This window comes from Pyrgilauda ruficollis, unplaced genomic scaffold, assembly GCF_017590135.1.
Source record: "Pyrgilauda ruficollis isolate IOZ18807 unplaced genomic scaffold, ASM1759013v1 scaffold21, whole genome shotgun sequence".
Classification (NCBI taxonomy): domain Eukaryota; kingdom Metazoa; phylum Chordata; class Aves; order Passeriformes; family Passeridae; genus Pyrgilauda; species Pyrgilauda ruficollis.
The window spans coordinates 6917639-6989521 of NW_024520318.1; the positions used below are offsets into that span (position 1 = coordinate 6917639).

The window sequence follows — 71883 nt, forward strand, 5'->3', positions numbered from 1 at the left end:
GAACAGCAGTAACCAGATGTTTTTAGCAGGTGCTGTAAGCCCTAAACAGTGGGATTTTGCTACGTGGAGCCTTATTTTCTAAATGCAGGAAAGGACTTAGACTAAGGCCAGATGAGTGCAGGTGGCCATGGGCACTGCTTCCAAAGCTCAGTGGCATCTCATTTGCTCTGCTGGGAATATGGAAGGAAAATTTCTTCTCAACAGACAACTCAACTAAAAATAACTCCCTTAAACAGATTTTCACGCTTCTTTTTTGTATGTTGATACTAAGCGGAAGTAGTTTATGACTACTGAGACAGATTTTTTAATAGGAATTTGCATTTTAAGTTGAATTAATCTGGGAAAAAAAACCCCTCTAAATTATTTTCCTCTATTTTTAATTCTCATTTTGAATTTTAATTTCTTGATTTCAGATCACCATCCAGGGCAGTTTATAGCATGGCTTCACAGTGCATTATAGCATTGACTACAGCTCCCAGACCTATTGCTGCAAGCAGCAGTTGCTGCAGTATCTACTCTATTACTAAAAACTGATTGAAATATGTGCTATGAAATGATGACTGTGAAATATCAAATTGTCATCTGTGCAGTGAATCATACTAATTTTCATAAATACATCTGTTCATATATACACCAAAATTGCAGATGTTTCCATTCCTGAAATAAGATTCAACTATTATGATGCCTTTGAACGTTGCCAAACAGTTTGTTTCCTGAAGCTAATGGTGAGTCAAGAGTAACATCAAGATGCAGCTTGGTAAACGGTGACTGCTGGGTTAGAGTAAGGTGATTCATTGTACAGCAGAGATCATTTGCAGCTCCTGGGAAAATAAAGTCACTAAAGACAGAGAAGTAAATCCTGTGTTAATGAAACCTCCTATATGTGCTTTGGATGCACTGTGGATGAGTTAGGGGAAAAGTACAGAAAGAAACAGAGATGAAAATAGTCTGTTTCTTGGAGGTCTTAGAACCTTGATTAAATGCAAAAAAAATTGAATTCCACCTGGAAAAATGCCAATTCATCTCAAGGAAAGACATTGCTGTTGTATGTACTTACGGTGATGGGCACATCTGGGAAGGAGTAACACGAAGGACTGAGAAATTGTTGGAATTTGGCCTGTGCCCATGCAGCATGAATAAGGAGGCATTGTTCATCTCCATTTAATACTGGCAGAAGAGTACATGTGTTTTTAGGTAGCTCATTACAACAAACAAATTGAAGGTTATTCAGTATAGGGCAGAAATAACTATAGAGGGACTTTTGTATAGACAGAAAGGGAAGATTGGAATGGATCAATATTTATAGGCTGGTGAAAAGAAGGTTAAGTGGCTGAGAACAAAGAACTTGCCAACAGTCTACAAATAGGATAAGCAGCAAGAAATAAGAGGAATTCTTTAGACTGTTCTAAGGCAGAAAGGATGAAGAAATTAAAATTTAAGCTGAACACCAAGATAAAAACTCTGATATAGAAATGAACTTGTAAAAATCTCATAGGGAAGTATTTGAACCTCACTGCTTGAAGACTTGGAGACAGTCTAGACTAAATATATTTCTGGGAATAATTCATTTCCATTAGTATCAGGACATGACCTTCTCACCAACTCCTATTAATCTACATTGTGTAAGTGCCTTATGAGGCAGCAGCAGGGACTAGGCTGGCTGTTAATGCTTGGCTGGGGGACAATGAACTCCAAACAAGTGCAGCTCAAACCCATGGCAGGGCCTGGGACCAGTCCCATCTCCCAGATGAGTCCATATAGATCTACATTAAGTGAGCATCCCCCAAAGACTTTGAAACTCATAAGTCATTTGTATTATAATAGGATCTGCAGTAATTAACTTCTTTATCTATCATAACTCCAAATTGAAATGAGATTTAAAAAGTAAAGTCTATCTTTCCTGTTTGGGAGTTTGCAGATTTTGGCTTTCCTTCTGGAGTGAATTTTTGATAACTCAATGACTTTCTGTTCTGGTCCTTAGGGATTTTCCTCATGGGAGCACTAAGTGTCTCACTGTCTTTTCCTGGGCTTCAGACAAAGCTCCTGACTGTCATTTTCTCATTCCTCTTTTGCCATGTGTGCCAGTGGGATCATCTTCACCAAACAGGCTCAGTTGCTTCCTCAGGAAGGAGCAGTCTCCCTGTGGGCTAGATGGGTCTGTTGAACTTGAACACTCTTTTAAGGAATATTCTCAAAAATCTCCAAATCAAACATTTACTGTCCATTGCAACCTCCCATTGCACTCATATCCCACCTCTAGGTCAGGCGGGTTCAGATAAAATTAAAAGCCTCCAGACTGGTATCATATGTGAAAGTAGCTGTGACCTCAAATCACAGACAAGGCAGACAAAAAATTCTAAAAGCCACTGTTGCACCTGGCACTGACAGCTCTGTTGGAAGTCACAGTTAGGTGTGTCACCTAAAGATGAATCAAACACAGATTTTCCACAGGAACCTTTGCAACCTAGGAAGAAACAAGGCATGTTGCGGGGAGGTTTTTGATGTTTGTGTTCATACACCGACACTACATTGCATGTTCACATTCACATTATTATTAAATTTAGTAAATAAAAGTCTGTGCAACTATATTCAAAATCATTTGGGATGGCACAGAGCTGCAGAAAAAGTGCACCACCTTTCTGGTGGTTTTGTGTTTTAGGACAATGAAAGAGACCATTTTTATAGACAGCATCTTGCATCTTTTTAGTTTTCCAGTATGATTTGCCCTGTAGAAATACCCTCTGGTGTGTTTTGTCGTGGATTTTTTTGATGTCAGTGTGGGAGTACAGTGTGTGCCTGGGAGAAAATAATGACTCTTAAGATGATTAACATGTTATTAAACTCTGGGATAATCGCTGCCCTGTCAAGTGTCAGCTCATGCATTTCATCAGCCCCATGTGACAGTGCTGGACTGCTCATTGCTTTCTTTGATCTAACAAGGGTATTTTTCATGATCATCTGCTGAATGTGACCCCTTTGGTACTGCAAACAGGATAAAGAAAACAGAAGTGGGCAAACATTACTAAGTCACGCAAAAAAAAATACTGTTTTTTTACCAGTTGAAGTAAGCCAAAGCTGACTCCTCATGTGGCAACCTATGGGTGGGACTGGTAGCAGTGAACAGCTGGGCCATAACAAACTGTGAACTTTGCAAGAAATACAGATAATTCTGCTTTTCAGGCTGGCTGATGAGTCACATACAAGCACCTGCATGATGAAATGGACCTGTGCCATCTGCTACAAGTGCTTTTGCGTTGGCCAAAGAGGTAAGCTCGAGTTTATGCCAGGCCTTGAGTACATGTCCTAATGGAGTTTAGTTGGATGAGTTAAGGGGTTTATGGGCTGAGCTCAAGATCAGCTTCTTCACTGCCAACTACTACAAAGAAAACTAGAAGTGAGGGCCTTCCCCTGCTTTCCCTAGATAGCTGCTGTTAAGCTGAGGGTTTAATATCATTTTCCCATGTTATTCTGCAGCACCTGCACTGAGCTCTGGCCTCCAGACTTGAGCCTGGACCCAAACCCACTGGCTGCTTGTCCAGCTGGAGCTGTCTCATCGCTGAGGGCCGACTGGCCAGCCTCTGGGCTGTGTCTGACCCTGACCCCTGCTCCCTGTGGCCTTTGCTGCTCTTGCTTTGCCACTGCTCTGATTTCATGCATCTGAGTAACTGAGTTAACTCTGCTTGCTTTGGAGCTTCCAAGTAAAACAAGTGAAGGGATGTAATAATTGCTTTCCAAGGTCCATCACGTTGCATGGTCAACAACTGAAATGAAACTTGTAAGTAATGGTGTATTTTACCCCAACAGAGGAGTGAGACCAAAGGCAGATAAAGATACCCTGTAAAGAGGTATCTCTTCAAGCTACTGTTCACCTGCTGAGTGACTTTGATTTCTACCACCCTGCTGCTGCCTCTTTTCGGCTGTGAGAGGCACTGTACAAAAGAACAGTAGCTTTCTCCTCTGAAAAATTCATTTGTTTTGTTTTTTGGGTTTTGCCAGGGAGCCAGCATTTAATCACTAAGATGTGTCATGCTGCTAAGCTGTGTGACAGCTTGATGCACCAAGGGATGCTCCCCACTGAAAATGTAAACAATTTATGCTGTGTATTTTTCCACGTAAAGAATCTACAGATTTTTGCTTATAATGGCTTTCCTTTTTTTCCTGTTACAAAGCAGTGTCTGCATTATTTGCAATTACAGAAAAAGTTTCTGTATTTCCATTCTGGTATCAGTGAAGCTAAACAGCTCTTGTACTCTTATCTTACTTTACAATATATTTTTTTTCCAGTGATCATTATTTTAAAGTACAAAGTACAATATGTTTACTTTGGGGAAAAAAAAAAAAAAGAGGATTGGTATATTAGAATAGCCAGGCTGCTGCTTTCTCCTGCTTTTTCTGGCTTCTAACACAGCTATTAGAGACCAAAATGACTGTTTCATCTCTCAGCTGTGTGAGTGCAATTTCTGTAGTTGAATACAGAGGGTTATGGTCCATTTTGGGTACCAGCAGGAACTATTGCTCAGAGCCTGCCATTACATCCCAAAGTTCCACAGTAGCTCTTGTTATGTTTTGATACATTCATTTGGTCTTAGGAAAATATTGTGTATCTTACTCTACTTTTCCCTATCCTTTCCCTGTCATGTATCCTCCCTTTACATGCTGCTGGTAGAGTGGGTTTTTTTCAAAAGCACTTTGCCACAACTGATTTGTCAAAGACTTTCTGTAGTTTCTGACCACCTGAAAATTGTCCTTACAAGAAGGCACTTCTAGTTCTGCGTAGGGAAGGCTTTTCCTTTTATCTTGGCACTCAATACCAAAATAACGCTCACAGTCTGGGGAAAATCCCTTCTCCCTTCTGAAATTTCCAAACCTCTTCTGGATTGCAGGAGCCAGAACTCTCTTTGTATGCTGATATTTATTTAAATTCACCAATTTTGAAGAAAAACTGTTCTTCATATTTTTCAGATGTACTTTGTGATCACTCCTAACACAAGGCAGGTTTTTCCATCTTTAAAGCAGTGAAGTGCTAAATTTGCATGATGAGATTACAAACCAGGTTAGAGAGGTGAAAAGAAAAAAATAGCAGGCTGCATTGAGGACCTGACAATTATCAGTTTTCCTGGCTGCCACTAGAATTTCTCAGAGGCACATTCTGGTGGGGAGGGTGGGTAACAAGGCACTTCAACCACATCAGCCTGAAGTGTTACTTTCCAGGACCAACCTTTTCCTGGGCTATTAACCTTCTGTTTAAACTTTAAATTGCATGTATGCTATCTGGCACTACCCAAGCTTTACAGCATTTTTGAAAGTGCTACATCATTTCCTTGCAGCTTCTCAACTAAAGAAATATTGTATTGGAGCTTTGATTAACCCTCGTTGTCAGCGAAGATACAGATTAGAACTCGAGTAGCCTGAATTGTGCTTACAAGGATTTTGTTGATGCCTTTTTATAGAGAGTATGTTGACATTTTGTACAGATGGAAAAATCTGGATTTCTTTCTCCCACTTACTGTTCTCCTACACACGTACACACAGTCTCCCATGTATATATTTACCAGCTGTAGGAGGATCAGATCATCACAATTACAAGAGGGGAGTTTTAGACATCAGTGGTTTAGATTTGTATGTTTATTTCTCACCCCCAATCAAATCAGCACAGAGCTACATCTGCAATTAGCTGCGACAGCAAACAATTTCATTTGCATATGTAAAAACTTAATTTGTGCTATACTAATTATCATTATTCTTAGGTCAGAATCACAAAGGTATTTAGATGCCTAATTTTTGGTTTCTTGATTCCTTCTTAGGTACATTCTGTGATTTTAGCTGCCAATATCTTTAAAAACACAATTTGGTATCAGTGTCATAAAATATGCTACAAAAGGGAGATGCATGGAATGCACAACTTGCATTTCAGGTTGTCTCTGCATTTGATTTGGGACAAGTATTGGAGGTTGGGGTCTTTTGGTTTGGTTTGGGATTTTTTGTAAGAGAGCAGTTCTGACTCTTGCTGTACTTTTAGCAGGGGTTCCTTTCTTCTGCTCTAAGTCCTGGCCATTACCTGCACAATACACATCTTTATTTCACAGTGGTATTTCTTTTTTTCTTTCATTTCAAGCTACCTCCTCCCATTTCTGCTTCAGATTTTCATCTTTTTCAGAGCCTCTATTGCCTGTGATTATGTAATTTGTTCAACTGCCTTAATAAGACAAGAATCAAGAGGAAATCAACAGCTGTATATTTCTTATATTCCAGAAGTTCCAGCCAAACCATGTCTGGACTTTGACACTTGATTGCTCTGATTAAATCATAATTATAGACAGCAGGAAAAGCAAAGAAAGTTTAGTTACCAATTTCTGTCTTTCATGCTTGACCTCAAACCTGCTGAAGTCAGTGGGAGTCCACAAAGTCTCCTTCCAAAATCCCTCAGAAGCACAAAACTGCCCATTAAATGAGTGGCAGCTGTTTTTGTCTCAGTCTTTGTAATTTCTTCACTGAGCCAAAAGGCAGACTGGAACCCCAGGCAACAGGTTTTACTTACAGTTTTAAAACATTTTATGATAGAAACAGGAAGCTTCTAATAATAAATTACAAACCTGAAGACAATTATTAAATTCAGAGCAGATATATTTTTTCCATATCTTGTTATTTTACTTGCAAATCATTCCAGCTTTCTGGATTTAACACAGTGAGGAATTCACCAAATGTTTAAACAAACAAATGTCGTATCTATACATCAGTTTGGCATTCCACTGTTCCATCTGGCCTCTGCTTTTGGTTGATAGGAAAAACAAACCTGATCTGTTGAGACACTAATGAATATCTGCTTAAGGCTGTTACTTACTGGAATTATATCGAACAGATAATTCTGTAATTAACTTCGCTTTCTGTTTCTAAAAGTATTCCTTAATCACTGTATTTCCAAAAAATTCTTATTGAGATAAAAATTAATTGGAAATCATATCACACCAATTCAGCTTATCATTTTTAATGAGAGATACACCTGCTAAAGACAAAAATAATTTTGGAACATTTTATTTGTTTTCAAGGTATGCTCATGCATTAAATTGAAGCAAACATGAAGATAATTAATCTGTATTGTGAATCTATATTGCCAACTGTTTAGCTCTTCATAAGTTAATTAAAGCAGTTTCAATTTTCTAACTTTAGTGTAGTTTAAATAGTGACAAATTTAAAAGAAATTAGGAGGCTGCTAATTAGTTTGTCATGATGGTTACATTGCAAGCCATTGAGAAAACAACTTCTGGTTTTTGTACATTGCTATTTAGGCAGTCTTTATTGCACATATTGCACAAATAGAATGTTAGAGCAACTGACCATGAGATACCTAAATAAATAGGTTGTTTTACTGGAAATAGAAGAACTCCAACTGGTTTAGATTTTCAAAACATTTTTAGAGACTCCTTTGGACAACTTCTGAAAGTTCATACATGTTCTATGACAGTTATAAAGATGCAAATTTCTGGAAGAAGAATTTTATACTAAAAATGTGAATGTTGCTCTATTACAAATGAGATACTCAATAACCAAGAGAATAATAACCAAGAGAAGTTGCATGCTTAAAGATTTCCTTATAGTGCTTGCAGCCTTGAGGTCAAACATTCATGCTGTATTTTACTATATCCTGGAAATGTAATTTTGAGCTCTAAGTAGTGATCCACTCTGCTGACAGGGAAGTTTTGATGCTGCTTTAAGGTGCAATCACTCTAAAACTGGAAAACCAGAACGATTCTCCCTTGCTGTAAAACAGGAGATACTGCTAGTCTGTGGAGTATTAGAAGCTGGAAAATCCATGAAAACCTCACAAAAACCTGTCTGTTCAGCATACCTGCTGCTGAGCCCCCATGTACCACAGGAATTGGCTCTGCAGGCAGGATTTCTAGATGCATTGCAAGCTGTACAGGTGGGTGTGTACATATTGTCTGTGTCATGATTGCTGCTAAGTTGCCTGACTGGGGTTCCTGCCAAATAAGTAAACTTTCATTCAACACAGTCTGCTTTTCATATTTAGGGTAAAAAAATGTCAAGGGCGATGTTTCCTCCAGTAACCTTTTCAGTTTCACCTGAAACCTCTAAGCACTTGTCAGTACTGTGCAGGCACAGCACGCTGCACTGGGTGCTCAAGCTGAACTCCCAGCGTACAAAGGCTCAGCAGTGCCACTGCCTGCAGCCTGGCAGAAATCCACAGCACCCAGAGGGGGGTCTCCACTGACATTTCTGAACCTTTATTCCTGTTGTACTCCAGCAGGCTCTAACTCTCGATTCACAGCCCAGGCAGTTTCCACAGTCTGTCTTTGTATATTTGTAACATACAACGGACTGTTCTTTGTCTACAGGTTTCTAGAAATCTGAGAAGTGCAAAAGTCCTTGACACCAAAAACAGATGCTGAGCACACTCCAGGTAAGTCTATGTCACTGAAATCGTACTCTCTTACAGACCATGCCAAAGTTGGACTGAACAATGAACTCATTACAAAGGGAAATGCCTGAATGGACATGGCTTGGGTTGATCCATCACTCAGAGTTTGGGGTTGTCTCCACATTTCCTCCATCATATTTGGTGATTTTACCTGCAGATGTCTTGTTTTCCTCACAGTAGGGCTATTAACTGGCTAGCAGTTATTCTGTGCTGAAGGTCCCTTCATCAGTCTTGAGCTAAAATAATGTCTTGGATATTGGACAGTCTCTTTGCTGCTTCATAAATTAGAAAGTCTAGGCAGCAGGACTGCTTTTGGCAGAATTTTCCATAAGTATAACACAGCTGGAAGTACAACTCTTCATGTTCCTTCTCATTAGTACTATTAGCTTCCTCTTTCACTCCTATTTGCAGCAGGCTAAAATTTATCTTCAAATGTGCCCAAAATTTACAGAGAATAATACTTTGACATGTATGATCTTTGGAGAATCTAATCTTTTTGTCACTGATAAAATGTGGCTCTGGGCTCTGGGCACAAAATCCTTTCCTGCAATGAGATTTTCTTGTAAGCTTCACCAGTGATATTGGATACTTGGAAACATTTGAGAAGCAGCTTGACCTTGTTGCATTCAAGCTGTGCTCACTGGATTTGGATGAAAATCTGTTTAACATTTCACATAGCCACTTTGAAGTTCCATCATGCCTACCACTGTTTGGGTTATCCAGGGGCAATATCACTGTGAGTTTGACCCTGAGTCCAAAGCTGGCGTGGTGCAAATTCATCATCGTTTTACTGTGGGAGCTAAAGGCTGCAGGATGGATTTTGGAGCTGCCTTTTAGCATGCACTGACCTGAGGTGTCAGAAGATCTGCACCAAGGTGCTCAGACATGTCTGGTTTCAAAGTATCTGGAGTTTTCCCCCTCCAGCAGGGTGAAACATTGACTTGTATGGCTTTCTCCTGCAGAATGAGGATACTCCAGCCCACCCTGTGTTTATTAGCAGATGGGATCAGGGACTACTCATCCAGGCAGTTCCTAAATCAATGGAACCGAGGATGAACAGCATATGGAGCATGCCCCATCCTCAGGCCTGGCATCTCCTGAGCAGTGTATATAGCCCTGGCTTTTTTCCAAACTCTTCCATTTATCATTATTCCTGCCTGAACTGTGGAGGCTGCTATTCTCTTTTATCAAAAGAATTTCCTATCGGGCAACTGAAGTAAAGCAAGCAAAGAATGAAAAGCATCCACCACTGCAAAGATGGAGAAATGTTTTTAAAATCACAGTGAATATCCAGGAAGTATCCTGAGAGAGAGGAAAGGATGCACAAGCTTGTGTGTGCCCTGGATGAGGTGGAACAACATACAATACGTCACAGTCTTATATTACTTCTCAGTTCATTCCTATAACCTGAAAAATAGGAATAAAAATTACAAGTTCAAGCACATACTCTGCTCTGGCAAAGCTGCTTCTGAAGATGGAATTATTTGGGATAATTTAGTTTGCTTGATTAAGATAATTTTGGGATGTGTTTGGCCCAGATAAAGAATGGATCACTTTAAATATGAAGTTAGCCCTCATGTTCAGGGGCAACTAATCTAGCTTTTGTGTATTAATGTGTTATAAATTACTGAATTTCCTGAAATGCAATTGATTTTATACAAAGAAGAAAATCTCTGTAAGAAGAATCTGCTGTTGTAGGTGGTTGTGCTTTCACAGTGATTTTTTGCTGCTGTTTTAAGTCCAAAAGTTGTAACACACTAGAAGTCTACTCATAATGTCTAATTTCTTGTACACTGTGTATGTGTGTATCTGCATATGAGGCTGGGGAAATGCTTACACAAGCAGAGATCATGCTTCAAACAACATTTTTTTTTAGCTCTTGTATTTGCTAAGCAACACCAATTAACTCTTACTCAAAATACCATTCCCACAAATAAAACTACTGCTATCTGCAGTTGTGCCACACTGCTCTTGCCACAAAACTCATCCAGGAAAGGCTCTTGTTTGCACTTCATCCATGCAGGTGCATTAACCTTCCCATGTCAACCTGTGTCTAATCACTCTTAATGTCTAGAAATTTCCGTCTGGTGTTAATAGTGTTTCCCCACCATGGTAACCAGCAATCTAAGAGCACACCTGGTCTCATACAGATCAGGAAGACTTTAAATCAAAATCTTGGCAGCTGTTTGGTACATAGTAAGTGTTGTGCCTCCTTTATTTTCTTTTATATTAGAACAGGGGGATGTGAAATGAAACTAAAATATAAATTTGCCCTTGCAGTGTCTTCCCCAAGTCTGCTACACCAGTGATATCCCTGCTGGCTTTGAACTGAGCTTCTGAGACCAGAGTCTTTGATACGATCCTTGCCCTCTCAGTCATGCTGCTTCCTAGAGGAGTCCGTGTCCCTGATCTGCTGACAGCCAGATTGCTATTTTTTCAGCATTGTACTGAGGGGAGAAGTGAGTGACATTATGCTGTTTGCAGTGGGTTTTCTCCCCCACCCACCTCCCTTTTTAAAATTAATTATTAAACCGCGATGCCAGGGACAAATTATTCTTGGGAGCCGAAAAACTGTGATCCTTCTAATAGGCTTGGATTATTTCCAGCTGGTTTTAAGCACCTTTCTCCATTAGCTGGAGAGGTGATTAGCATGAAGAGCCTCCTGAGTGAAGTGTCTTTTTAGCATCTAAAGTTAGCTCTGGGGAGCAGGGCGGCCGAGCCTGGCACCAGGCCTGTGGCAGCAGCTTGGTTGTGCCCTCAGCCCATTGCCTTCTGCGCGGGGAATCACCCACATTCCCTGTTTCAGTAAAGCCAGGACGTGTCACCTGTGGGTTTGCCAGGGGACCCTGGCCAGGGACAGCACAAGGAACGGGGGTTAGGAACGCTGGGGAGCTGAGCCCCAAACCCACGCCACTGTGCTGGCTCTCTACTTTATTCACAGAATCACGGAACCAGCTGGGTTGGAAAAGATTTCTCAGATTATCGAGTCCAACCTGTGGCCCAACACCATCTTGTCAATTAGACCATGGAACCAAGCGCCACGTCCAATCTTTCCGTAAACACCTCCAGGAACAGCGACTGCACCACCTCCTTGAACAGCTTGCTCTGATGCCTTAATCAACCTTTCTATGAAGAAATTCTTCCATGTGTCCAAGCTAAACCTCCCCTGGAGCAGTTTGAGGCCGTTTCCCCTCGTCCTGAGGCTGGTTCCCGGGGAGCAGAGCCTGACCGCACCTGGCTGCACCCTCCTGTCAGGGAGCTCCAAAGCGAACACGCTCTGGGCAGCGCCCGGAGAACGCGGCGGTGCCGCGGCTGCGCCTCCTCGAGCGGCCCCGCGACACCCCCGGTTCTGGCCTTGACACCGCCTGCTCGGGCCGTGACACCCCCGGTTCTGGCCGTGACACCGCCTGCTCGGGCCGTGACACCCCCGCTTCTGGCCGTCACACCGCCTGCTCGGGCCGTGACACCCCCGGTTCTGGCCGTCACACCGCCTGCTCGGGCCCCGCTCTGGGCGCTCCGGGCCGGGGCCAGCGGGGGCGCAGCGCCCCCTCCCGGCAGTACCGCCGCGGGCGCTGCCGGTACGGGCCGCCGCTGCCGAACCGGGCAGGATCCCCGTGGGGAAAATCTGTGTAATTTGCGCCGTGTGTTTAAATTGTTCTTTCTTTAATTACTGTCTGTTTATAAACTAGAGACGGGCCCGCGGACAGGACGGGCAGGGCTGCCGCCGCTCAGCGCGGTCCTCCCGCCCGCCGGGGGCGCTGCGGCCGCCCGGTCGCGCCCTGTCGCCCGAGCGGCGGTTCCCGTTCCGGGCGAGGCGGCGGCGTTGGCGCCGCGATGGATCGGGAGCTGCTCCGGCAGGCGCTGAGCCACCACGGCCCCGCGCTGCTGTCGCTGCTCCGCGCCGAGCAGCACGACAACCCCGACTTCCGCGGGCTGCTGCCGCCGCCCGGGGCCGCCCCGGAGCCGCCTCGCGGGGCCCCGCCGGCCGCCTGGTGAGGGGCGCCGGGGCAGCGGCCGGGCGGGCCGTGAGGGGCCGCGGGGCGCGACTCACCGCGTTCTCCTTCCCCCAGGAAAGAGAGGGCGAGCATCGACACCGAGATAATGCGCTTCATCGCCAAGAAGGCGGATCTGCTGTTCGCGCACTCGTGGAAACCCAACGGGCCGATCGAGGACAGCATCGAGGAGAATGAGGGTGTGTGAGTTGGGGGCGGTCACTCTGTAAGGACAGCACTTGAATTTGCGGTAGCTTTAAAAAGAGGCTTAAAATTTGTCCTGTTGATTTTTATAGGCTATGCGTAAGCTTCCTGTTAGCACAGGAAATCATATCTTCACGTGTTTTGCTGTGGTCAAATATTTTGTGATGTCAGGGTGCAGCCTGGCCGTTTGTAACTGGTTGTGCCCTTGTTGCAGAGTGTTACGCTGTCATGCCACCCCTGGAGAGGTTCCTGGAGGTGCCCAGGGAGGAGAGGAGAGAGCTGTTCTTCCGCGACATCGAGCGCGGCGATATCGTGATTGGGAGGATCACATCTATCCGTGAATTTGGCTTTTTCATGGTGTTGATTTGTCTGGGAAGTGGTGTCATACGGGAAATTGCAGATTTGGAAATCACTGTAAGATACAGCTTTGGTCAATAGCTCATTTTTGACATTTATTTGTTGCTTCTTGCATCTCTTAATGGAGTGGAAAGTGTAAAGGTGAAACAGCTTTGGGATGATGGGTAGTGCCTGATTTTGTGGGCATCTTGTGATACTTTGCCCAGCCAGTGAACACGTCTTTCACAGCATTGACCCACGTTATTGGGATGAAAAGTTCATCATTTGTGAGTGCATGAATTTTTACTTGAACTAAGCCATATTTTAAGAATTGCAGTTCTGGTGTGCATTAAGCTTAAAGTAATCTTTTTTGGCATGCTCTTGGGGAGGAAAAAAGCCCCAACCCTATGGCTTCATTTATGACATTCCTGCTCTGTTGTGTTGCAGGCCCTGTGTCCTGTGAGGGATGTGCCTCCTCAAAGCAACCACGGAGATCCTCTGTCATATTACCAAACTGGAGACCTTATCCGAGGTGAGTAGCTGCAGAAGTGTCAGCAATGGATTTGTCTCAGGTTTGAGCCATTTCTGTGATTTTATCCCTCCCTCTATTATTTCTGTAGCTGCGCTCAAGGACGTTGACCGTTACCACGAGAAGCTGGCCGTGTCGCTTTACAGCTCAGCTCTTCCACCCAAGCTTTCCAGTACAAAATTGGGTGTGATCACCTCTGATGACTTCCCACTGCACTATAAGTAAGGATTTGCTCTTTGCCTGCCCTTGCTGGGTGCAGTCAGGGTGTCTGAAGAGCATCTGACAGGCTGGCTGTCCCTTAAACTCCACAGTGGGCTTTCTGATGTAATGGGCTGATCACATCCTCCTTGTTCTTCCTCTCTTTAGCATACTTGTGTCTGGATGTGTAGATGTGGTTGGCTTTTTAGCTTCTTTCCAAAAATATAAGGAAAGCAAAAGGCAGGGTGAGGTATCTGTTGCTTTTGGATGGTGGTAATAAACAAATTTAAAAAACCCCAAAATCATGGGAGACTGGAATATTAATTCTTAGCATTTTAAAATTCCCCTTAGAAGATGGGGACTTAGCTGTCTGTGATATTTGTCATGTTTTTGTATGTCCTGGCAGTAGGGGGTGGATGCCCAAATAGGTTTCAGAAGCTCACTTGAGGTAAAGGACATAAGGGTCAGAAAATAGCAGGAAAATACATACCCGTAAAAGAGAACAGTTTGTGAGCAGTAATACAGATACCATATGGGCATTTTTATTCTAAACATAAGCATGGTGAAATAGGGTACAGAGCCTGAGGTCTCATCTGTGTACATTGGTGCTGTTTTGAAGGCGAAGCCTGGAAGTTGCCAACACAGGAGAGACATTTGAAGAGGTTTTGCATCGTTCCCCAGGATTTGCTAATCCATCATTAGTTGAATATTTAGCAGAAAAACTGGGACTAAGTGAGTCAAATCCACCGTCTTTGCTGAGAAGTCTTCAAATGTAAGTGATTTTTACATTGTTCCTCTCCTGTAGCTCTGTGGAGATTATTTTAATCCATTGAAATAGTCTTGTGAGTGGGACACTTATACTTAAACCTTTTATATTTTGACTTGCATGACTGCAGCGTACACATCCTTAAATATTTAAAAGCAAGAGTCTTTAGATTTCTTTAGAGTAAGAAATTTGCATTTGAAATCCTATTGCTCTGAATAAGCAAGACACCTTACCACACACAATGTTTGATATCAGATACTTATGGAATATTATTATCCTGTCAGCATCTGTGGATTGAAATGCAGGATGTTTAGGTTTTAATGTCTTCTGACAGATGTTTATTCACATTGTTTATTTTACTAACAGGTTTGACCACTTTCATAAAATAAGAGTCAAATATATGCAATGATTGATGCTGTGACCCCTGTGTACATTAGGCTCAAAGCAGGTGTGGACTTTGTATGTTTTTGTTAAGTGTACTGCAGTTGTACTGGTTCAGTTCAGCACTTCTAGAATGGTAAAAGCTGGTTTCAGAAATATGAAAGAACAGGCCTGACTGAGGGAGAGCAGTAAGGCATGGACAAACAATATTTCAGTTTATTTCAGCTGCACTGTATACTGTAAGCTTAACTTTGTAGACTCAGACAGCCAGCTTGATGTTTTTATTTGTTTTTTCCTTAAAGTAAAAATTTCAGTGAAGAAGATTTTGCCCCTGCATTGAGGAAAAAACAGTCTGCATCATGGGCCTTGAAATGGTATGTGATACTTCTTCTTGTCAAAGCTTGTTGTTAGATTGGGTTGCAGATTATATTTCTGCAAAGAAAACACCATTGAAACAGCTTTTCCACTGCATGTGTAGCAATGTAACCAGATTATTATTGAAAATAAACCTATCTGCCAAGTGGGAATGTGACAGATAAAGTCCTGAGATTCAGTTCCAAAATGTGTGTCAGGTTTAAAGGAGTTGTTCTTAGAATACTTTTAATATCCTGACCCATTCTAGAGTTGAGAGCAAGATTTGTGATAACATCAAGCACACAATTTTCTGTTTTATAATTGAGTGTTGAATGACCTCATACTTGTCAAGTCATTTAAGCCTCAGACTGTGGATGTAACAAGTGCGCTTGCTGTCTTTGGAAAGTTAAATAGAGCAGCAGCCCTGGATATTTACTTTTGCTTTTACACTGTCCAGTGCATTTGCAATGTTAATTGCAGAAAAGATTGCATATAATGTTAAGTTAAATTTTAATTTTAAAGAAGAGTCTGTAATGAATTGTTTTAAAAGTCAACTTATATAAATTCTCTTCTAATAAGTTAATCTCTTGGAAAATGTACAAGAAGTGTTCAGGGAATATGAAATGTAAAGCCTCAGGATATTTATGTGAGGTGAGCTGGTTTGAGCATGCACCATCTGCCCATGCCACCTTGTGCCATTGCTCTAATGGGGATTTTTAGCTTTGGATATAATTAAGCCTGTTCAAGGTTAATGGTAGTAGATCACACATAGTTTTAAGCAGAAAATTACTTAAACAGTAATTCCATAAATGAAAAATAATGTCATATAGTAGCACTGTCTGCAGAAATGCTCTTGAATGCCTTAAGATATTGGATTCAAGACAGTACATTTTTGTGGCATTAGGTCAGTATCACCTAACTGAAATTCCAGTGTGAAGTACATAATAACAAGGTCAGGTTTTAACCTGTCCCTTGCTTTGAGTCATAATTTGTAACAGAACAATCTGCATAGACTAATTGTACATACTATTTTCTAAATATTTTTTCTCCAGTGTGAAGGCTGGGGTGGATTATTTTAAGGTTGGGCGCCACGTGGAAGCCATGAATGAGTACAACAAGGCTTTGGAAATTGATCCACAAAATGTTGAAGCTTTGGTTGCACGTGGAGCTCTGTAAGTCTGCTTATTTCACTTTTTTCCCCTTTTGTGAAAGAGAAGCATCACTGTTTCATATGCAACTTTCTGTTGTCTAGGTATGCAACCAAAGGAAGTCTGAACAAAGCCATAGGGGATTTTGAAGTTGCTTTAGAAAATTGTCCTACCCATAGAAATGCAAGGAAATATCTGTGTCAGACCCTTGTGGAAAGAGGCGGGCAGTAAGTGTTGGGGTTATGAGTTTGGTTGGTTGTTAACAAGTTTTCTCAAAATATTTTTTTAAATACCATTTTAGTGAAGACACAAAATGGCATCTTTCCTTCCTGGCTATGTGTTTAAAGAAAAATAAAAATCCTTGGAAATATCTCTCCTTGTGTAATTGGTTTACACTTTGTCCTCTGTCCCAGTTAAAATGCTGGCAAAATATTTGAGATTTAATCCTCGATATCCTTTTTAATCTTTGATACTCTATGCAAGCCTGGTATCCTACCAGTGAAAAAGTCCTGTGAATTGTTTGAATGTGTTCCAAAAGGTTTAGGATTGTTTGGTTATTTTTAAGTTTTGTAACAAAATTAAATTCTGTTACTCTGCTGAAATATTGGTGACCCACTCTAATGCAAAATTTTAGTTTTGAGTATTCAGGGAATAGGTTTCTTTAAGCCCTGCGATAAGAAGAGAGAGAGACAGTATTTTTGAAACTGGAATTGATACTTAAAAGAATAGTGTTACAGGTCAGAATTAGGAGATGCTAAGGTCAGAAATATTGTTTTTTGTTGTTAGTGAGGTGAGCTGAGATGATAGAGGGGGTCTCAGAGGGATGCAGTGGCAGTGTCATAGTGATAATAAGAAATACTTGCAAATAAGAAATAGCTGTCAAAATGTGTGTCCTAACTGAATATGAATTATCACTTGAATTTTAGGTTGGAAGAGGAAGAGAAACTGCTAAATGCTGAAAGTTATTATAAAAAAGCCTTGAGCTTGGATGAGACTTTTCAGGAAGCAGAAGAGGCCCTAACAAAACTCCATAAGCACATGCAGGTGATTCTTTACTTTCTTTTCATATGGTGCTCTCAGTGACAATAAATGAACATCAAAAATCATGCTAAATCCTTTGAACAGGGAGGGGTTAAATTGCTAGTTTGTCTTATTCTCTGCTTCCCTACTCCACAGTAAATGTTTTCTAGTGAGCATTATGGCTGTACCTACCAGAAGAAAGGTACCTCTTGGTGACCTCACTGTTTTGGGATAGTAAAGAAATGTCAGACAGTGGAGACAGGGAAAGAGCAAAGCAGGGATAAGAATAGCCCATCACACAGCATGATTAATGAGGTTAATTTAAAACATTCTGTGAATACAAAAGTTCAAAGTGTAAAACACTTCCCCAAATCAAATAAACATTGTTACCATAGTCTGGCTAGACCCTTGGTCCGTGGGGTAATTAGAGAGAGTAACACCAGGCAAAGCTGAGGCACAGGGAGCTCACATGAGAGGGAAATTAAAAGGTAATTTGAAGGAAAACAGCAGGAGGTGGAGGGTGGGCGGGCAGACAGTTTGAATATCTCAGCTTTCTCCTCTGTTGTCTGGTGGGTTTTCTCTCTCTTCCCTTGCACGCAGCATGTTTCCCAGGTGAGCCTGCTGGGTCTCTGCTAATCTGAGTTGTCATCTTTTCCCTTTTATTTACCTCCTTTGCTTGTGTTGTCTTCCAGAGTGGGTCAAAGAGTAAAACAGAGCACTGAGGAACAGGCTTGTGTTGTTCTGTGCTTCTGCATGTGAGGATGTACACAGGCTGGGGTAGATGGCCTTAGTCAGCAGTTCTTCAGTTGGTGGAGCCATAATGCTGACAGGATGTGTGGAAACAAGGGGGAAGAGGAGATAGGACAATCTGATAAAACTGAGCTACACCAGAGATAAAGAGGTGTAATTTGAGCAGTACCTGCATTTGGCCGCTTTAGAAAGAGATGTCAGTTAAAAGGATGAAGAATATTCTCAGGAAGTAGGAGATAAATGTTCCTCCTTAGACATTCTCCTGCGGTCATTGATGCAGCAAAGAATATGAGAGCTGCTATTTGTTGCTATGCATGGCCTTGGCTGCAGTGAAGGGTTTCCATTATTATAGCTGTTAAGACAGTTGTTGAGCTTTGAAAACTATAAATCAGACTTCCTGCTCAATCTGAACAGAGCTACTCTGTAGGGCTGCAAGTGACAGAAGTCTGATCTCTTATGGACTTAAGTAGTTTAAGGATTATTTATCTACTTAGATGCCCTCCTGCATTTACCTGTAACTTAGTACATGTCTGATACTGTCCCTGCTGTGTAGAATGGCTGAAATAACTGCAATGTTTTCCTGTAATTCTGATTATGTGTTTTTCTCCAATGCATTTCCCTCTGAACGGAACTGTTGTTGCTGTGCCTGCGTCTGGTGCTGCTCATCACCACCAAACCCCTGGAACTTGATTTCTTGCGTAAACTATGCATCAAACTGCTCTGTGAAATTGTTACCAAACGGTTTGTATTCAAACATGGCCAACTTGAATTCATCTTCAACTGGGTTCTGCCGTGTTTCTCTTGTAAACTACAATAATGATGACACTTTCCCTCAAACTCTTCTCTCTGTTTTGGTTGTTTGGGGGTTTTGTCCTTATTTTTCTACGTGTTGGTAATACTGGGGATTTTTTGCGTATTCTGTCTATAACTTTTGGGCTCTATGCTTCCTGGTGTGCTGGATGGGTACCACTGCAATGACTGGTCAAATATATTTTTTAATGGAATAAAAACTGCAATATGGTCCTTAAATATAAACCTGTCACAATGGCCAATACAAAATTCCTGAACAATATTCATTTTTGGTCTGGGAATCCTGGTAAAACATTCCTGGTGTATACATTTGGATGGGGTTGAATGGGGGTTAATACCCATGTTAACACTACTAATGTAATCTTTTTTATGATGCTTGGGTTCAAAAAAGAAATCTTTGGAAATGAGGGAGAAACAAGCTGCCAAAGAAGAGAGACAGAAAGCAAAGAAAATAGAAACAAGTGCAGAAAAATTGCGTAAGCTCTTAAAAGAAGAAAAGAGGTAACTGTTACATTCAGTGTACTGGTTATGTGGCAATAAGTGCAGATGAGACTGTGAGCAATTCATCTCAACAAACAGCAAGCTGGGGAGAACTTCTCCCTGGGTAAGCTGCTTTTCCCTCAGAATGTTTTTGTGGATAGTGTCCTTTAGTGCATAGAACCTTTAATGGAGATGTGTGTGGAAGAGAAGTTGTTTAAGGAATATTTTGCAATGTGACATTTTTGCAAAGTGTAATGCCATGTGAAATTGGGAAAGAGGGCTCTTATAACAAAATGTTCCGTGGATTTAATTTGTTGATGAAGAAATGACATTTGAAATTGTCATGTCAGTCAAGCTCAGTTTCTGTTCCCACCTTACAGTCCAAGCTGGGGTATGCAGATTTGCTTTCTATGTGTAGTTTTCACCTGACACTGAAGGTTATCTCACAGGTTAATTATTTTTTTAGGTTGAAAAAGAAAAGGAAAGTATCGACTTCCTCCTCCTCTTCTTCTTCATCCTCCTCCTCCTCATCATCATCAAGTGATTCTTCATCAGATGTATCAGCTTCTTCCTCCTCCTCTTCCTCTGATCACAAGAAACATAGGAAAAAGCGTCGGCATAGATCTGAGTCTGCTCGCAGCTCCAAAAAAAGCTCATCTAGAGCTTCTTCCCATTATAAAGATCAGAATAGGAAAGAGGAGTGGTATTCCCCTCCAGCTGATACCTCTGCTTCCTTTCTTAACCAAAGTTTTGAAGTGGAAAAGCTGCTGGAAAGGCAGGACAGCGTAGCGTGCCCAAAAATGGAGGTAAAAGAGAAAGACAGACACTGTTCTTTTTCGAGGACTTCAGGTGATGATGAAGACACTCTTGGAGGTAGGTCTGAAGATTCAAGAGATTCTTACAGTAGCTCCAGAAGTCAGCCAAGTCATAGCAAAACTGAAAAATACAGTAAGCCAGAGAGATTTTTCTCCAGTTGGAGAGGTCCTTCAGGTTCGTATCATAAATCAGATTATAAACCCAGGATGCATTATTACAGGAGATTTGAAAGGGATGGAGAGTGGAGAAGGGAGCAGTTTAAGAGACATGGCTCAGGTCAAGACAGGTATTACATGTCCCCAGGGTCTGACTATTCCGGCAGGTCAGGGGGGAAGTACAGGTCACATTCTAGCAGCTGCTCACATGAAGGTGACAAAGGTTGTGATAGTGACAGGCGGCATAAAAATGAAAGTGAGTCTAAGAATAGAAAAATCAGTTATGAAGACACTGATAAAACAAAGGAACCAGATGAAGAAGTGTCATTAAATGGTACAGAAGAAGCAGCAAGTGGTGTTAAAAGAAACCTGCCTCAGAACTTAGTTAACATTTTTAATCAGATAGCTGAGTTTGAGAGGGAAAAAGGAAGCAAGCAGAAGAAACAGTGAAGTACCTGAGAATACACTACTTGGATGAGTGTAGTTATGTCAACTTTTAACTTAGCATCTTGTGAGGAAATGCACACAAAGTGTGAGAGAAACGCAGAATTTTTTCTGCATTTCAGAATGTCAAAGAATTCTAAAAGATCATATAGTGGAAAGAGATGGAAGAATATCTTATATAAAATATCAGTTATTTAAAATACAAGTTTCCTGTGCTCTTAATTTGAGGTGTTCCTGTACAATATTCTGTCTGATGGGCTGAAATCCCTTGATAACCCTGGGTGTAGTTAGCTGTGCTCACATGAAATATGCACTTTAACAGCTGGGCTTGGTATTCCTTGTCCCTGGGGTACTATTGACTGTTGATATTCTTCTATCAAACTTAACTTCCAGCTATAGAAAAGGGATAACAGAATGAAGTCATGTGCCATCAATGTATATAGCCCATTTGATCATTAAATTTTCTTAGTTTTTCTTAATTTTTTGTGTCTGAGTTTTTGTGAATGTTGCTGGGATGTTTCATCCTAGTGCACTGTTACATTTGCTGTCTACTCCATGGAACCCTGCTGTGTCTGTGAAGACAAGTGTATTGCATGTTCTCTGAGAGTAATGTAAAAAAAAAAACCCCAAAACCACAACTTGAAGCAGAAGAGCAAGTTTTGCAACACCATTTATTGTCTAGGTAAGCTCAAGTGTGAACCCTTGGTTTGAGCTGTGGGGGGGATTTGCTTACAAGTGCTTGGAGGAATGCTTGTGTTGCTGAAGAAAAGCTTACGTGGCTTACAGGGACATCTGCAAAGGTGAGTGGCAAAACCACACAATGACAATTGTACTTCAGCTGGTTACATGGTCTTCCATGTAACTCCATGGATATAAGTTTGTTGCAGAAAATAAGAAATCTCAACTATTGTGGTCTTCAAAAAATGACTTAAGTCTTCCTGCTATGAGAAATCCCAGAGATGCTGCCTCTGGTGGCTGGCTGTGAGCCAAGAGCTGCTGCTTCCTCAGGACTGGGGATGGCCAAGGTCAGCTCCACCACTTTGGCTGGTGAAACCTGACTGGAGGCTGAAGATTTTCTACTGGGAACTCTGAAAGGCAAAAATTTACTAATTAGGATACAGAAATGCCTGCATCTAAAACAGCACTGCCAAGGGTGGCTCACAATGAAGCCACCCCATAGCCATGCTCATTCCAGAGACCCCCTGAGATCTCTGTAGTCACCACCACTAAATGGCTTCAGTAACCCCTGGGAATGTCGGATCATAACTGGGTCAGCATGGCACAGGCTCTGTGTGAGCGTACATTGAACAGGGGAAAAGGTACCAGTAAAAGCATCCGTATCTTCTCTATTTAAATAGGAAGGGGTGTTCACACTACCAAGTGTAAAATGGGGCTCAAAATTGTCCTTTATAACATCAAACCACTTTTTTTTTTTTTTTTAGTTAGAGCACAGTAAACAAAAGTAAATGTAATGATTCTGTAATTATTGGGTTTTCTAAACTGTGATAGATGCTGAAGTAAACTTCCTCATGTGCTAGAAGAATGTATTTAACTTAAAGGACAGAGTAAGGAGAAAGTTTTTACCAAGTCTTCAGCAAAAAGAAAATTGAGATGACCAAGAGTAAAGAACCCTTTCAGTAATGGACTAATTTTGCTGGTTTAAACTTCTTCCTAGAAAAACCTGAAAACAACCCAAGAGTGTTAGAACTTACCTGGTAGCAGGTAGTGAGCTCTCTAGGGACTGAGAAGTTTGACTACCACTGGGAGAAACAGCCATAGGAAGCTCTAAATCGTACTAGAAAATTTGGAAAGAAAAAACAAGTTGACCTGTTGTTTGTATAATAGGATTGGGATATCAAGAGCATTTACAGTGCTTGGCATTTGAAGAGATGTTGGAAGCAGGTGAACACTTCACTGCTTTCCCGTATTGTGAGTTGTCCTTGAAAGACACTCAGTAACAGGCAGGAGCTCTACTCAAGGTTTTGGTGGCAGTTAAGTGGAAAGCTCACCTTGTCAAAGTACATTTGAAAGGCTGCAACTAAACCAGGATTAGTTTCTAGAACATCAGCTATCACTTGGTTGACGGTTTTGTTGAAGGCTTTCAGTTCCCGAAGATGAATGTCTCTCTCTTCCAGCGTTTCTGGTTCACCTTCCCTCTGAGACTTAATTTCTCTGGATAGTTTGGAACACTTAACACAAATATTTGTAAAGCATTATTTTTATGAAAATACAACACTTCTTCAGAAACCTGCTAAGTTAAAACCACAGTTTAACTCACAGAGCTTAACCCACACTACTGTCTATCACTATAAAGTTAGAAGTTCTCATCAATAAACACACAAACCTGTTTTATAACCCTGTTTAGTTTTGGCTTCTGTTCTTCAATGTCTTTCTTCAGCTGCAAAATAAGAGCTTCTTTTTCCTTCTTTTGCTCTTTGAGGAGTGCCTGCTGCTTCTGTATTACATCAAAGTGTTGTTGCATGCTCTGCAAATTCATTTGAACAGTAATATTAGTTTATAAAGCAGATTTGGTATCCTTTCACTTTTTGTATTTGTGGAAGGGTCCATTGTCATTACCACTTGTTTCTAAATGTAGCTCAAGCAATTAGTGCTAATGTTAACTCGAAACTTTCTGCCAGTCCAACTGTTTGGTGGATTCAGACCTGGACAAAGAAACTCCCAGGTAATTTACATCTCTTTTAAAGGCACTGGTAGTGAAGTTACAGGTATGTCTATTCAGATATATCTCATAGTGGCCACAAACTATTTACTTGGCACCCTATCAACTTACCAGTGCAAGCTATCCTGAAAAAAAACCCCAACATTGTTTCCTGTAGGAGAAGAGGGATAACTTTGACTGGAATGAATAAAATTGACTCCATAAGGGCAACTGGGTTTTTTAATAAATAAATAAATATAACTTTAAAAAATTAAAAGGCAGGAATGGGTTTGCTGTAATACCAGGACTTACTTCCTGATGAAGATCTGTGTCCCTTTTCTTTACCTTAAGAAATAAAATCTCTGAAATAAGAGCTATGTCCTGTGGTGGTAGAATAAGCAGTAGGAATGATTACTGACTGTAGGCAGTGACTCAGGGCTTAGAATAATCATGTGGAATATGACTATGTGCCTTGGCTTTTTCTGCCTAATAAAATTATAACTGAAATGTCACATATCAGAATTAAGTATTGCTCTTTCTTAAGGTCCAAGCGGCTTTTTGATAACCAGGGGAACCATGAGTGATTCCTTGCTGTGGAGCCTGAGACCACAAGCTCTTGTCTGCCTGCATTCAGTGCTCAGCCTGCAAAGTTGCAAGTCAGCTAATTTAATGTTGTTTAACTGAGGCACCCTCAGTGCTAATAAAACTGAATATTTTCCAGAAAAATCCTGGGATGTAGATGCCAGAGGTCCCAAGCTGTGTGGATTTTAATCTGTGGTGCATGGTACCACAGCATGGTACCATGGTGCTGTGTGCTGCACATGTGGCTGCTTTAGTGGCTGCCAGAACAGCAGCTGTCAGTGCTGTCAGTGTGGGATTCTGAAACTTATAGCTGAATGTGACTAAACCCCTGAAGTTTTGGTGATTCAAGAAAATTCAAATAATTACTCACTTTTTTAAAGGGGATGTAGAACCTTTAAAAAGTCATATCTTAATAAAAGAGCAGAAAAAAATTGTACCACAATTTCCTATTCTTCCTCTAGGATGACTTGCATGGATTTAGCTACATGCTGCAGTCTTGTCTGACTGAACTTTACTTGTATTTTACCTGGAGATTTTCCTGAAGTTCCTTGATCTTTCTTTGTTTGTATTTGTATTTTTCATCAGCATCCTTTTTGTCCTTTTCTAGTTTCAATTTTTCCTCACGTTCCTCACCTGTGATCCCAAACAATGAAGCAGCATTATTGCTGTGCATACAACTCAATTTTCACTTGAAAATAACTGCATCTCAGGATATTACTATATTGGTGTTGGCAGTATTTCAGTGCCTCAGGGTTTGAGGGGTTTTTAAGTACTCTCCTACTAATTCCAAATCACTGTGGAAAAAGTAGCTGACTTCATGAGGGAGAATGATTTCAGAGCCAGCAGAGGGCACAAAAGTTAAATAATAAGTGTTATTTAGAATTAAGTTATATTTTCTATCTAATTTCTATTTCACATACTTGTCTCAGTGACTGCCTTGAAAGAGTTTTTGTAGTGTCTGTTCCAGTTTTTAAGTACACACAAACTGTTTTCCATAGCCATGATTTCCTTTTGAGCTTGGCAGATCTTTGCATCCAAATCATCACCTTCTTGCTGAAGTGCTTCCTTTTCCTGTGCAGCCTGAAAGCAAACCCACTAGGTGACTGCAGACATACTGAAAATATCAAGGTAATTATACAGCAAATATTTATTATACAGCAATATTTCGAGGTTAAAACCACTTGAACTGAGATTTGGGTGCCTAGGGAACTGGAAGGAGTTATTTACAGTATTGAAGTTCTTTGAGACATTTCAGTGTGGATACTGCCTCTCTGCCAGAGCTCACTTAGTCCTGCCCAGCAGCATCTACATTTTGTGGAGAACAAAATAAATTGTTTTAGATTCTTGTTCAAGAACTAGGGTATTGCATTTTGGATAAAGACAGATTTTCTCTTTTTTCCAGTGAAAAGCTGAAGTATACATAGGTGATTGGTAAATGAAAGAGGAAAGGTGACATTCTTCAAGGTATAAACCCCATATGGTAAAATGAATACCTGGAACTAACTCTGACAGGTAGAAGAACTTAAGGTCCTGTGAGATTGCAATAAAGTTCTTTCCAGTTCATAGTGGATTATAACTTGACCACTAATTTTTCTGTATTTGTAAATTAATGAGCACTCAAATGAAGTTTTCAAACTGCTCAGAATTAAAGCTCCACATAAATTCTTGTGAAATTACTATATCATTTAAATAACCAGTGGTGTCAGATAACATAAAACAATTAGACTCAAAGCAGGCAGTAGGCAAGGAGTTTGTCTAAGAGCCCAGGGAAATCTACAGCTTAAATAATTGAATTATAATGAATAATGTTGATAAAATACCTTAATTACATAGTAGGCCTGACTTTTCATCTCCTCTCCTTCAGGTGGCATCATGGAAAAAGTAAACATTTCATATTTGTGTTTCAGTTTATCAATTTTCCCCAGGCGATCTTGAAATTCAGCACTGAATTGTTTGGGAAGGAAACAAATGGGTTGAGAAAATGTTTGTCTGGTAGAGTTTTGTGGGCAGTTCTTGCTGCAGCAGTTTAAATTCCTGATGTTATTCCAGCAGAAGTTTGTCTAAGAGCCCATGGAAATCTATAGCTTAAATGAATTATAATGAATAATGTTGATAAAATACCTTAATTACATAGTAGGCCTGACTTTTCATCTCCTCTCCTTCAGGTGGCATCATGGAAAAAGTAAACATTTCATATTTGTGTTTCAGTTTATCAATTTTCCCCAGGCGATCTTGAAATTCAGCACTGAATTGTTTGGGAAGGAAACAAATGGGTTGAGAAAATGTTTGTCTGGTAGAGTTTTGTGGGCAGTTCTTGCTGCAGCAGTTTAAATTCCTGATGTTATTCCAGCAGCCTGTACTAGGAATTGTGCTGCTACAGGTCTTGGTGGTTTTCTCTGCTCTCCCAGCCACAAACATCCCTTGTTCTGGTTACCTATGTGCCTTTTGAAGTTCTAAACTTAGTCAAATCTGTTTTCACATCCCAGATCACTGCATCTCAGGAGGCTGTGCCACAGTCCTTCCCCAAATGCACAGGCAATGCACTCCCAGAGCTGGCCCTGCTGATGGTACCTTAACATTCCCACTGTGTGGGATGAGTGTGAGGAACATCGAGGAACAGCCCCAAATCAGACTCTGGAAGTATCCAACAGCTGGATGACACCAAAGGAAGAAGGCCAGTCTGTGCTCTCAGTCACAAATCACTCCAATTCCCATTGTGAGGGCTGTGGTCAGCAGGGCAGTTCAGCTGCTGAAGTGTTCATTTTTGGCTGAATCTAGATACTGGGATTTCAGGGCTAAAACCATCCCAAATACTTTGGGCTGATTATTGTCGGAGGGAAATGTTATTTCTATGTCATTGCTTTATAAGAGGGTGCATATGTAATGAATAAGATTTAATTCGTTATATAGGACACATAATGGAAACTTTATTAGTTAAAAAGAAGAAAAGGCCCAACCAAATGAAATATACCACAAAGCAAACCAGTCTTACTGTTTGAATCAAAGAAATTACAGTTTTGTCAAGCAGCTGGGAGTAAGCACTCTTTAAAAGCAACTTTTGTGTTTCATATACTTTGGTATACCTCCAGACACATGGTTTCACATGACCAGATTATTTTGAAAAAGGCAGAGTTGCACACACAGTGTTTACTGTAAAAAGATGTCTGTGACTGAGGTTTCCTCTCACTTCTGCTGGGGTTCCTCACTCACAGAAAGGCCACTGATCTGTTCACCAAGAGGTTAAAGCTGCAGCCTGGGGGATCACACATGGGGTCTCTTACTGGCCTCAACTGTCTTGGTAGATAACTTTGAGCAAGATTTATTTAATCTTCAATTTCTCTAATGGTGAAGCTGGGTAAAATGCTTCTCTTTTTAGTAAATCCCCATAAAAAATGTACTTGGTCAAAGCTACAAGTTGAATTCTGTAAGAACAGTTACCTCAGGCGATGCCGTTCCTGATCCAGCAGCCTTATCTGGGAATCCAGCATTGCCTTATGGATCCTGATTTCCTCAGTTCTTTCTGCTATGACTTTCTTTAACTCCAATTGTTGTTTTTCCAGTGTTAGAACTTTCTCTGCTTTATTACACAGAGTATTTCGAAGGCGCTTCAGCTCTAGTTTTAAGAGATTATCTTCGACCATCATCTCCTAATCAGTGCCAAATTGTATCAAAATAAGAAATTATTGTTTTAATTAAGATTATTTACAATTCACTAAGTTAATATTTATTCATTATTTTACCTTTAATATATACACTACTGTAAAACTCATTTTTCTTCTGCATTTAAAAGTTTTGTCATTTTCTTATTTGCTAATAGTCTAACGTGGTGACTGTGACAGGGGTAGATTGTTTCCTGAATGGTTTTCTACAAATTCATCAGACTTTCTAATTCAGGCTGAGTTTTTGGGTTATTGGACTTTTTCTTCTACAACTGTTTCAGTTTAGGTGGTTTCAAATAAAATAAGAGACCTTACAAGGAACTTTCTGGAGCAGTTAATATCTCACTCAACTGATTAAACTGTCTTAGAGTATATTCTAGATTCTGTAGGCCTTAAAATCATGTTAGATGAACAAATTTTGTGTGTACCAAAGCTTATGAAAAGCAGCAAGTAGTGAACTTCATTAGCATGCAAATACACTAAATGATTCTTTTAAAACATCGTATGATATAAATTTTTACCTGAGTGCTTTTAGGTCATCACTTCTTTTTTTCCCCTGAATTTCATCCCCTCAAAAAAGTTCCATGTTTAGGGAAAGAGCCTTCATTGAGGAGGAAGTGCACCAGCTAAGTCAAAGGCAAAACTCTTTCCCCTGCTACTTAGACTCTGCTTTTTGCTACTATGTTAGTGCTTCCTTTAGGAAGGCTAAAGCTTACTGCAGAAAAAAAAAATTGTGCAGCAATTGGAGCAGTGGGAACTGCATTGTTCTGCTTATCAAAATGTGAGGAAAGGACTTACACATTGTTTCTAATTCCTTAAACTGGAATACAAATTTATTAAAATAATTTGTTAGAAAAAAAATACTTGCAGTTTAATAACAATACTGTGCCAAATTTATTAGTAGGCATCACAGCTTGAGAGTAAGAACTCAGTGTTATTTAAAGACATCCTTGAGCAGTAAATGTATTTTCTATTTTAAAGTTAATTGTTTCTCAGGGGAAGAAACACCAACACCCACTACCTGGTGGATATTGTAGTATAACTAATGTGGGATTAAACGGATATTTTATCAAACTTCTTGCTGTGGAGGGAGGAAAAGCAACACTTTGCCTAGTAAGATAATAGTGGTGAAGATGACTTCAAAGTCTGGGAAAGAAGTGTAAATCAGAAAACTACAGAAGGTGTACTAATGTTTGTAATGATGTAGCACTGTGGAAGGCAGATGACACCCCAAACAAACAAGAATGTTTAGTAAAGTTTAGTAAAGTTGCAAAATAATACTGTACCTGCTTAATGTGTTTTGCTTTTTTTAACTCCTGGAGTGATCTCTCATTGAAAAGAGTTAGTTCTTCTATCTTCACTATCACACCATTTGCTTCTTCTCTTGTCTTATCAATTGTTCTCTTGGTGATTTGGACATCATTCTGTTTCAAAATAAGTTATATTGAACTTATTGCAGTGAATGTAAATTGCAACAAAAGCTACCAGTTAATTTTAAATGAGATGAGATGTATTTAAGTCCTGGAACCAGGAACAATCACCACGATGTGTCCAATATGCTGCTCTGCAAACTGCATGGCATGACCTCATGCAGAGTGCTGCATGGGGAATTTGGACAACTTTAAATGCAACTGTACTTATGAATTTATGAAAACTATAAAAGTGACAGCTTTACAAAACAGCATTCTCCTATTTCTGCATGGGCCTAACGATAAACTCAGACATCTGCAAGCAGTCAGTCACATGTTGATGAAAGCTCAGCTTGTCTTTCCAACATTCAATGTTTGTCTTCATGCTAAGGTGTCTCACTTGGGCAGTAATAATCTATTTTCCTAGAAGTTATAGGGAAATGAAGAAGTTTTCCACATGGGTTACATAAAGTTCAGATACCCTTTAGTCCAATATCAACTTCTTGAATACTAAGACCCAATCTACTTAATTCACTGAGGTTTCTAAATGATACACAGTCAAAATGATGTTCTAAGGCAGTTACCTGCAGTTTCCTGTACAGTGACTGTAGAACATCATATGCCTTTTTCTTTTCTTCTAAAGTTTTCTTAAGTTCAGCAGCTTTTCCTTCCAAAACTTCTTTTTCATCTGAATTAACCTCCCCTTCTAACCGTGACAGCCGTCTCTGTATTTGCTGAATATAAAAATCCTGTTAAAATAAATTTGAAGAGAATTAATAGTCTGAGATAAGCAATAAACTTGGATCTAAATGTTGGCTTTAAGACAGTCACCCAATTAAGCTATTGTTTTTATAATAGTTTCTGGCTTTTAGACCTCATTAGCAAAATATCTCAGATGACTGATGAGCAGTGATGGTTTGGGGTAATCTTCCAGAAGAGTAACAAAGCACACTCAGCACAGGCTGCTGTAGGGAGGCTTACAATGGAGTTGCCATCTTGTTGCTACCAGTGGATGCTGATATAAAAGCAAATTTTCAAAGTGGTGCATAGGAAATATGCAAATAATCCAATTAGTAAATAACAGGATTTTGGCATGTACCTCTTGTATTGCTTTAAAAATATACCCTGAGTTGTCTGTGGTTCAGAGGGATCAAAGTAAAGAATGGATTTTAGGAATTAGTGGGAAAAGCAGCAGATCCAAAAAACAATGACACACACAAGTGCAAAATGTACGTGATATACTTTGTCAAGTTTCAGTAATTTCAATTTTATCTGGACATCTAGAAACAGAAATGCAGACTTCAAATAATACTGCATAACATTTCCAAAATGGAAAACTGTTCAAGATTACAGAATTCAAGCAATGTGCTATCAGTAGACTCAAGAAACAATCATAGTATGAAAATACATTAATATTTTACCTGGTTATATATTAATTCTTGTTGTTTTAACAGATCTGTGTCCAGTTTGCACAGCCGACTCTTGAGACTTTTAAGTGATTTTTGACCTCCCTCAATTTCTGCCAGGATAATCTTCTCCTTGTCACTCTGCACTTTTAACTCCTGAGTCTTCTTGAAAAGTAGGTCCTTTAACTGTCTCATTTCATTTTCTTTTTCCTGGTGACAAATTGATAATTATGTAGAAGAAAGAAGTAATTAATCACATCAGAATTAATTTCTGAGGAATTATTTGTTTTTATTAATCATAGATAGAAAAAAATATTATTACAATATCCATTAATACGAACCTGGAATTTTGTAAGTCTTCAAAATGGTTGGCAAAACAACTATTTTACTTAAAGCAGAAGTAATAATTTTTATTACTTTTTTAAAAATCTAATCCTACCCTACAATTACATGACTTTTTTTTCCCAATTATAGGACTGCTACTCTTTTCAACCTTTCAGAAAACTAAATTCCCGTCATTCTTTTCAAAAAACCTCCTTACTGCCTCCAGCATCGTTTAATATTTGAGGAATATAATACAAAGCTTTTCAATGGTTTATTAAGTCTTGTAATGCTGTGTGTGCACATATATGTATGTCTGTGTTTATCTAAGATGGAATAATTCTGAAAAATTACACTTTCAAAAATCACTTCCTTTTTCTCAGAGGTAAGTTGCCATTAACACCTAAATCAGTGCAGGAAATGAGGGTTTAGTGGGATAAAAGCCAACACTGAACATTTCAGGAAACCTGAAATGGACTGAAAACAATGAAAATTGAGATTATTTCCTTTTTCTAACCCCAATAAGGAAAACAATTTTATTCTTTCCCTCCCTCCTTCCACTTCTCCCACCCAAGCAGCCAAAGACCTTCCAAAGCTCAGGCCATTGAGCATGCCAGTTTCCATCCTACAACAAGTGATGTGATTTCCCATTCCTGTTCCAAAGCACTCATTTACATTCAGCTCAAGTCTGGTACAGAATTTGAAGATGTACATTTAAATTAATACGCAAAACACCTGAGAACCCACTTTTCTGCATTGATTAGCAATGTCTTTATTCTGGATTTAATATGTATGTAACCATCTTTCTGGCTTAAATAATGGTGAAAGATGATTTAATGTCTTCTCTAAGGGTTTGTAATCACATTGCCCATTCTACCCAACAGAATTTTTTTTGTAGCTGAACTTGCTGTAAGTGCAATTCTAAATTCGAAACTCAGGATGTAAAAGGCAAGTGGAAGTTTAATATGAAATTATTATGGACTGTAGGACATGTCAGTAGGCTTTGCATCACGCTTGAACAAAGAAACTTTCTTCTGGAAGCAAACTGATTTTTAAGCATGTGCCAAATGCTGAGCTCTATTTCTGAAGCTAATGACAATTATAAATTCATCCACTGACACTGGATCATGATTTGACCTTCACTTCATGGTCCTTATTGCACATCTGAATTAACTTTTTGAGCAGAAATTGTTGTTCTCCCTTTAAGTGAGGTTGTTAAAAGAGATAAGACATTCAATAAACCTCACTATTCAACAGTGTTTTGCCACAAATTGAACAGGGAGAAGTACCACAGAACTAGAGAGCAACACAGTGACATTTCATCCACATTGTTCCTGTAAATATCTCTTCACAGTAAATTAACAGATGCAGCAAATAGCCATGTGTGTCTAATGGTGATGGAAGGGAGGCTTCTGACTAATACATTACAGACATTGTTCAAGAACAGTTCATCCTAGCTAAAATATTCCCCTGCAGCTGTGGAGCTGCCAAGCTCAATGTCATCTTAGGTTATCTGCCACAGACATGGGTAAAGAAACCCTGCTAAGGCTTTTGCCACCCTGGAAACTGTCTAAAGGGGAAGAAAAGAAGGTTTTCATTTTAATGAAATGCTACACCATTACTTGTTTTCAAATTATCTGAAAAGCCAAAACAGTAAGGCCTGTTATTTAAGAAACTCTCTATAAAGGAAAGACATCCCATCTCTAGTTTCTGAAAGTGTATTTAAAATGTGTGATTAATGCCTGTGGAGTTAAAAAGTTTGAAAAATGACATTCACTCTACTGCAAGGCATTATTTCACATGCATGCTCTAGGAAACACAAAACGGAGAAGAAAAAAGAGCATACAGTGGCATGAAAGAGCACACAGAGGCACAGCTTTGTTGTCAGTCGTGTGGGACACCTGCTGACACATTAATTTAACCTGGTCATTCTGGAGCAATGAAAGCTCCAGCTTATCCAATGCTCAGATGTCCAGCAAAATGTAAAAGAATATTTCTGTCATGTTCAGTCAGAAGCTAAGTAATGAAAATACTTTTCACTAAGAGAATTAGTAGCAAAATGACAAAACAGTATAAGAATTTCCTGAAATGCAGGAAAGTTCAGAAGATTCCATTACATCACATTCAAAAGCTCTTTACTAAGATGATAATGAATTTTTTCCCTATACTTAATTTTACTTAATTTGCAACCTATGAAGTGAGTTTTCAATTTTATAAAAGTATTATGTTAAAAAAACAGACACTATTATAGCTTCTAAGATCAAAATCTTTATTCACAAAAATGAATCTAAAGTGAGCCAGTAATTATTTAACAGTCCACAAGTTGGATGTGTCAGACTACCATGTAGTAGAATTAATATAATGAAGAGCAGACCAGGCCAGCCAAATCTGATTACAATATTTCTGTTTGCCAAAATCGCAGCTCTTTGCAGGTTTATAAATTTTGGTGGTGTTTTACTAGAGCCAAGAAGCTTTTTTTGGCAGTGATACTGAAAAGTCATCCTGACAAGATTCTCACTCTTTAAAAGCCTTATTGATGGGTATCAGTATCCTGAACTAATACAGTTGGAATTACTAGGATAATTTATTTTCCTCCAGAGTTTTCTCAGCACAGACATATCTACATGTACACTTCAATATTTGATGAAATAGCTGCATGTCCTATCTCTACTTTAATTTCATTTTAATAGAAGATTTTTAAAGAGATAATTTTAAAATATAAAGCTTGCAAATACAAACAACTCCTCATTTCTAGAAACCATGAAAAACATTTTACCTCAACACTTTTTTCTTCTTCTTTCAATATTTCTTCCAACCTCAAAGCTTTCTCTTCTGCTGTGAGTGTCTCCTCAATTGCCAGCTTCAGTTTATCAGAAAGATTTGCATTTTTTTCATTAAGTAGTTTTAATCTAAACAAAATGACAGAAATTAAATACAGGTTGCCTAGACAATGCTGCCAAAAGGAAGCAGCAAATCTGACTGAGCAGCTGTCTCAGTCTAAACTTCAATCTATGATAAGCAAAGCCCTGGTTTTTTTCCCCACCCGTTAAAAACAAGGATTACCAAGAGTGTTTTGCCTAAATTACCCAGTGTCAAATCTATCCATGAAGTAACCAGAAAGGTGGAGATTTCAGTCATCAACATTATTTAAGGTTCTTTTCTATCTCAAGGATTTGGTTGTATTATTGAATGTTGTCTTTAAAGGTCTGTTTCTTACCTGGCTTGTTTTCCCTGAATTTCTTTCTTCAGATTGGTAATTTGTGTTCTCAAAGACTCTAGATCAGAAGCAGTTTTGTTCACAATAGATTTCAAAGTCTGCAACTAATAAATGACAAAACAGAGCATGAAAGCTCTTATTTACTTTGGTACATGTTAAGATATTTAAAATTGTATTTTCCTATTTATTGGAAAGCATTCCATTACTTTTAAACAGGGCTCTACAAATGAGGAGTGCTGCAAATTCTGAGGCACTGTAAACTGATCCAGCTAGTAAATTCAAAAGACTAATTACATAATATGAGTACTGGGAAAAATAATAATAATTAAGAACATAGAACTAATTATGGAAGTACCACAGCCATGGGCTGTAATTCTTGTCCAACAGCATCTGTATAAGTTGAACCATGGCTTTATAGTCCACAGCTGACTTGGCTGAGGTTCTTTGTGAACATGGATAACCTTATATATCTATAAACATTTCTATGTCAAACTTCGCTGGATACATAAAATTATTTTGATTAAGATATCACTGTGACAAAAATACACAGATATTTAGTTTGGTAAAAAATACATGACAGCATACACTCATTAAATAGGATAGGAAAACTTTACAGTTTTATCAGTAGCTCTTTCATCTTCACAGTATCACTTAGCAGCATAAGTTTCATTGTTTTCACTTTCACAGATGAAGAAAACTGATCAAGAGCATGTATAGCAGGTTTCTTATAGGTCACAAGTTGTTGGCTGAACTGTCTCCTTTCTTCCTTGTTTCTCACATGCATCCCACAGATATTCTAATAAGAGGAGACTGTTCTATTATCCCATCATGGAGTATTAATTGTGAAAAACTTCAAGCAAGAATGTCACAGCTTGAGATGAAAACCAACCAATTCTACAAACCCTCAAGCTTGCATGAATTATAAGGTAATCTAATAACCTACACCTTGTTTGAGCTACCTACAGTTTAATTAGGAGATCAGTCTGTAAACCACCTGCTACAGAAAAGCTATCCCAAAGTTAAGGCAACACCAGACGCAGGGTTTTTCAAAAATCACTAAGCTTGCTGAGGACCCCAGTGTTACCATTTTCTTGTTAAGAAAAATCTTACTCAGTTAATGTAAGTGTATCCCTTCTCAGCAGAGCCATGAAAGCTGAAATACTTCTATGAGCATTTAAGTAATTAAGCAGCGCAGCTCCTTCCCAAGTTTAAGTAAGTGCAAATTCAGTGTGGACAGCATCAAGCACAGCTTGTTCACAGAGCAGCCCTGTCCCACTGCCTCTTGATTAGAAAGCCACATGAAAGCACTGGGAGTTTTCCCCAGGAATTTTTGTAACCTGACTACCAGGCCATCAACACACACTTCTGAGAGCACAGGACAGGAATTGTTTGGAATCTGGAAGAGATTTCTCTCATCTTTATACAATACTGCAGTCTATGTCTGCTAAGGGAAAGAAGCCTTCTGAGGCATCTAACAGTTAGACCATTTAAGAGAAAATTCATCCATTTTACACCCACACAACAGAGAACACATTCCAATCTTTTCACCACTCTCAATGACAGGATTAAGTTGAGGGTTCAGATCCCAATAAACAGGACTTGGCTGAGAAAAGCTGAATTTTGCTGAATTATTAAGAGCCTAGCATAACACCAGAGAAAAGGAAATGCTATTCCTGTATTTCCTCCATCTGGTGCTCAGTTCTAGTTTCAGTCTCTTTTCCTGAACTGTTCGATCACCCTTACCTCATCCTGCAGCTCAGTCCTTCGAGTATCCTGAGCCTGGAACTCCTTTCGGAGGTTGTTTGCTTCCCGCTCAGCAGTGAGGATTTTCTTTTCATATTCCATGTTATTAACAGTTTCATTTACCAAAAAGGCAGTCTTCTCTCTCAGCAAAATTTCTTTGTTTCGGATCTCCTGTTTGACCTCTGCAATTAGCTATCAGGATAAAAACTTTTTAAATTTGCTTGCATTAGTTGTGTTAGATTAATAAAGGGTACAACCAGAAGATCAATTCCTATCATGATTACTATTTGCCTGAGACAGCCCAGTAATCAATCTTAAAAGTACTTTATTCCATGGATACATTACACCAAACACTACAATGGTTTTGGACTGGAAACTTCCAAAATATTCCAATAATTTAAAAACAAAAAAGACACTGTAAATTCTTATGAAATAAAATAATTCTTTATTGATTGAACTGGGAAAAAAGAAGCTAAGCAAAACTTCAGGTGGACTTGAAACAGATGAAATTAAACATGGATTAGTGATGCTTACTTTACCTGACAGATTTACAGCTACTCGGTGAAAATTGTCCATTCTGACAGGTTAGGTAAAACATTACCTACCCACAAAATTATACTGTAGTTTTGATGTTAAAAAAAACATAAAAACCACTCCACATCAAACCCAAACCCCAGATATGGATCAGTTACAGCAGTTTTACCAAAGCACATTGATCTATCTCCTGATCTCTTTTCTGCATCTGACGAATTGCATTCTCCCACTGCCTGATGACTTCCTGCCTTTCTCGATGAACCCTGCGAAAATCTTCAGCTGCTCTGTCAAGCTCCATCTGTTCAAAGAAAAGCACCCCCATGATTTCTGAAGTTAAAAATGTCACATATAAAAAAGGGATCTTTGAGAACCTTAAGCACAAACCTGAGCTGTTATGGTTTCTGTAAGCTCATTATCCAGAGCTCTGTGCTTCTGGTTTGCTTCCATGGTCAACTTTTCTATTTGAAGGGTTAATTTCTAAAATGAAAGGATAGGAAAATATTTGAAAATGAAGTATTTGAAAATAAATAGTTGACATTTTATAAATTCTTAAAGCCCTGCTACAATCAGGGCTTAAATCACTGAGACATCAATTTTATTGTGTTTTAGAGAACAAAAAATTGACAGTGTAGCCTCCCAGATTTTCAGTCAATACAAGTGGCCATAAGAACCAAACTGCAGCAAGGCCAAGTAACCCCCTCAACTGTGTGTAAATGTGTGTGTGGCATCCTTGGCATACAGCAGTGAGAGTGTTTGTGTAAACCAAAGTTTTTGGGTTAAGCATTTAATGAGTAAATACCAAATTTCTCCTCACTCTATTTAAAGGCTAAAAGGAATAACAACCAGGGTTGCTTATCTCTACATTAATAATCTACTTGGGAACTCACCCTTATAAACTCTGAACTTTTGACTGGAATTCCTCTTTATAGAGATATATATGTTTATGTCTTATATTATTCCAGGTAGCTTTACTGAAGCAGCTGTAATTTTTTCTCAGCAACATTAATTCAGTTCTAAAGGGAAATCCTACACTATCCGTCCATACTTGGTGTGAATTTTTGAACCAACTCCTCTGAATTCAGTGGCACTGTTTTCTAGACTTAATTTGTGCACCCTCTCAAAAAATTTAAACTTAAATCTTACCCAGATGAATAAGCAAATTAATGTGTTCAATTATGTCTCTCATTATTGTAAAACCTGCTCTCTCAACTTCAAAATGAGCTTCATATGGAATTGCACTGTTTTGCCAAATGGAAACCAGTTTCAAAGCAGTGTTGTACAAAATCTTGTCTTCATTTTATCTGTCTTGATAAAATAACAAGGTCTTCAAGTGATAAAATGGCTCTTCCTTTGGTTTCTGAAAATTGCTGTCATTTCTACTTACTCCTAGTTTCCCTTCATCTTGCACTGCATACTTCTGGATTGCAACAGCATCATTATCTGTACGATTTAATTCCTGTAGCCAGCTCTCCAGAAGTTCCTCATCCCAGTTCATCTGTTGTTTTAAGTTTTCCAGCTTCTTAGTGGTTTTATTTATAGTATTCTAATAAAAGAAGAGAAAATGAAATGTTAATATCCATCTATCTATGTCTAATATCCACTGAATAGTAATTGAAGCAACCAGTTCAAGCTACTGTAACAAGTCTACCCATATCTTGTCCACAAAATTGATAGTTTTCTTGCCTACACAGGGAAAAGCCCATCCAGATCATCTACAGTTTGTAAGCTTTATTATAATTAACTATTAATGACTTATACTACCATGTGCAAGTGAGAACAAACCATAAAAATTTGCAATATAGGTGCTCCCTTCCAAAAATTTCAAACCTTACCTCTTGAGTGTTTTTCTTTTCTCTCAAGGAAGCTATCTCATCCTTCAGTCGTTTAATGTCATTTTTGAGACGTCCATATTCTCTCTCAGCAAGAGCTTTAAAGTGATGTTCAGTTTCAATTTCATTCTCTTTGGCTTTGTAAAGAGACTGAAGAATAATAAAGTTCAGTATTTTACAATAAACAAAAGACATACATCAACAATCTTTTCTTTTATATATAACTGAATCCCAAGTCAGAGATGCTTTCACCATGTAAATGAAGGAATTTTCAGAGAAAATTTATTGATTTGATTTTAGTATCGCAAATACACATATTCTTATATATACATATGTACACATTGTATCAAGTATTCACAGATCAACCTTCTGTAGCCCTAATAACTCAATTCTAAGATTTTTTTCACCCAAGATTCAGAATCTTAACATTTCAACACCAAAATCTTAGTCTCTTGATCACCAGTGACTTTACATCAGATCCAGGAGGCACAGCAAAAAATATATTTTATTGTTCTGTGCTGAGAGACCTCCCCTGCTGGCCTATAGCAGTACCTGGATATTGCCTAGTCTTTCTTTCCTTTAATTCAAATTAATGTTTGAATCTGGCCAAAAAAATAAAGAAGTTGTTCAGCTGCAGGGAAGTTTCCTAAGACTTTTTCACCCAGGATATTTTATCTGAAAGATGTAAGTATTTCTCTCAAGACTCTTTAGAAATCTAACGTAGCCCATTTGGTGAGCTAATTCAGAGTGTAGGTAAAGACTTAGATCTTCACCATCTCACTTCATTTTTCATGTCTGTGAATTAAGTCTTCACCAGCATTTCACAACTAATTCTTCACCATTATAAAGATTATAATTTTTTTCCCTTACACTGGTGTTTTCCTTGACCAATTTTTTTTTTAATTAATATCTACAAAAGTCCCCATTCAGGAAGAATTCTAAAATGAAATGTACATAGTTTAACTTTTGTTTCCTGTGGAAATCATGGAATAAAGGCCTAACAAATCTCTAACAAAGCTGGCAAAATAGATAGGGACACCAGGCACAGAGAGACACTCAGGTTACAGGTCTGTCTGACCAAACGGACCTGCTAGAGGGGGTGATTTACCTGAGATAAGTTTATCTCTTGTCTCACGTTTTTCAAATGAGACGTCATTGCTTCTATGCGCTCCTCACAGTTGGTCAGCTCATTCTGCAGGTCCTCTTTTTCCTTTCGCAACTTGTGCAGCTGTTTAATAAGAGTTAGAATCGCCAAGTTACTGTTTGTGGTTAAGTGCTTCTTACCTGCAATTACCTAAAAACAGTCACTGCAAGTATTAATGAAAAAATAGCGTAAGAAGTAGCTGCTACATCCCTCCAAAGCAGTGGAACGCGGGATTTCAGGAGAAAACCCGGAGTTTGCTAAAGGAACGGACAACTCGCACCGCTCCTCCTGCGGGGCTCGCGGGATGCGGGTCCCGCTCAGAGGCGGGGATCGCCCTCCCGACTGATTCCCCGGGCAGCTCCGCGAACCCGAGAGGTTTCCTTCTATCCATGCCTCCCTCCCGGCCCCGGGGGAAGGGCGGGCTCCTCTCCCCGCGCTCACTTCGTCCTCCAGCGCCTTGTTCTCGGCGTTGGCCACGGGCACGGCATAGCCGGGCTCCCACTGCAGCTCGGCCAGCACCGAGGCGGCGGTGGGGCTGGACAGCTTCTCCATGGTCGCGGAGGGGCCCACAAGAGCCGGGGCTGCGGCAGCGCCGGGCTGAGGCGGCTCCGGGCGCTTGGCAACGGCGGCAACGGCGGCTCCGGCCGGGAGGGGCCTCGGGCGGCGCCGCCCCCGCTGCTCCCGCGGGCCGGGCCGGGCCGGGCCGGGCCGGGCCCGCTGCGGATGGGCGCGGCTCCCTGGGGGTCCGCGGGCCGCGCACGGGCTGTGCCGTTTGTGGCCGTGCTGCAGGGGAGGCTGTCAGCCCCAGAGCCGCCGGCAGCCCCTCAGAGCTCCCCGCTCCGCTGCCAGAGCTGCGCCGCGTCTGGGGCCGGCAGAGCGGCGGCGCTGGGGACACCAGATGGGTCCGGGGCTGACAGCACCTGCCGCTGTGACACCGCCTGACAGGTGTGTGCCAGGGGACACTGTACGTGTCCTGTTTCTGAACAGGCCTTTGGCATTATCTCCACAACAGGTGGGTTTCCTGAGCCACGCTGCGTTCAGGTGACCATAAACACTAGTGCAGTGTCCTTGTGAACTTGCCTGGCGCCTTGTGAAACCATCCGTGCTTCTGGGTTGTAAATTCCCTGTGCCACTGAGTTCCACCATTTACAGACCGAGGCAGACGCAACACTCTTGGGAGGAATCACTGAGCCATAGAATGGTTTGGGTTGGAAGGGACATTAAAGCTCATCTGGTTCCAGCCCTGCCATGGGTGATGACACCTTCCACTAGCCCGGGTTGCTCAGAGCCACATCCAACCTGGCCTTGAACAATTCCAGGGATGGGACATCCACTGCAGCTCTGGACAACGTGTGCCAGGCCTCACCACCCTCACAGGAAGAGCTTCCTCCTAATATCTAGTCTAAACCTAGACTAGTTTTAGTTTAGATCCATTCCTCCTTGCCTTACCACTATATGCTCTTGTAAAAAGTCCCTAAATAAAGGAAGGGTAGCCTTGATGCAGAAGCCCTCCGTTGGTGACAAATGTCTGACTAAAGCATCTGAAAAGACATTAAAAGAAGTATTCAAAGCATGAATCAAAGGTGACTGAGCCAAACAGCAATAAGCACTGACAAATGTTTGGGAGGTGGTTTGGAGGTGCAAGGAGTTTGCAGTGAGATTTCTTACAAACATGGGCCTGTGGCAGACCATAGAAGACATTGGTCTTGCCACATATCTATAAATGGGATATTTTTATATGGCAGACTACCAACACAGACCATGTGGAAGACATTGGTCTTGCCACATATCTATAAATGGGATATTTTTATTATGGGATATTTTTAGAGAAGAAAAGCTTGCTGAAGGACAGTGAAAGTCAGGCCTGATGAGGATGCACCAAAAGCATGACTTGAAGTGTTGTGCAGATTATTGCTTGTCGTTTCACTGATCATCCTCTGAGAACAGTCCTGCATTATTCTTAAACTACTGAAAGAAAAAGGAACAACAATGTATGGGGGCAACAGTTTCTTGAAAATGAAGGAATGATACAGGGTTCAGTGCCTCAAGCTACCTGTGAAAAAAAATACAGATGTTCTGAGGAAGATTTTTTTTACCTCTTGTCTTACCTGGTATGGTTGGCTGTGGATGCTTGTAAGAAGTGCTGAATAATATTTTTGAAGCATCAAGGATAACGCAGTGTCTTGAGACAGTAACTGGCAGCAAGCAGCCTCCTGCCACCTTCCTGTTTGTCCTCTGGGATGTTGAAATTGTGATGGCCAGTGTCCTGTGTTTTGATCTTGCTGTATGTACACTTTCCCAGTCTGCAGCTCAGTGATGATGTGTCTGATTGTAAGAATGATGTGCTGAGTACAGTTAGTGTCTTCCAGAGGATCGAGGGATGATGGGACCTTCATTACCTGTTTGGGCAAGACAAAGATGCAGATGATGGAGAAAGATAGCTGAGATATATGGCCATTAAGAAGAAGGGAAACTTCTATAGGCAGAAAAAATTATATATATATTCCTGATTCTAGCATACATGGAGGAGACATCTAGAAGCTGGACATGTGTAGCCAGGTGTCTTTTCAAAATGAAATCTTAGGACCAGCAGCTCGCAGCACTGTGTCAGAAACGGGGATTAGCACAAAGGGATCAGTGCAGAGGTGATGCAGGGGTGTGATGACAAGGAGGGAGCCTCAGCTGAGCCTCAGCTGCTTGGACAGTATCGGGTGAGTGCCTGCAGAGGACTGAGCCTTTTGACCCCCTCAAGGGTTATGTGCCAAGAGCCACCTACTGCAGAGAGCAGGGAGGTGACCTGGCTCAATGGGGAAGTGGAATTCCAAAGACACTAGAAGCTACTAGAGAGACAGCAGAGACTACAATGGCACATCCCTGTGTGCATATAAGGGCCCCTTCCTTTCCTACCCAAAATGAGAAGCTCCTTTCACTCACTATATGTGAAGAATAAATGCAACTTGCCTTGCAGGGGTTTTAAACTGACACCTGTAATTCATTGTGGCTTTGCAGTGATGAGCACCTGATAGTCTTGTGTTATCCAAGCTGAGCTTTTGTGTGAAAGAGCATGAGACCATATAGTGCCTGAGAAGAAGAAAACTAATTACTGGAAAACTGTTATTAGGTGAGCAATCAGTCCTGTTCACTAAGCAAGACTTCTAGTGAAAAAAAGGTAATTTATAAACACGTGCCTTAATGCATGCATGAAGGAAATCAAATCAAATAAATCTTGATGCAATTAGTTAAATTGCATACCAAACTTTTGAAATTTTGTCATCATAAGTGTACTGTTCACATATTTTTGAGTCCAGATTCATACATAGTGTCTGAAAAGTATAACATGTCATATGAGTAAAGAGTTATTTCACCATTTTCATGGAAATTCCACCCTCCTCACTTTCTCTTGCCTGACCCTGACTGAACAAATCTCCATTATATGCTTTTGTTTGGTTGGTTTCTCCCTTCTCCTGCCTGTGGAAATGTGTGCAGTAATCAGGACTGTTTGCCAGACCTGCTAATCCACCAGATGGTGCTGCGTGTCTGTGGATTCAGGGGGTTTTGTTGGTGTCTCTTTAAAACAGCACCAGTCAGTTATCCACTCCTCAGTTAAAAGGGAATATAAAATTCCTGTTCTTTTATATATATACACACACATACAGAGAATGTTGTTTTGTTTAGTTTTATTTTTAAAATTATATCTCTTAAATGTATTAGAGGAACAGGAGTACTTGTGACATGACAAACTGTTTTTCTCTTAACATTCCTTTTGGGTTGAATTTTCACTTATGTAGACCACTGTGCCCATTTGTTCAAAAGACTTAAATGTAAAACCACTGTTTCTGGCCTTCAAAAGACTTAAAGCTCCTCTTGTACCTGTTAAAACCCATCATTTTTGTTTATGCCTAATCTCCTTAAACAGTTATCTGTGTGAGAATAAAGATTTCAGTTATGGATTTCTTTCTAATACATTATAGTTTTGCTATATAAAATATGGGAAAATATTTTTCCTGACTGTACATATAAGCCAGCCCCTGAAAAAAGACTCATTTAAGGGATTGCTGGATTACTTTTAAGTAACCCAGTATGGCCAGTTGGTGTCAGTTAATCATTGTTGATAATCAATTTCCCATGTGAACCTGCAAGTGGCAGGATGTTTGTTGATGGGATGTAATGGCCCACACTGTATCTTCTCTTTCAGATGGGTGCTCTAAGGCTGCTGTAAAATGGAAGAAGCAAAAATAGGAAGAAAGATTGAGGGGACCACACATGTGAGTGTGAGATCAGGACATGCAGGAAGTCTGAAGGATGGAGGATCTGTCATGGTAATGACTGAAGTATTGATTAAAAGCCCAATGTCTTTATTGAAACCTTGACCTCCTGACGTGGGTAGGAGAAGCACAACTGCATGACAAAGGAGAATTGCTCATAGTTCATGTCTGATATGTTATCAGATATGTTTATCACTAACCAGTGAATGATATAAATTAACAGCAATTTAATATGTTGGCCTGGGGGAAAAGAAAAAAGACAAATATGATCCAAAATCAAATTTTTTTGAAGTTTGAGAAAGCTTAAATTTATTCTCTTTATCCTGTTCTACACTTTTTGCATAGTTGTGCTGGCAAAGGCTGCAATATTGCTGGTGCAGTGCAGTGGCTTTTGTGTGCTGGAGATGGGCACGTGGGACAAAAACCCCATCCTTTTGCTGCAATATTAATTTGAAAAGTTACTATAAGACAATGTGCCATAGGGTAATTTGTGTTGCTTGTAGGTCCCGAGTTTCAGCGAGCACTCGAGGGCAGCAGCGAGAGCAGAGCCTCTGGTGAGGCAGGAGTGATTTGCGGAGGGGCAGAGCAGCCCCTGCGTGCCCCGCCCGGCAAAGGCGCTGCTCCAAACACTGCTCAGAAAACGTTCGTGTAAAACCATTACCAGGGTTTATTTAATAACCTCCTAACCCTCTCTCTCTCTCCTCCTCCTCCCCTCTGTTCCTCTAATGCCTTTTACAGCTCTTGCTGCACAGCGTGAAGCCTCAGAGCTGTATTCATCAATGACTCACACCCTTGCTTAGGGGCCAATTTTCATGGAAGCTATACAGGAAAATTTTGAAATGCACCTATCTCATGCAGGGCACAAGATGATTTCTCTATTCATTACTATTCCAAAAGGACTTGTTGTCCTTTGGAAATGTTCACATATTACTTACATTTGTGTGCGCGTGCATATGTGCGCAGAGCTAACTTGCCTTTAGATTTGAGTGGTCGAAAAATAAAAATGTACTGTTATTATCATTGACACCAGTCAGCTGAAGGGTAACTGAGGGCCTGCTTATACTCAGAGAAAACAGACAAATGCAAAGGAAAATGCAGCATTGTGCATTAGGGGAGCAAATTCTACAGACTCAAGCACAAAACTTGTTAAAAATCACCCTTTTGTTTGACACTATGAGTAACAGCTTTCTGAGGAATTTGGGAGTAAAGCCAAGGACTTACTCTGAGAAACAAAACTGCAGCTCTGAAAGATTTTTGTGTTGATCAAGGTTATAATACCTTTCAAAAACACTCCAAGAAAACATGTTCATTTCCCTTAAGACACCACAAGTTAACTCAAGTTTTAACTTTGATGGGAAAGAGAAGTAAAATCATAGAAATTATTATCCAAAATGACCTTTCAATTTAAAACCCATTTGACAGGAGGGGAATCATTACTGCAGAATTGCCAGTCATAGACTAATTGCGTTCTCAGGGGTTGCTAATTATATCCAAAATTACTTTAAACAATTTTGGGGAAGAGACTGAGACTTCAAGCTTAGCATAAAGCAGTTTATTTACGCGTGTACAAAGTAGCTTACATCCCTAAGGGATTAAACCAATTTCAATATTTTACTGTAAGTTGTTGCAAAAATTGTGTCATGCAATGAAGAATCAGAAGTGGTATGAAAAAAGAGAGCAAAATATACTTTTGCTTTTCATAATTCTCCAACAGGCATTTAAAATTATAATTCTAAAAATATCTTCTTCTTTCACTTTGTTTCTTAAACAAAATGGAAAAAATCTCTTTCTGCAAATGAGGCCCATCCAATGACATTAATTTCTACCTTCTGTCTGTGCAGGTGAGTTTCTCAAGAATGTGCTAAAGACCAGATTTGGGTTTTCCTTATTATTTGATGTTGTTTTGCTGAATGAATTTTGCTAACAAAACATTCTGCTTGACAGATGAGCTTGGTCCATGGCCTAACAAGAGAGAATTGTCTTACAGGAATGCACAGAATTTCCAAGCTGCACATGTATGTTATACAGAAAAATTCATGGCCCTGTCAGAGCCAAAACATAGCAGTGAGTCCTGTGAAGGCAGTAGTGTGATCCTTGTTTTAGAGATGACAAAACAGAGGCATGAAAAGGTGAATTAAATTCCCTCATATTGCCCAGAATACCAAGTAGGAAATTAAAAATGTTTTATTTGTAATTATTTTAAAATTTTTATTTATTTTATTTCCAGGCACAGCTTTAGCACCTCTGGGGAAGTAATGGCTGTTTTGTTTACAATGGGCAGCCTGGATCCAGTTCTTCCTTCCCAAAGTCCATTTGTGCTGTAGAGAATATGTAGGGATTGTGAATGTACTCCTAAGTAGCATTCCACAGTTGAACTAATTGCCAGGCCAAGCGAGGGACCACAGTAAAGGGGTGAATAATTTGATCCAAGATGGATTTGTACTCTACCAACACAGCCTGAAATCTTCTAATGCTTTTGGATTTGACTGTGAGCTGTTCATTGTTGTTTGAGCCTGTTCTTTTCTATTACCATATTTTCTCTGGATATCATTTCTGTGTACCTTATCTTTGTATAAAAGGCCACATCTTTACCATATTTCCAGGGAGTAGTCAGTAGAGGCATACAAAATTTACTGCTGTAGACCAAAATATGATAGATAAAGGTAGTGCATTACAAAGTTCTTGCCCTCAATCATGCAGAAGGCTCTCTATGCTTCTGTGAGCAGTGGCACGAGTGTGGCTGCACTGTAATGGGAGAAGGGTTAACAGCAAAGCAAGACATTTTCTGCAGCGAATAGAGATGGAATCTTCTCCAAGCTATTACCTTTTATGTAATAAACAATGCCAGTGGTCAACAGAGGGAGTTTTCTTACCCCAATCCCCTTTCATTTAGCTTAAAATAGAGGTGCTATTAGTTTGACTAGCAGGTTGGTGTATCATGAAGCCTGGTCATACCTGGCAGCATGTTAAATTTAACTGCTAGCAGAAAGGTTGTTCCAGTAGCTTTTGTCTATGGTTTCCTTGAATAAAATACAATAATGCATGCTAGAGCTTCAGTGGTGTTAGATGCTTTTGTCAGATGTGTCTGTTGATATGATGCAGCCTTTTGGAATAGAGAGTGCATTGCTTTTTATTACAGATTTTATTGGCATCATGAAGTTGTGAGTAGCTTCTCCTGTACTTTTAGCTTTTATTTGCTCTGAAAATCCAGCTCTAATTACTAATGGATACTTTAAAAAATAATTTATTTCTGGTAAAGGATGCACATAATCTGTTATCATTAGATATCTGCTGGAAGTAGATATAGCACAGCTTGTGCTTTGGCTAACCCTTGAAGGAGGGAAAGGTTTGATAAATGAGAAAAGCCAAAAGCTTTTGTGCTTATGTGTGCTTAAGGTAATGAGGAATTTAAAGATTACAACAGCATAGCTGTCCTTCTACATATGAGCTGTGGCTTTCAATGGATGTGATGTTCCTCGTGGATGTACTGAGATGTGACAGAATGGTCACACAGCTGAGTATTCCATGGCTGAGTAGCCCTCAGCTCAGTTACAGGACACAGAAAAACAGAGTTTCAAGGCACCATGTTTCCTTTGTGTTACATACATCACCTCTGTCTGCCGTCCTTTCTAGTGCAGCTACTGTGATCTCTTTCCTGACCATCAGTTTTCTTGTGTCTTCTTTTTTGCTTCAAAAATACCTTTATTTGAAGCAGAGTTGAAGTAAAAAAATAAAAATGCAGTTCAAAATTAGAAATAAAGGAAGTTAGTCCTACTTAATATTATGAAAGGTTATACACAAAAGCCATGAAAACTACAAACCTTTTAAAATTTCTTTTAGTGTTGTTTTAATTTTTGTTTTTATTGTTGTTTTTATCACCTTCTTTACAAAGAGTGTAATGGTACAGCAAGGGCAGTGCCATGGAAGGCCAGAGGTCTTCCAGTTACAGAAGGGTGATCAAAGAGAAGAGCCTTAGCCTGACCTTAGCCACAGCCATTCCCAGCTCTGTGCTGAAATCTCAAGCAACTGCAATTTCTTCTGTTCCCTACTTGTGTTTGTAAATTCTCAGTGCTTGAATCCTGCTGCTTCTGGCTTATAAAAATCCCGTGTCTGTAGCAAGTTTCTTAATTTTCTTTCTGGTTTTGTCACTACTGAAGGAATCAGAACACTTTTAATTGTTTATTCCTTAGCAGTTCTGTATTTTGTGGAAGGAAATTGGCCTTCCTCCTGCCAGCATCTGTGGAGCCAGAGAACACCCAGAGTTGTCAAGGCAACAGCTTTTGCTTGGGGAGCTGCAGAAGAGAAAGGGACAGGAGCATCCTCTGGGCTTTTGTTGCAGGACACAGAAACACATGTGGTCCTTTACTGCAAACACCATCTATGGGTGGGTCAGGGAAAGTAGAAGTTACTCACAGTAACATAATGAGGTGGAGCTTCTGAGAACAGCATCCTGATGTGCACTCAGGCCTGGAATCAGAGGCCCACCCTGGGCTTCTCTGCAGTGTGTTTGTTCTGCTGGGCAAGGCCCTGCTGAAATAGTGGCATAAATCAAGTGGGTTTAGGCTTTTGGATGAGAAAGGGATCTTGGTTCTCTTTACTTCTGAAGATTTTTAGCAAGCAAAGCTTTCTATTTAAAAATTTTATCACTATTCAGTGCTCTAGAAGGGTGTCTATTGATCTAATTGCTAACTGGATTCCTGTGGTGATCTTGCTTGCCTCTGCCGGGAGATTTGCTTCTCATGATGGACAAACCTTACAGTGAACAGGATCCTTAGCTAGAGTAAGGCACAGAGCTCACCTGAACCAACTGACCTATGCTAAAATTTACCTGGTGCACACTGTGAGCTGCATGATTCAACACAGAAAATGCCATTGCAAGAGCTCTAGAAATGCTTATATTCTAGCAAAAGTTCCGTCATTCTGTCCCAAGGACAGGTTCCAAGGATACTGGTAGCATTCCTGGTATTTCTTCTGCTTCAACAGCCAGTAGTTAGAAAATCACCTGTATATTTTAGAATGTATATGTTAGAATATACACCTGTATATGTTAGAATATACACCTGTATATTCTAATTGGAATATTCAATGCATATTTCCAAAGAGGCATGAAAAATTATGCATTTCCCATTAAACATACAATGAGGCTATCAAGGGTTTAACAAAAATATTTTTTATGGGGAGATCAGATGGCCCCAAGACTTGTTGCTGTGCTTAGTATTTGGCACACAGTGTCACCCTCTTCATGCAGTAGCTACTTGATATCTCTGAAGTGCATATTTGCTGTCATGTTACTGCTATGTGCATAGTAAAATGCTATATAGGACATAGCATAATCTTGTTTGATATTATGATCCTGTAATTTACTTTAAAAAGATTAATCTTGTAAATACTGTAAAGTTTTATTAGTAGTTGCAGTAAGCTCTTTAAGATTTATGAAGCAGCATTATTTATATTTATAGTCAGTGACCTTGATACCTTCTACTTCGAGTTGAGACATTTTTATGTTGCTTTTTTATTTTCTTGGCCTTGGTTAAAAAAGAAAAGCACCCCCAAAAATTAAACAAAAACACTGTTAGATTTTTGATTTTCAAAAGATCTCCCAACTTTTACAAACTGTGATCCACAGAGATTTTGGAGGTTATTTTAACACTTATTGCCATTTCCTGTAGTCATTTAAGTCATTAGGGCATGAGTAAGGTACACTTAGAGAGACAGGTCATTATCTATGTATTAGCCTCTTTGAAGTGCATTTTATTGTTGTATCAGTCATTTCAGGAAAAGGTTCTGAGCCTAAGAGCGCCGATGAAAATATATACAATCCCTTTAAAAGGTGGAATATTTGAATTTAGCTTGCAACATAGTTGCATGAAATTATCACTCCTGTCATGTCAGCTGAAATATCAGAAATCCTATTTCTAATCCCTTCCATGTAATGTGGCACAGGGACACAGATACACATCAGCCACAAAGGGAGCCAGCACAGGCTCTGCAGGCTGCCTACAATTCAATTCCCCTTCTCCAGCCTCCCCACCCACTGGTTGAGCCTCTTGTTGCCCTTCCAACACCTAATGCACTCCTGACACAATGGAGGGAGGGCAGGAGCAGTGTGGTGAAAAATCAGACACTGCAGACAAAAACTTGACAGACTGTCTTCCTTCCAGTGCCACAATATGAACTGGCCAAGTGAAAAGTGATGGCCATTATCCTGTCTCACTGAATGACTTAAGTGACTTACAGCCACATGCTGACAAAGTTCTTTGGACTATTTCCATGGGGTTTTTTAATTTGCATGATAAGATGTACAAGGTGAGTTTTACAGTTTGAAGCAGCTTCATTTTCCCTGACTCCTGTGTAAAGTAAGGATATTTTCACTGAAGTCATTGGAGTAACTTCATTATCAAATGGATGTTGGGAGAGCACTTTCACAGTCCTTAGGCAGCTTTCCAGTCGTTGCCCCTCAATACTCACTATAAGCTCCTATTTACATCTTCCTGAGGCTGGGGGTTCTGGGCAGGCTGGGCACTCATCCAGCAGTGCACATCTCAGGAAAGATGGCTCCTGATGGATTGCTCAGTGTTGTACAGGACATAACCTGAGTCAACAGCCAGGAGTCTGCACCCAAACAACCTCTGTATTGACAATGATCTGGAAAATGTAGGTGTTCTAGTAAGAACAGTGTTGTATTTACAACTGTACAAATGCTGCCTCAGGTTCACTTGAACGCTTTGTCTTTGACATTCCAGGCTGGTACCTCTGTCCTAGGGTGTTGGCCGTGCATCTCTTTCTTTGCTTTGTCACAAATACTGACTTCAGATACTTTTCTCTCTGAAAGTTTTGCTGAAATGGATAAACTCCAGTGAAAACTTTCAGTTCAGAGAACTGATTTCATGAAGGATTCCCAGCAAGTTCTTTACAAAAGCTCTGACAAAAGGAGCTGCTCTCTGCCTCCCTGTCCAGTGACTCCTGCTAACTCAAAAGCACATCCATGGGTTTAAGAAGAGCAGCTGTAAGAGCAGAAGCAGCCAGAGGCTAAATGTAAACAGAGAGGAGATGGACCAAGATCTGTGTACTTCTGTAATTGTTTTATCACATGGGAACCTGAGACACCAAGCCTGGATGTTCCCTACAGCTTCTGGAGCCTGGCCTGATCAGTAAATCCTTTAATTATTTATAATTAGACCATGCTTTTCTACATGTCCAAAAGCCAGGAGAAGGCTGTTTGGACCCACTCACCAGTTGCTGTCAGTGTAGAGCTGTTAGAAAGCATACTTGGAACAGACAGGCAGTATGACTTGAAAGGCAACAAAAGACACTGCTTGTCTTGTATTTATCCCTAATGTACATGAGATACTGTAAATAATGGCAAGCCAAAAAAAAGTTCAGATTGTTGCAAGTACAACAGACTAGAAACTGTTTTTTTCCCTTTGCAGTGGAAATGCATTTAGCAATCTCTTCCCATTTATTATTTCTGATGGAAGCAAAATCTTACCACATAATAAGACAATATTTCATATACCTGAATCCACGTTCATCCTTCCCAGCAGCATCATCCATCTTTTCTCCCTTACTTTTTTTTTTTTTTTTTGAATTTGTGGTGGGCAGTACTTATAGTAAAATAATATTTTTATGAATTATTACTTGCAGAAAATCAAATAATAATGTGTACTCTTTTTCATTTTTTTCACCGTTTTTCTGGTGTGCTAAAATCATGGTTTTTGGCAGTTGAGCACTCTGTTGACGAAACCTGAAGTACATGACAATATGAGTGAAATTCATTATCAAGCAAAGAGTGTAGTGAACTTTGCAGCAAATCATCACAAAGTAATCTTGCTTTTCTCTCTGGTCTTAACTCTAAATGTGATTTGCACTTTTATGGAAAGGACTTTGTGCTGGTTTTGATATTACATACAAATAATCTTGCTTTGTAAAACTCCCATTATGCCTGTTTACATTGAGCAGCAGGGCTATTGATTCAAGCTGTACTGATTGGAAAGCAGAAGTTGTTAATGCTAAACCCCTTCAAAGTTTTTCATAAATTTATGGCATATTTCCAGCGTTGCTCACAAAACAGCATAGAGCTGCTGGAAGGAAATGCTCCAGCTGCAGGGATAATTGGAGCCAAAAAGTAACATCCAAATACAAATTATCCAGTTCGTGATTTCACTTTGATCACCAGATGTTTGCCATGTGACTTCAGCATTCAAGAACACGAGAGAGGAGAACATGATGGTGTGGTACTTAGCTTAAATCTGACACAAGGGCTCGTAGCTCAGCAATAGATATACACAAACAGTTACTGGCTTTTTCCATTTTTTGAGAAATACCCTGCTTTATCATGATATTGATTACAGCAAACTCTGTCCTCATGCCAAATTTTGCTTTGGTTTTTCAATTCTTTAAGCTCTGAAAGACTGTGGAAGCAGAGCAAGATACACTTCAGATTAATGGTATAGTTTAGTCTGGTTTGGTTGGTAATTTGTCTCTATGAAGACTAGTTAGTGATGTTAGCAAATCATAAAGGGTATTATTCTTCACCTCTAAGGCTTTCATATTTAGATTTGTATCTTTTTCCTAGTTTTAGCACTATCAGTCTCTTGATTTAACTGCCTCCAATACAATGTACTTGAGGGAGATTTTTCTGCTTTTCTTAGTTAAGAATTAGTTAGAGGCATTTCAAAATGCACAGAACTGAAAGGAAAATTTTGAGTTTTCAAGTTGTAACCTTTATCACCTTTGTCAACCATCTCATACAGTACAAAGATCAATCTAAAATCTTTTACAATTTTTGCTCTTACTGGCCTCACAGGATGGCTGATGCAAATTTTGGGTGCTTCAGAGATTAAAAAGCATCTTGAAATGTCCAGTTTAAACTTATTGTCAGAATTGAAAAATTGTGAGATGTGAGATTGTGAAAAATGTGATGCATGCCATAGATTTTTTTCTAAGTGAATTTGGATAAATGACTGAATTCCTATGTATGACTTATCCCAAAGCAGGAGTTTTTCCCCCTCCCTCCTCTCCCACCTGGCCACACATTTTTGTCTCTTGCTGCCTTAGGTATTTGCCAATTCCTTTACTGATCACAGTACCCGGTTTTACCTTACTGTACCTGGTTTTGAAGGGATGTTTTTATGCTGGAATGGTGAACCAGGACAGCTCAGCAATGGCCTGAGGAGCATACAGAGAGGCAGGGCCTGGCAGTTACACTTCTGGTTTAGCTTGCTCTGGAGCTACAGCCTCAAATCTAGATTGAAAGGGTATGATAATTCTTTCTTTCCTAACATTTTGAATGATCATTCTTCCTTTTCCAACATTTTAACCAAATTCTCTGTTTAGATTTTAAGTTCTGCAGATCAAAGACTGTCTTTTAGTGACTTGCACTGTGACAACCACTGTGGATCCCCCACATTTAGATTTCAAGACACTGCAGATACAAAACCAACACAGAGCCTTTTTGATTGCTGACCTTCTACCCCCCTTTTTGTGTTGTGCTGCAAATGTATCCAGCTTCACTGGAAACAGATGATACTCTCTGTCATTTGCCTCCATCTTAATATTTATCATTATATGTGATATAATGTGAATTTTTAATTGTCTACTTTATTTTTCATTAGTGCAACAGCATAGATTTCATTAACTATATAAATTCCCACTTTTCTTTATTACATGAAAGTTTCTTACTTGTGAACTTCCTTGACCTACTTAGCAGTCCTAACAGTGAATAGCATTGATCCTCTTTATCTATTAACCTCTGAAATGTGTGATATTGACTTACAACATAGGTTTTAATGTAAGATGAAATAATTCCACCTATTATTTTGCAATCTGGGGAAAAAAGTATTTTATAATAGGTTCTTTTATGTGAAACAAAGTGTTCTTAACATTTTTAACAATTTCTGAAGGTACTGTCTCCACCCTTCACTACAGTATTTTGCATACGTCTGGGATTTCTGGGTCTATTTCTCACAGCAGTGTTGAGAAAATTTCATGCTTTCACATTTTTTAGCTGTAATACTATTTACTTTGAAGAGAACTGAATATCCTCTAGTATTCTGCCAGGTCCCTCTCTAGACTTCCACACTGAGGTAGTTTTATTTGATCCTTTTATGTGAAAGATTAAATTTCCTTGTGTTGCATGGTGAGATACCAGTGCTTATTTTCAGGGAATTATCTTATAGAATGTTCTGTGTTCTAAATTATTTGCACCCAAATCCAAAATTCCAGGAGCCTTTGTTTCAGTAACAGAACATCTGATCTGCTCTTGCAGTTCCAGGGAAAGTCCATTCCCCAAAATTCACCTATGTTCTCCATCCTCCATTAAGGAGTCAACCCTTTAATTCTTACTTAGGAAAAAATACAAATAATTATAGTTATTAATATCTCAAAGATAAATGGATAAACTTACATTGAGTCGATTGCTGAGAGGGAATTCACTGAGAAATTCTGAATGTTCATTGGTTTTCAGGTAGATGAGCTTAAACTGAACTTTAGGAATTTATTCCAAAATTTTATGCAATTTAGTAATTCTTGGCTTTCTGAAATGTTCATTTGATTTACTGTAAAAATGCCATAGGTATTTCAGAGCCTGAGCACACTTTCTATGTTCAGACAAATATCCACTGTCTCCAGTGAGGAATTTTACATTGTGATAGGAGTTTTGACTGAGGAGAGGAAGCCAGATCAGTCCCACATGTTGTAGAGACTTAAAATCAGGAATTAATATGCAGCAGAGCTATGACAGTGGCTTTAATTCTACTCACATTAATTTTCACTGTTATTATTAATTAAACCCTGAAAATCAGGGATTTAATGGAAACTCTGACAGACCTTTAATTATAGCATTTCAACAGCCTTATAGTATAGGATGTCCTCTACTAGCTCACAGGACATTCTGTACTTGAGAGGGTATAAAAAGAAGTCATAGTTTTTGGTGTACTTTATGTTCAAAACATTTTTTAATTCTTGATAGGCTTTTACTCATTGCTGTCTGCTGCATCTGGCTAAGTTACACAGAGTGAATACTTTAACTGTTGTGTTCAAGAACAGTTTGGAAGCAGAATTTTAAAATGTTTTTAATGCAATTGCTCATTATTGTTTAAAACCATCCGTCATTGTTTTAGGAGAATGGGTTTCTCACCAGCTATTTGTATAGCAGAGTGCATTATGCTCATAGAGACATCTACAACTTAAATTATTTGGATTGCAAATTTCTGACGGGAAGAACAACCTTTTTTTTTCCCCTGTTTGTGTGCCATTTACCATAGTGGGGTCCTGAACAGAATTCCTATGTGCACCCCTAATATAAGCCATGAATTGCAGTCATTCATCCCACATGATTTGTGCAGTGTATCTCGAGTCTTTGCATTCATTGTGTGTCCCAGTGAGCCCTCCCAATGAGCAGCTCTGGCTGTGCAGGGTGGGTTCCAGCAAAGTGAGTCACAGGTATGGAAATGCCAGGAGGGAGAGGAGACTCTCAGATACTGCGGGCAGCAGTGTTCTGTAATGTTTTCTACATCACATTTCAACTTGTCCAAGCATACAACCATATAATGAGCATTTTTCTGTGTGAAAAGCAAAATTGTACCCTACTAGCTAATTTTTACAATTTTACCACAAATTTTACAACATATACTTTCCAACAAAGAATGTTCCTGAATTCACAGGGATCCATGATAATTGGAAATGTCACTGAGGAGTGGAGAGAAATAGATGTAAAGCTCTAACCCTGGAAGAGGTACAGTCTAAAAATGAAGGAAGTGCAGTCTAAAAATTTCAGTATCAGTGACAGATTTGAAGTATTTGTAGCTATTTGCAATAATTATAGATAAAACAAGGAATTATTTTGGAGAAGCTGAGTAATGAGTTTTTAAATATTTTTGATATTGCTAAAAACTGGTGTTTAATCAGTTAGCCACCTGTTCTCTTGATTAGATAACTAAACCATAAGAAACAAGTAAAAATGTGTATGTTCTAAAATGAATAGGGAAAGGAGTTTGAGGAAGTTCCATAATAGGATTTCAACTTTTCTTGACTAATTCTAAATTTCTAAATTTTTACAGTATATAATAAAGTTTGGATTCATATGCTTGCTTTTACATGAACCACTTCTAGAAGCATTTTAGGTGGCTGAAAAAGTACTTTTTGCTGGGAATCTAGTGAAAAAAAAAAGTGTGTATTTACTTTGCATGTTCTATCCAAACACACGAGGTCTGTTCAACTTAGTTCACTTTTTAGATCTACACAAGAAGGAATGTGAATCACTGAATAGAACCAGTGACTCACTCTGCATTGAAAACAAATGCTGAGAGGAAACACTCCTAAGAGTTAAAAACTTTTGGATTACCTTAGGGGTGATAAACACATGAGTGGCTGTGATTAGAAGTTGTTCTATGAGACCCCAGTCCCAAGTACTGTGGTTGGCTTTTCTCACATGATTGCCCTGAGTGAGGCAAACGTTACTGATGTGAATAAATCTTAAATAGACACTTGAAGGCAGAACTGTTCTCTTCTCCACAGGCAGGATTTCTGCTGGCCGTGCAAAGAAGTGGCTTAAAACTCACCTGGAATTCTTGAGTGCTGGCCCAGGGTTTCCCATGAGCACAGGGCAAGATTGCCAGGTCCAGAAACCAGAGAGGGATCACAGTGCTCTGTGGCACCTGCCAGAGGGAGAACCCAGTGCTGAGCACCTCCTGCTACCCTGTGTTCATGTCAAATTTAGAACCAGAATCCAAATTTACATAAACAAACTGTTCAGTTGATTCTTTTCTTCTCTCCTCAGCTTTGTAATGAGCCCAGCAGAGTTTCAGACCTCTGCAGTTTGTTTGCAATTTATGACTATTTTTACCCCCACTGATGGTTTTTCATTCTGCTATCTATCCATAGCCTTTTTTTAATGAATGGACATTTGAAATACCTCATTGTGAAACCATTTGTTCTTAACTGACAGCCACATCCTCTCTCTGCTTTTACTATCCCACTCTGCCATTTATTTAGCCATCTTCTCAATCAGATGAGGAACCTCAATTCTCAGAAAACTAACCTTACCAAGAAAAGGATGGTTTTCTTCTGGTTATTTCTGTGAACTGAAATATGGAGGTAGAGGAAGAGCAGGAGGGCTCCCCATGGTGGCAGGGAGCTGTTGGGTTTTCAGTGCTGTAGTGTGAAACAACAGCCTGAGAGCCTGCCAGCACTGTGTGTCCCTACTCCCTTCTGAGAACGCAGTGTGAAATGAAACAATGCCTATGGCAGAAAACAAATAAATGTGCATTTAATGTAAATTTAGGGGAAGAAAGTCCTCCAAAATAATTGGTTTGAGTCATTAGGAAAGCTGCTTTAGTGTAAGGACTACAGAGACTTCTTCTTAGCAGGACCAGCATTGCCTGGCTGGGTTTAGCCAAGCACTGGGGATGTCGGCTCTGGGCTGAGTTGTTGTTAGCACTGGGAAATTGCCTGCTGTGTGGATGGGCTTAATGCACTATTATATGGTGTGGATGCAAATTTAATGGGCTTGAAAATAGAGAAATTGAGCCTGAAACCTGTGGGGCACGTCCTTGGCCCAAACTAACCCACAGCACTTCTGAGTCAGTCTAGTCAGAGAAGTGTATTAAACCAGAGGCTGATTAGAATCAGGAGCCATTACTTAAAAAGGTTTTGAGTTTTGGCTGGGCAGGTGACACAATGGCTTTTTGATTTTTTCCTCTTTTTTTCATATTTGTATTTTTTTCAAGGAGCAGAGCAGCCATCCATTTAAATGCACACGAAATACAAACCCAAAGTGTTAAAATGACATTTAGAAATAGCATAACAGTACAGACAATGTTAAAAGAATGCAATTTGAGAAGGTGTCCTTCCTCACACAGTAATGGGATTGCCACTGTTGCTCAGCACATCACAAGAAAGTTTTATCTTAAAAGAGCAAAATAATATCATTAACAGAAAATTAAACTTAAAGTCACCATGAACTATGGACTTAAAAGACCCTCAAGAAATGAAAACCAATTGTCTGTTGGAAAACCAGGAGGTCAAGTAGTCATTGACCAACCAAAAGCTGCACCGATTGCTGAAACGTACAGTACTTTCAAATCCAATTAACTGTTTCAAGCAGACAGTCCTCATTTTCTCTTTCATCAGGAAGGGAAATTTGCAATCATATATTCCAATGAAAGTTAAGTTGTTTTGATCTGATAATTGTCAGATGTATTTATCTTAATTTGTAAGTTTTTAATGCTAAAGCTCCAAGCTGTTCAGATATAACAGAAGTACTGGGAAATGAGGTACAAAATGCTGGAATTCAAATTAACCAATAAATATATTTTAATATATATCAGCAGGACTCTAGAGGATTCCATTAATGTTGAAAAATAGAAAGGATTTAGGTTAATTTGGTAAGAAGGCAGGTCAGAACGTTTACAACAGTGGCATAGAATTGTATAGAGATGCAAAATTTTTCAAGAGAGCAGAATTTTTTCAAAAACGCTGACTCTAGCTGTCACAGCCCTGCCTTGGTTAAATCCAGTGGAGAGATATGAGGACTTTCTAATTTGCTTTCCCTCTATTTTAATAATAGCTGTGCATAAGTAATTTATGAAAGGCCAACCAGGCAGTGGGCAACAGAAAATTAAACTCATTTTATCTGAAAGCAGGTGGATTTCTATATATCATTAGCATGCATAGAATTCTCACAATGTTATTTCTCATACTGATGGAATGTAACCAAATAATATATGAGTTTTTTGCTTATGCACGAGTGAAATTTTTAGATAAAAGTGCCAGCCCCAATGGCAATTTTCTGCAAAACGAAAACTAATTCTGCGAAGCTTCTTATTACTGGGAAGACTCATTTGGCTTGCATTAGAGACTGACATAAGTGACTTTAGGATTTTACTAACAGATTAGATGAGATGTGCTATATGCAGTAATATCATTAGAGAATGTAGCAGCAGAAGCAGAAGAGTTTGTGGCACTTAAGGACACGGGCACAAGTAAATTGTTTTCATTTATGACAAGCTTTTAAATGATTTTTTTTTTCTCCTGATGAGAATGTGTTTTAGTTTTAGGTTTCCCTCACCCTTCCCCAAGACTGAAAAAAAAGCTTCTGCCTGAATTACTGCTCATATTATTTCAACACTTGATACCAAATCTATTGTATGTGCCTGCCTTATCACCTGTATCACCTTGAGAGGGGCTAGGTTTTTGTGAAAAAAAAAAAAGAATACTAAAACTAAATAAATGTATTGCAGTGTTATTATAATCTAAATAAGGAGGGACAAGCAAACCACATATTTCTCTACTTGCTGTATTTTCACTATTCCTTAACAGAAATATGTTTGGAATCTCTCCACATATCATTCAAAGTATTTTAAAACAGCAACAGATAATCTGCAATCATTTGACTTAAACAAATGCAGCTTTCCTTTTCTTTCCTCATAAAAGCCTGTTAGGAGTTTGGTTGTTTTTGATTATGATACCCAAAAGTACATCCTGCATCAGACTTTTTCCACTCTTACATCTTGTTTAACAATAAAGGGCATTGGCCAAGCAGTATTTTTCTCTGAGGCAAGAAGCAGTAAAAGACCATGCTAATTCCTGTCCCATATAATATAATTTTTTATTATGTGGATGAAGGTGAAACTTTCAATTTTTTTTTTTTTTTTTTTTTTTTTTTTTTTTTTTTTTTTTTTTTTAATTCAAGGAGCAATAGTAGCAGCTCCTGGGTGTTAGCAGTAACTACTCTTCAATGGTTGTATTGGCTTGTACTGCCAACTTTGTAGTTTGCAATATATTTTGTTCACATTTGAATTTCAAAAAAGAGGGAAGATATGGCTGTGTTGTTGGAGCCAATAGCACTGACCCAAGTCGTGTGACAGAGATAGTCCTTTGTAACCCTGGCCCATGTGAGGTGACTGTGTCCAGCTGTTCTTAAGCTGTTTATTCAGTTTCTTCTATCAGCACTCATGTATGTCACACTTACATGACTTTTTTATATTACATGACCATTTTATTGGTTTACTTAGATAGCAAAGTTTATATTGTCCTCCACAGTCAGTACTTTTACTTGTACATTCAAACAAATATCTCTTAGAAAAGCCTGTTCAACTCCTTCAGTGCTAAGAAATGCTTTTTCTCCATATAATATTTCCATTTTCTAACAGCCTTCTGATAAATAAAGAGCTCCTACAAGACAGTCAGAGAGGGAATTTTGACAAAAATAGTATGGAATTATAGGACAAGGGGGAATTCCTTCAAACTGACAGAGGGCATGGTTAGATCGGATATTAGGAAGAAATTCTTCCCTGTGAGGGTGGTGAGGCCCTGGCACAGGCTGCCCAGAGAAGCTGTGGCTGCCCCATCCCTGGGATTGCTCAAGGCCAGGCTGGATGGGGCTCTAAGAAATCTCCTGTGATGGAAGGTGTCCCTGCCCATGGAAGGGTGTTGGAATGAGGTGGTCTTTAAAGCCCCTTCCACCCCAAACCGTGCTGTCATTCTGTGATTTACCTGTGGTGCTTTACAGCTTTGTATAGTGAGAGCTTCAGCACTTGTGGCCTTAACTGTGAGACTTCTGTAGGGTAGTACAAAGTATTTAACTTGATTATAACAGTGATCAGAGAATCAACAAAAGACAGAAGTGAGAACAAAGTAGATAAAGTGGTGGAAGAACATCAGATAATTTTTCATTGCAAATAGAGTAAAAGAAGGTGTACATTTTTCTCAGTTTGCATCTTCTTTTTTATCTTCATATTTTGCTCCCTACTCAGAACATCAAAGTCAAAACAAGCATATGGATATGTCTTTATTTGCCTCCATTTTCATTTAATATACAATATTTGAGGGCATTCAACTTTCTGCTTTTTATTTGCAGCCAGCAATCAAAAAGTATTTTCACTGTAAAAATTATTAAAAACTGAAAAATAAATACTATATTTTTAATCTTAAGCGTTTTAAAAATGGAAGGAGATACCAGTGAGTGTCAGTAAGTCCAACCCTAAGTTGCTTGTGTTGACATACTGCTGAAGGCTAAAAACAGCTTATACAGATTTTATTTGTTTATAGGGCAAATTATAAAATGTTCCACTGAAATAAGTAATGACAATTTTTGTCTACATAAATGTGCATGTAAATCTAATGATGTTTGTTGTCATTTCAACATGACTGCCATTATTGAAATAGAAGAGCCAGTACTAATTCTTGCTGTCATATTTCTTAAAAAATGAAAATAAGGCATTTAAAGAAGCGTCAAGGTTTTCAGTGTAGATCATTCATCTCCTGCATGCTCTTAGAATAACACCCTCAGCAAAACAGACAGACAAAAGCTAACTAGAGTTCTGCTCTCTAATCTTTTTAAGAAACATTCATTTGAAGATATTTTCCAACTTCAGAGTGTTCTGGAACTCAGCGAGACCTTAATGATTAAGATGTGAGGTTTTGTCATTGTCTTAAAGGTTGTGTAACCTGGGCACAGGGTAAAAACCTGCAAAAGTCTGTCTTTGATCTCATCAGCCAAAAGAAACCCTTGGTTTTTTTTAGCTGAATACTGGGATGTGCCGTGCTGAGCTCTCATGGTGCCCGCCCTCCTGTGGGACTCTACAGGATAATAACTGACAGCAACTTGCAGGCCAAAACCCCTCAACACTGAGCTTCTGTGGGATTTGAACATAACACTGTTTTTACAAACTCCATGGAATTTGTTCTTTTTTTCCCCTTCCCTCATCAATCCTTGCCCATGGCCACTTGGCTTCAACATGATCAGGAAAGTATCATTACTAGATAATAATGACTGTTTTGAGTAGGTTATATGGCTGAGTAGATTTAAGAGTTGAGAAATCTTGAATTTTAATCTTGCCTCTTCCACCAAAGTGGCACATGACCCCAGGCAGGGGTGGCAGGGAGGGTGGTGTCACCTGTTTTTTAAAGCAACATCCTAATTTTTTGTGCCTAAGTAGCCACGACTTTAAAAGGGCTGAGTGTTCACACAGCTTGAAAACAATTTCAGCTTGAAACTGCAAGCATGTAAAGTCTTTGAAATTAGATGCCTCACATGTTCTAGAAATGAAAAGTTGAGTTTGAAGCATTCCCTTTTAAACTCTCCTGAGTTTCCCTCAGGTTCCATCAGAATGAGACAGAACCTATAACAGGAGGGTAAGAGGGATACTAATTTCTTAATATCTGTGAGAGACTTTGAATATGTGAATGATATTAACTATTACCATGTGCTTTTCCATTCCAGGGGCTCACAAAGTGTTGTGCAGTGGTGCAGGCAGCAGTCCCTGCACCACACTAGAACACATTCAATGATAATTTCTGCAAGGTAGGGGTTCCCTCTGTCCAGTGACTTTCTGGAGCAGCAGAGCACAGTCAGGGATGTTTCCCTCTCAGAGCAGAAAGCTGGAAGATGAATCTGTAAGTTCAGCTGAACCCAGGAGCTCTGTGCTATGTTCTGTCTAGGTTAATCCAACAGAGCTTTTGCTAACTATAAAACACATCTCTGAGAGACAAACAAACATAAAACCAGCAGTCCACACAATGTTGTGAGTCTTATTTTGGGGAAATAGTTCTGAGAGAGGTCCTACACATAGCTCTGGTCATAAAACTCAGGAAAAATATTGGAAAAGTTTTTTTCTTCCCTTTTAAATTGATTGAGTCCCCAGACACTGCTTTAATTATTCATGCAGATGATGCGGTGCTTTGTGCAGCAGTTTCTGGGAATGCAGCGCCAGGGAGTGCTCCCTGATTGTTACTGTCATCACAAACTGCCCACCATCCTTCGTCTTATGGAAATTTAATTCCAAACACACCACTTCATGCTTTATTATCTCACAACAGCAATTGCATTTGGCCCTTTGATTCATCTGTGGAGAATGCATTATGAAGCAAAGCATAAATATCATAAAATGGTTAGTTCATGGGGCTTCTAATTTCAGGAACATCACAAAATGCTAATTCGTAGACTTCATACTAGCACAAAAAATATATTTCAGTGGATGTCGTGAGGGTAAATCCCTGCTTTCGTCCTTCACTTGGAAAATGCTGCAGCTTAAAGAAACTTAAAAGCTCCAATAAAACTTAGAGCAAACTAACTTGCTGGGGTGTTCAGCTACACTTCAGTGTATTCTGAGTTAAAAAAAAAAAAAAAAGTAAAGAGGCTTTAAAATAGTCCAGAAGAGAATGAAAATAAAGAAAGAACAGGTTGCATTTTCTTCTCTTTTACCTGTCATATATTATGGGGTGCAGTTTTTTCCCTGTTGGTTCTTCTTAAAAAGTGGTGAAACTGCACCTACCCCATAATTTGCTAATTGTAATGGTACTGAACCACAGCAAAATCAACTCAATTTTATCAAGTGTTGCTCAAGAAAAAGAAAAGACAGTGCCTTTAGGCAGAAGCCAGTGGCAGCTGTGTGCATTTCCAAAGGGAGACTGCGTGGCAAAAGCAGAATATCTAGGCTGGGAGAAAAGGGCATATTGAGGAGAAAACATGAAGTACACTGCTTACAAACAGCACTCTTGTTCAGTGCTTTTTCACTTTATCATGTGTGTGTGCAAACTTCATCCACAGATGTTGCTCCATCGATTTGTCCCTGTTTTCAAGAATAATCTGTTTGAAGATGCATGGGCTAGGCAGATACACAGGTTTATTTTGGCTTGAATGTAACACCATAAGTAGCAGAGAAAGTTTAGGCAAAATTTCCCAGCTGTTGGAGGCGAGTGTGGGGTGTGCCTGTGTGAAGGAACAAGGGGATTGGGGTGGGCTGGGCTGGCCCTGGGCCGGCACTTACACAACCCATCAATAGGTGTTAGTGCCTTGCTAGGATTTATAAAGTGATCTTTGCAGAAGATCATTTCCTTTTCAGTTACCAACCCAGGATGCTGAATGCTACTTTTCCATTTTCTGGCTCATTTTCACTTAATTCCTCTTTTTCTGCATTTTAACAAATATGTCGTGATATTTAGTGTGGTTTGTACCTCCCAGCAGCAACCAAAGATCATTTCTGTGACCATGAAAAGCCCTGTCCATATTGAACAGCTCAGTGTGAGCTAAGTGAATTCAGTTCATTGGAGAAAGCCTAAATCCATGGGATTCCTGCCTGCTGCCCTGAAGGAGCAACCTTTAGGCCATCCCCAAACCTGTCACACTCCTCATGTCCCCTTTGGTCCACTCACCTGCCCTGTGAGATTGTATTTTAGTCCTGTTGGCCATCCATCTCTGTTGGTGGTGGGTAATCTGGGGCCTAAGATCTTTCACAAACAGCAAAGGATTGTTAGCTTCTGCTTTTCATGTCCATTAATTATAAAACTTTTCTAAAATCAGAATTAACTCATTTTGTTACCCAACAAAAATTTGTCAAGTGTTGTTGTGTCACTTTCCATGTCTGGTAACTAGCACAGCAAGTTCAGCCTGTGGATGTGTGTATGGACATAGTTCTTTCGGAAAAAAAAATTGCAAATTTATCTAATTTGTTCATGTTTCTGGAAGTATAAATCTGAAGTAATCTGTTCTTAATCATAATTTTAACATTAAACCCAACATTGTTTTCTAGCCCATGCTCAGAATTATTTGAAAATTAATTAAGTTAGATTATTGACTGGTGCAGATTGAACCTCCTTTTGCTGGGGTGCACAGAGATCTATTGATTTGTCTTAGTGAGGATATAGTTCATTGTCTCTCAAGACCATTTATGAAGCAGGGCCATTGTATTCCTCAGTAGGAATTCTGATAAAAGCACATCTACTCCTGCTCTCCTGCAGTCAGTTGTATTTATATATGTACGTAAAAAAACACTAATTCATCCTTTTATTTATTTTTTTTTAAGTGGAGATGATAGCAATTGGAATAGGGAAGAAATGGGATCCTGCAGCTAGCACAGGCAGCACTATATTTTTTTAGATTTTGGATCCTGCTTGCTTAGGATCAGAACATTTCTTTGTGTGATGTGACAACCTTGACTTTTGTAATGGCTATCAAAACTGTTGAGTTTGTAATTTTAGTCTCTACAAATCGTCATCATTATTTCCTCTTAGATGAATAATTTAGATATGTTACTTTTACGAAGACTGGAAGGAAAATTGAGTCTGTATCTCCAACACCAGCAGAGAGTTTGTAAATTGTATTAGGATGGAGTTTCTGCAATCCGGTCAGTGCTGTAGATTATTTCATATATGAATGGAAAAAGGTGAAGTATACTTATTGCAAGGTGCATTTAAATTTTCAAACCTGTAGGTAAACTTTAACTTCTTAATATTAATAACGTTGCATTGGTAGGAAAACACACTTGCTCACCTTGTGTTTTTATATTTTCTTTAATTTTTGATATTGCAAACAACATAGGCATGGAAAGCCATAATAGCCCATGATTTCTAATATTGGGTAAAGCACAAATATAAAATATACTTGAAGCTCAGCTCTAAGTAGATTATAAACATTTAATATAGAATGTTATCATAATATTCAGAGCACCAAATTGCAGACTTCTGTCACCCACTTTCAGGCATGCTTCTGAAGATCATAGTTAATTCTGCTGATTTATGGTAATGCTGTAGCACTATCATATGCAGCATCAGAAACCACTAACAAGCTTAGTATAAGCTTGGACTGAAATGGTTTGAGGTTTAAATTTCTGTAACGATTATAAACTAGAGGGAGTGAAATCCCACTTCAGCAAAAAAATAAAAGTGTCTTGTTACAATTCAATATTGCATCCCCTCTCTCCCCCCTCTCATTCCAACCCCCCTTACTTTCTCTTCTCTCTTTAGCTTCTCTGAGGAGCCATATTTGAGAAAAGTAATTTTAAATTGTGACTGGCATTTTTAAATTTAAAAATAATCCTTTTTGTATGGTAATGCGCTTTATAATTAGGAGACACAATGCTAGCATTTATTAGAAGTAGAAAAAAAGCTCAGCTGAAAAGTATTAAAATCAACTAGATTTTTTTTGCCCATTTCATTTGAAATGATAGCTATTTATAAAACAAATCTGATGAGTTTGCCAACCCTTTCCATAAACATTTTAATAACATGTGTCATATTTGACTGTCTCAGGAATACTGTGGACTGCAATTACCATAAATCTGTTTCAAAACTCTCTTTGAGCATAGGGTTAATAGGAAGGTGTGAACAGAGAATACATTATGAACCAGAACTTTAAAGAATGTAAATCAGAGTGCTGTTGCTCCAAAATCCAACCAAAGAACTGCATTAACTTGAGTTGTTTGGAATCTACCTTTGATTGTTCTCTGCACACCCTGGGCCCTTCTCTCCTGTGCCTTTGTGAGAGCTGTGCTCAGGAGCCATTTCTGGCAAAGGACTGATGCTCTACAGCAAATACAGAACTTCAGGAACCTTGTCATTGATACTGCCATTTTCAAATTCCAGATTCCTCACTCCCATCAGCCAAGATTGCTTTTTCTCTCTCTAGCCATATGAAAATGTAAAAATTGTCCAAGCTTTTGAAAGGATTTGAAATGTTTATGTTGTGGACATCAAATTTGATAGCAACAATCAAATCATGATTTCTGAGTATCAAATCTTAAAGAAAGATGGTTTAAGTTATCTCAGTTTGGGCAGGCAAAACATATTACAAATAACCACTGCCATCCTTCCTATCCCCCAGTGCAGTCATTCATCAAAATTAAGGTCAAGTAAAACATTGCAAGGAAAATAAGTTACATTTCTGCTGCTTTTTTTTTTTTTTTTGTGATGCTTGTACTGAACTGATTGTTCTACCTTGGTGCAACCTATTTGATTTTGTAGAGTTCTGTTAATTGTGTCCTATCTCTTAGAAGAGAAATCATTAGGAAACAACAGTGATAAGTTCATTATATTGGGTCAAATTCAGGCATAGCTCTTAAGTTCAATGGGAAATTTGTGAAGGCAAGGAAAAAATAATTATCAGTTCATTGTAATTTTTGGAAGCTGAGCCACATCTTGTTTCCAGTAATCCTAATTGTACCTCCATATCGCCTTTTTCATTCCAAATGCTTAAAAGGAGGTACCATGAGTTAAGTAAAACTCCTAATCATTTGCACTATCACCTTTTTCCAAATAAACTGGAGAATTTTTCATCTGAATCCAACAGTAGCTGACTGTATGGCAATGAGTTTTGCTCTCATCATGGGGGAATTGGTGCAGGCACCAAACTTATCATGTGTTCAGAGTCCACAACAATCATGGGATCACACTCTCCAGCACTCCTCCTGCTTAAAGAGGCACATGGGATCTACTGCCTGTGTGTTGAACAGCTGAGAAAGGGAATCAGCTCTTCTGGGATCTGAACCTGTGTCTCTGAGTTGGCACCTCCTGTCAAGGCTTCTAATGCATCCAATGGTCAAATATTTTACTGTAAAAACAGATCTAATGGATCTAATCTAATCTGTCTCATTAGTCAGATCTAGTGTTTCTTTTTCTCCCTCAGCCTAGCAGAGATGTGAGAAGGAAGCCTCCAGGTTCTCTAAGATTTGGGAGGGCTCATCATCCGGTGCTGAAATACTGACTCCACATGCTACAGCTTTCTTTTCAGGATGTCACTCTCCCGCCTCCACACTCACCACCAAACAAACATAGAAATCTACTACTGTTCTCCCCATGCACTCCATTTTCTTCCAATCTGAGAGCCATTTGTGTGTATAATTGAAAATTAGCAGTGCAGCTGTTTGAAGAGAGTAATTTATCACAGCACATTGTTCGCTCCTGACACTTTAGACCTGGCTCTAACAAGGCAGTGGTTGCTGGGGGTTGAGCTGCAGAAAGTGATTCGGCTGTAATGCCGCGTTTCCCCTGCTTTGTTGCTAATTGTAGCCTCTTTTTCTCCATTGAATTGGGAGTTGAGTAAAAGAGCTTGTTTGCTCTGTGCAACGAGGCTGCCAGGGCCGCTTGGGCTATTATCACAAGATACTCTTGATCTTTTGAAAAGCAGGAAATAGAATTTTTCTCCAACAGGGAAAGTAATTTGCGATGCGTCCATTAGTTCTTCATTAAAGCAAGATTAAATTGCACGGCAAATCACATCTGTGTTTGGATGATTAAAGGGTGGCATTTTAGAGGCCAAAACTAATTACTAGCCAAAATGAATGGGAGTGAAAAAACAGTCATGTTTTTACATTAGATAGTGTGGCTTGTAATTAGATTCAAGCTAATTCCACTATTTCTTCTCATTTAATGAGATGAGCCTGTCCTCATCTTTTTCTAGGCCATGCTAACAGCCCCAAATGTATAATTTTGATAATACTGAGAGTTTACTTTATTGAAATTTCTTAGCTACCTGCCACAAGTGACTGTTCTGTCTAGTGGTGCTTCATTATACATCAACACAAGCTACTGTGCATGATGGCCCAAGCAATACCTCAGGCAATCTCTGTACATTTATATATGTGCACATTTACACAGCTATGAGTTTGTGTGTCTGTATATGCACACACATATAAATATAATGCCCATGGCATGTGCACATAGCCTTATTAGATGATTACAGAATTGTTTGAGAGTATGGAAGAAAGGAAGGGAGCTCTTTCTGTATCCAGAAAGTACAAATCTCCACAAAAAATTCCTTTAATCATGGAGGTTGTGGAGGTAGTTTTTCTTTAGGCATGAGAAGAAGGAGGTAAATAGGGGCATCAAGTGGTGAATGATTGAAATAACACAGTTATTTCCTACATTTAAAACAAAATGAGGTTTTGCTTGTTATTACAGCAATAACTCTCAGTAGATCATTGGAACTGATAGCTAATTCTAAATGACCAAATAATTTATTGACTTTAGGATATGTTTCTAAGATCAACATTTCTTTTTTCTCATAAAGAGATGCTGCCAATGAAATGTGGTGCTATTGCTTCTCTTTTTGGATTCCTGTATTGAGAAGGAAGGAGGGGTAAAGAGTCACAAATTGGATGAATATGAGGCCCAGAGTACAGAAATTGTCACTTGATTCTTCTCCTTGGGGATTCTCTAGAAAACTATCAAACAACAGGTATTTTAACAATAGTTACCTGTTCCATAAAATTTCACTGCAGTTGCTTCCTGAGAGAGACCCAGACACGGCCAAGTGTCTGTTCATAGACCTCAGGTAAACACACTGCTGGGGCGTGTTGAGAGGTAGCTGGAGCAGGGCAGAGGGGGAGGAAAAGTTCAAAGACTAATTGATAGTAGGCCTCCTCGACAAAATCTTCTGGCTGTTGGTTTATTTTTGTGAGCTAATTATGGGTATGTTACTACCTTTAGTGTAAGTGTGTAATCAGTCAATTGTAGGGACTTAAGTACCCTCTTTTGAGCATATATTTGATGAATAAATGGAGTGTGTATTTCCTTTTACTTCCAGTTCCCAAATTGGTTTTTCTTTTTAGATATCACCAATGCCTTTCAAAAGGGAATTTAATTTGCCTTTGTCTGTCCTTACTATTCCCTGAACCTTTGCTGTTGGCCACAGTCAGGAGACAGAACTACAGAAGAGACCTTTCATTCAGTCCAGGCTGGTGATTCTTATGTTCTTGGCACTGTCTGGTGGATTAGTCACTGCAGGATGCCCCATATTTGGGGCTGGTGTAAAGGCTATAAACTAATTGGTAATGTAGAGCTGTACTTTGATAAAGTACTCACTTGAGCAAAATCAAAGAGTTCCCACTACCTTCAAAATTCTTTTCATCCTCACTAATATATTAGGACATTTTTTCCTAATTTTCCTTTCCATGCCTTACTGTCTCCTGTGAAACTTAGAAGAGGTCAGTTGTGGTCCATTTGTTGTCTGCATGATTTTCACTGGATCATTGATTTATATTCCCCATATCAGATTTCCATTAAAGATGATACTTCAAAATAAGAGCCATGAAACTGCCACCTGGCACAATACCACAGAGGTCATTAAGTTCACTTCTGATTAATTTTTAGAGATTTGGGGTTTCTTCTAGAGAAACAATGATGTATTCCAGGATTGCCAGTTTCATCTGAATTTACTATGGACATTATGCAAAACAAATTGTGGAAGTAAAGGAGAACTTCTTAACTGCAAATTGAAAGTATAGTTACAGAGAAGTCAAGTTCCCCTTGACCATGGAGTCCTTTCCTTCTCACTGAGGAACTTTCCAACAACTCAGCCAGAGGGCCTGGCTTCATTGTGTTCTCCCCCATGACAGTTCTTTTCAGAGATTACTTGTAGTTGCATACCCAGTCTGCCTCCTGAGATTTCCAACATGAATTTGGGTTATTTTCTTAATTTTTTTCTTTTTGTTTATTTGATTGATTTTAGTCTGATTAGAATGATATTTCAGTGAGTCAGGTCTTCCACTATGTATTATTTCTGTTTCCTTGGAGATTGTTTTCGTGTTCTTGACTAAATGAACATGAGACTCATGGCTTAGTTTTAAATATTATTTAATATCAATGTAATAATCAGGAGTTGGCATTTGGCAGAATTTTAACCAACATTTTGAAGTTATAGTACTATTTTATTACATGCACAGCATAATATGCACATTACATCTTTCTACTGCAATACACATATATCAATAACATAGATTATAAGCTTTGTATTTTGAGTGTTTAATCTAAAATAGTTTTCTCTATTCTCTATAAGTTTTAGGGACTCATGCCATTGCACCTGCATTTGAATTCCCCTGATTATAGGGAACCTTGCTTGCTAAAACAATGAGAGAAATGTGTTCATTTATCATTGCTTGTACCCAGAAGAACTATGACTGACATTCCTGCAGGTATTCTGGCAAGCTAAAAGGTTTCTTACAGGTAATAGGAGGGACTAAGATTGATTTGAAGACAGAAGGATTCTATTTTGCTCTAAAGACAACTTATATTTTCTAAATTGGGGATTGCAGATTTCAAAAATTTTCCAAGCCCTTTGCTGACCTTGAACACTTCCTGCAATGATGGAACCAAAGTCTGCAATAACAAGCCTTAAATACTGCTTCAAAATCATTTATATATTCTGCATTTTTGGCTTCCTAACATCTTCCTTTAAAACAGTGTATGCAGCTGTGGTGGTTTAACCCCAAGCAGCAACTCAGCCCCACACAGGCACTCACTCACTCCTCTGCAGCGTGATGGGAGAGAGAATCAGAGGATAAAGGTGACATAAACCCATGGGTTGAGATATAGACAATTTAAAAGGTAAAGAAAAGCTGCATTCTAAAGCAAAGCAAAACAAGAATTAATTCCCCACTTCCCATGGGCAGGTGTTCAGCCATGCCCAGGAGAGCAGGGCTCCATCAGCTGTGACCCAGGGAGACAAATGCCATCACTGAACATCCCCTGTCCCTTCTCCTCCCCCAGCTTTATGTGATGAGCATGATGCCACACGGCCTTGGCTCAGCTGGGATCAGCTGTCCCAGCTTTGTCCCCTCCCAATCTCTTGTGCCCCCCCAGCCCCCTGGCTATTGGGATGGGGTGAGGAGCAGGAAGGGCCTTGGCTCTGTGCGAAGCTAAAATACCCCTGTACTACCAGCACTGTTTCCAGCACAAACCCCAAACACAGCCCCATACTAACCCTAAGTTTTGCTTATCAATCACCCAACTCTATGCATGCAAATAATTGTCCTTCTTCAGCCTACAGAGGCTGAAAAGCTAAAGAGAGGATAAAATGCAAGAAATATTTTTTCGTCCATAAACATAGGATACATAAAAAGTTACAATTAAAGCAAATAATAGTAAAAGGCCACATTATCTTGCTTCTCCATAAATAAAGCTCAATCATCCAAAGTCTCCAGTTGTTTCTCATTGTTTTCCAGGGAAAGAAGAATAACTGTTGAGATGTTAACACCACTACATATCACTGTGTGCATATATAGATACACATAATTCCAGAAATCATTGTATATGAAGACCTTACAGTCTAAGGGAAGATAAATATATGCAAGACTAGTAGATCACTTGATTTATTCAAAAGTATATCAAATCACACCAAGTTACCACATTTCTGATGGGAGGAATAATATAATCATAGAATATACTGAGTTGGAAGGGAAATAGCCAACAGAGGAATTGGTAACAGTGACTTCTTAATCTTATTCATTGTCATAAGTATTTGTATGATGGTGTCTGTAGGATGGTGAGAAGTTTGGTCATAGCCCAAGAAATACTGTGAGTTGTGAAGAGGAAGTTGTAAGAAAAGAGGTTTTATGGCCTGCAGCAGAAGGAAAGGATCTCTGGGCAAAGGCAACAGGAGTGGTGGGAAGAGGTAGAATAGATTTGAGTCTGCAGCTTCAGCAAGACAGAGACAAGATCTAGCTGGAAGAAACGAGGGGGAGCCAGTACCTTGTGACTCTCCAGCCAGTGTTTGCTGCCACTGGTACTGCAAAAGAAATCTC

At 39.3% G+C, this 71883-nt stretch overlaps 2 protein-coding genes across 2 annotated transcripts; one reads left to right on the plus strand and one right to left on the minus strand.

Moving 5' to 3' along the window:
- The first annotated feature begins 12245 nt into the window (after positions 1-12245).
- Positions 12246-21299, plus strand: TTC14 (tetratricopeptide repeat domain 14). Its single transcript, XM_041467878.1, has 12 exons — positions 12246-12429; positions 12508-12629; positions 12848-13047; positions 13417-13501; positions 13590-13719; positions 14316-14468; positions 15146-15217; positions 16250-16369; positions 16450-16572; positions 17272-17389; positions 19317-19426; positions 19872-21299. The coding sequence occupies exons 1-12, from the start codon at positions 12272-12274 to the stop codon at positions 20824-20826; spliced, it is 2346 nt and encodes a 781-aa protein (XP_041323812.1). The 5' UTR covers positions 12246-12271; the 3' UTR covers positions 20827-21299.
- Positions 21300-21748: 449 nt separating this feature from the next.
- Positions 21749-39875, minus strand: CCDC39 (coiled-coil domain containing 39). The gene is made up of 20 exons (XM_041467866.1): positions 39765-39875; positions 39288-39407; positions 38183-38329; positions 37735-37893; positions 36735-36827; positions 36520-36648; positions 35817-36008; positions 34074-34177; positions 33633-33765; positions 30551-30745; positions 29714-29878; positions 29007-29144; positions 27500-27708; positions 26183-26306; positions 24982-25141; positions 24588-24694; positions 23165-23305; positions 22830-23009; positions 22533-22615; positions 21749-21908 (listed from the first exon to the last, which is right to left on the minus strand). Exons 1-20 carry the CDS (start codon positions 39873-39875, stop codon positions 21749-21751), a joined length of 2850 nt encoding a protein of 949 aa, XP_041323800.1.
- Positions 39876-71883: the final 32008 nt, after the last annotated feature.

What these genes read in the sequence shown, in the direction of transcription:
- TTC14 (XM_041467878.1), top strand. Translation starts at nt 12,272, where the DNA reads ATGGATCGGGAGCTGCTCCGGCAGGCGCTGAGCCACCACGGCCCCGCG. An exon ending in TTGCTGAGAAGTCTTCAAAT is followed by an intron (nt 14,469 to 15,145) that starts GTAAGTGATTTT and finishes TTTTCCTTAAAG; the next exon opens with TAAAAATTTCAGTGAAGAAG. An exon ending in TTGGTTGCACGTGGAGCTCT is followed by an intron (nt 16,370 to 16,449) that starts GTAAGTCTGCTT and finishes TCTGTTGTCTAG; the next exon opens with GTATGCAACCAAAGGAAGTC.
- CCDC39 (XM_041467866.1), bottom strand. Translation starts at nt 39,875, where the DNA reads ATGGAGAAGCTGTCCAGCCCCACCGCCGCCTCGGTGCTGGCCGAGCTG. An exon ending in AAAAGAAAAACACTCAAGAG is followed by an intron (nt 37,894 to 38,182) that starts GTAAGGTTTGAA and finishes TTCTTTTATTAG; the next exon opens with AATACTATAAATAAAACCAC. An exon ending in AAGAAGAAAAAAGTGTTGAG is followed by an intron (nt 30,746 to 33,632) that starts GTAAAATGTTTT and finishes ATTTGTCACCAG; the next exon opens with GAAAAAGAAAATGAAATGAG.